This window comes from Melopsittacus undulatus, chromosome 22, assembly GCF_012275295.1.
Source record: "Melopsittacus undulatus isolate bMelUnd1 chromosome 22, bMelUnd1.mat.Z, whole genome shotgun sequence".
Taxonomy (NCBI): Eukaryota; Metazoa; Chordata; class Aves; order Psittaciformes; family Psittaculidae; genus Melopsittacus; species Melopsittacus undulatus.
The window spans coordinates 1025331-1094259 of NC_047548.1; the positions used below are offsets into that span (position 1 = coordinate 1025331).

Sequence of the window (68929 nt, forward strand, 5' to 3'; positions counted from 1 at the left end):
ATAGTGTCTCTACGGTATCTCTCTATGGTGTCTCTATGGTGCCTCAATGATACCTCTATTGTGTCTCTATGGTTTATCTGTCGTGTCTCTATGGAGCCTCTATGGTATCTCTATGGTGCCTCTATGGTGTCTCTATGGTGTCACTATGGTATCTCTATGGTGTCTCTCTGGTGCCTCTATGGTGTCTCTATGGTGTCTCTATGGCGTCTCTATGGTGTCTCTATGTTATCTCTATGGTGTCTCTATGGGGTCTCTATGGTGTCATTATTATATATCCATGGTGCCTCTATGGTATCTCTATGCTATCTCTCTATGGTGTCTCTATGGTATCTCTGTGGTGTCACTGTGGTGTCTCTATGGTGTCTCTATGGGGTCTCTATGGTATCTCCATGGTGTCTCTATTGTGTCTCTGGTGTCTCTATGGTATCTCAATGGTGTCTCTACGGTGTCTCTGTGGTGTCTCTATGGGGTCTTTATGGTGTCTCTATGGTGTCTCTGCTGTCTCTATGGTGTCTCTATGGGGTCTTTATGGTGTCTCTATGGGGTCTCTATGGTTTTTCTATGGTGTCTCTATGGTGTCACTGTGGTATCTCTATGGTGTCTCTATAGTGTCTCTACGGTATCTCTCTATGGTGTCTCTATGGTGCCTCAATGCTGTCTCTATGGTGCCTCAATGATGCCTCTATGGTGTCTCTATGGTTTATCTGTCGTGTCTCTATGGTATCTCTATGGTGCCTCTATGGCGTCTCTATGGTGTCTCTATGTTATCTCTATGGTGTCTCTATGGTGTCTCTAGGGTATCTCCATGGTGTCTCTATGGTATCTTTATGGAGTCTCTATGGTGTCTCTATGGTATCTCTATGGTGTCTCTATGGTTTCTGTATGGTATCTGTCTATGGTGTCTCTAAGTTATCTCTGTGGTGCCTCTAAGGGGTCTCTATGGTGTCTCTATGGGGTCTCTATGGGGTCTCCATGGTGTCACAATTATATATCCATGGTGCCTGTATGTTGTCTCTAAGGTGTCTCTAAGTTATCTCTCTATGATGTCACTATGGTATCTCCATGGTGTCTCTATGGCTTTTCTGTGGTGTCTCTATGGGGTCTCTATGGTGCCTCTATGGTGTCTCTATGGGGTCCTTATGGTGTCTCTGTGGTGACACTATGGTGTCTCTTTGGTGACTCTATGGGGTCTCTATGGTGCCTCTATGCTGTCTCTATGGTGTCTCTGTCATGTTTCTATGGTGTGTCTATGGTATATCTATGGTGCCTCTATGGGGTCTCTATCGGGTCTCTATGGTGTCATTATTATATACCCATGGTGCCTCTATGGTATCTCTATGGTGTTTCTATGGTATCTCTCTATGGTGTCTCTATGGTATCTCTGTGGTGTCTCTGTGGTGTCTCTATGGTGTCTCTATGGGGTCTCTATGGTGTCACTATTATATATCCATGGTGCCTCTATGTTGTCTCTATGGTGTCTCTATGGTATCTCTCTATGATGTCACTATGGTATCTCTATGGTGTCTCTATGGTATCTCTCTATGGTGTGTCTATGGTATTTCTATGGTGTCTCTCTGGTGCCTCTATGCTGTCTCTATGGTGTCTCTATGGTGTCTCTATGGTATATCTATGGTGTCTCTATGGGGTCTCTATGGTGTCTCTATGGTACCTCTATCGTGTCTCTATGGTATATCTATGGGGTCTCTATGGTGTCACTATTATATATCCATGGTGCCTCTATGGTATCTCTATGGTGTCTCTATGGTATCTCTCTATGGTGTCTCTATGGTATCTCTATGGTGTCTCTATGGTGTCACTGTTGTATCTCTATGGGGTCTCTATGGGGTCGCTATGAGGTCTTTATGAAGTCTTTATGGTGTCTCTATGGGGTCTCTATGGTGTCTCTATGCTATCTCTATGCTCTCTCTCTATGGAGACTCTATGGTGTCTCTATGGGGTATTTATGGTGTCTCTATGGGGTCTCTATTTTATGTCTATGGTGTCTCTATGGTGTATCTATGGTGTTCCTATGGGGTTTCAATGGTGTCTCTATGGTATCTCTCTATGATGTCACTATGGTATCTCTGTGGTGCCTCTATGGTGCCTCTATGGTGTCTCAATTGTTTCTCTGTCTTGTCTCTATGGGGTCCCTTTGGTATATCTATGGTGCCTCTATAGTGTCTCTATGGTATCTCTATTGTATCTCTATGGTGTCTCTATGGTATCTCTCTATGATGTCTCTATGGTATCTCTATGGTGTCTCTATGGTGTCACTATGGTATCTCTATGGTGTCTCTAAGATATCTCTATGCTGTCTCTATGGGGTCTCTGTGCTGTCTCTATGGGGTCTCTATGGTGTCTCTATGGGGTCTCTATGGTGTCTCTATGGTGTCTCTATTGTGTCTCTATGGTGTCTCTATTGTGTCTCTGGTGTCTCTATGGTATCTCAATGGTGTCTCTACGGTGTCTCTGTGGTGTCTCTATGGGGTCTTTATGGTGCCTCTATGGTGTCTCTGCTGTCTCTATGGTGTCTCTATGGGGTCTTTATGGTGTCTCTATGGGGTCTCTATGGTTTTTCTATGGTGTCTCTATGGTGTCACTGTGGTATCTCTATGGTGTCTCTATAGTGTCTCTACGGTATCTCTCTATGGTGTCTCTATGGTGCCTCAATGATACCTCTATTGTGTCTCTGTGGTGTCTCTATGGTGTCTCTATGTTGCCTCTATGGTATCTCTATGGTGTGTCTATGGTATATCTATGATGTCTCTATGGTGTCTCTATGTCTCTATGGTGTCTCTGTGGTATCTCTATGTTGTCTCTATGGGATCTGTATGGTGCCTCTATTGTGCCTCTATGGTGTCTCTGTGGTGTCTCTATGGTGTGCCTATGGTATCCCTATAATGTCTCTATGGTGTCTCTATGTCTTTATGGTGTCTCTATGGTATCTCTATGTTGTCTCTCTGGTGTCTCTATGGTACCTCTATGGTGCCTCTATGGTGCCTCTATGGTGTCTCTGTGGAGTCTGTATGGTGTCTCTATGGAGTCTTTTCGTGGTTTAAACTAAATCTGCACAGTTCCCCCTTTGTTTCCCCTCCCCCCCTCACCTTCCCGTTTCCGGAGGGATGGGAACGAGAGCCAGAGGAATACAGCTCCCACCGATTGAGGTAAAATCAGTCCAGCAATCAAGGTATAACAGAAATAACTACTGGTACCAATAACAAATCAGTGTTAGAGGAGACAAACAGGCAGAGAGAATAGATACTTCCCCTGCCACGAGGCCAGCCCAGAAGAGGGAGAGACCTTCCCCCTCCCCTCCTGGCCAGCTTCCAGTCCCCTCCCCAGCCCAGCCCAGAGTGTTAACCCCTTCCCTCCCGGCCAGCTTCCAGTCCCCTCCTGGAGCAGGACGTGCTGTGCTATGGAACCTCTCGCACTAGCCCAGACCAGGCCCTATCTCTCCCTCCTCCCTGGCAGAGCATGAGCTACTGCTGAACCCATGACATTATCCACCCCTTATTCCGTACCATTCACGTCATGCTCAGATCCCACATTTTCAATATACGATTATATATATATATATATATATATACATCTGCATACACCCAGATAAATAGAAAGAAATCATTTCTTAATACATGGACCAATCCCTATAATGCAATTGAGTCCATGATATTAAGTTTGTAATAGTCTTTTGTAGCAGGAAAGTCTGTGTGCAGTGCTGGATTATTGCCTGCCAATGTTGATCATCCTTTTACTGCAGAACTCATCTGGTTCTATCAAAGTTCATTCTCTGTTGGGACGATGGTTAGAGGGAAGTCAGGGCCAGTCGCTGGTGACCTGAAGACATCTAGTTGATGGACTATAAAATATTACACAGCAAGCAACAACGTATAATTAAGTTCATTGGCTGTTTTCCCCTAAAATCAAATCCCCTTGAGGTATACATCAGACTTCCCCATCTTCCTGCATTACCCACCAAGTATATCCAGGTCCTTGAGCAAATGCAATCCCACGAGTGGGTTTGCCTTGGCCTGAGACAGGAGTAACCCAGACTGTCTTCCCTAGCAAATTCCTCATGTGCACTACAGGAACCTTGTCCCCCTCTACACTATGTAAAAGTTCTGACTGGGCTGGGCCAGCCCTGTTAGCAGATCCTCTGGTGTTGACCAACCAGGTGGCTTTTGGTAAATGTGTATCCCAATGCTTGAAAGTTCCCCCACCCATTGCTCTCAGTGTAGTCTTTAACAGCCCATTGTACCGTTCAATTTTCCCAGAGGCTGGTGCATGGTAGGGATGTGATATACCCACTCAATGCCACGTTCTTTGGCCCAAGTGCCTATAAGGTTGTTCCGAAAATGAGTCCCATTGTCTGACTCAGTTCTCTCCGGGGTGCCGTGTCGCCACAAAATCTGGTTCTCAAGGCCCAGGATAGTGTTCCGGGCAGTGGCGTGGGGCACAGCATGTTTCCAGCCATCCTGTGGTTGTTTCCACCATGGTAAGCACATGGCGCTTGCCTTGGTGGGTTGGGGGGAGTGTGATATAGTCAATTTGCCAGGCCTCCCCATATTTATACTTCAGCCATCGTCCTCCATACCAAAGAGGTTTTAACCGTTTAGCTTGTTTAATTGCAGCACATGTCTCACACTCATGAATAACCTGGGCGATAGTGTCCATTGTGAAGTCCACCCCTCGATCATGAGCCCATTTATACGTTGCGTCTCTGCCCTGATGGCCTGAAGCGTCGTGGGCCCACCGGGCCAAAAATAATTCACCTTTATGTTGCCAATCTAAGTCCATCTGAGCTACTTCAATCTTAGCAGCTTTATCCACTTGCTGGTTATTGTGGTGTTCCTCAGTGGCCCGACTCTTAGGTATGTGGGCATCTACATGGCGTACCCTCACCACCAGCTTCTGCACCCGGGCAGCGATATCTTGCCATAATGCAGCAGCCCAGATGGGTTTACCTCTGCGTTGCCAGTTGCTCTACTTCCATTGCTGCAACCACCCCCACAGGGCATTTGCCACCATCCATGAGTCAGTATAGAGATAGAGTACTGGCCACCTTTCTCACTCAGCAATGTCCAGGGCCAGCTGGATGGCTTTCACCTCAGCAAACTGACTCCATTCACCCTCTCCTTCAGCAGTTTCAGCAACTTGTCGCTGAGGACTCCATACAGCTGCCTTCCATCTCCGATGCTTTCCCACAGTACGGCAGGACCCATCCGTGAACAAGGCATACTGCTTTTCACTTTCTGACAATTTATTATATGGTGGTGCCTCTTCGGCACGCATCACCTCCTCCTCTGGTGACATTCCAAAATCTTTGCCCTCTGGCCAGTCCATGATGACTTCCAGAATGCCTGGACGACTGGGATTTCCTATCTGAGCTCGTTGTGTAATTAGTGCAGCCCATTTACTCCAAGTAGCATCAGTTGCATGATGTGTGGAGGAGACCCTGCCTTTGAACATCCAGCCCAGCACTGGCAAGCGGGGTGCCAAGAGGAGCTGTGCTTCAGTGCCAATCCCTTCCGAAGCAGCTCAAACCCCTTCATAAGCTGACAATATCTCTTTCTCCGTTGGGGTATAGCTGGCTTCAGAGCCTTTGTATCCCCAACTCCAAAAACCAAGGGGTCAACCTCGAGTCTCCCCTGATTGACGGGTGAAATCTTTTCGCATATTCCGCAGCTCAGTTGAGGTCCGAGATCAAGAAGTCACCTCTTCTTCTTCTTTGTCATGTGATGATGACCCCTGATCAGATACTAGACCAGGTGGTGAATACGTAGTTTCTTCATCCTGCCTCCTCCTTCTTGCCTCTCTTTTGGTTTTTCTCTTGTGTACAGGAGCAACCGATATTGGTACGAATTGGTCCTCTGGTTCAGCTGCAGTGATTATCACTATAGTTTGAGTAGCAACTGTACTTGTTGCTGGGGTAGCTGCACTGTCTGTCGCAGTCGAGGGTTGAATAGCTGCTGTACTCGTTACTGGGGTAGCTGCACTGTCTGTCACAGCTGAAGTTTGGGTAGCAACTGTACTTGCTGCTGGGGATGGTGTAGCTGCTGTACTTGGAGCTGGAACAGCTGCACTGACTTCTGTGTTGCCCTCAGATCCAGGGACATTTTTTTCCTTTTGAAGGTGCTGGATAGTGTCGATCAAGGCCCTATAGGCATAGGCCAAGCCCCAGCACGTTGCCGTAATTTGTCCACCTCTGGTATGGCCAGGACGACAACACACCTCATTTAGCTGTTTTACTAATTCTTCCGGATTCTTCACTTGTTCAGAAGTGAAATTCCAAAGTACTGGAGGGGCCCACTGACCTAGATGCTTGCCCATACTATCCCACACACCCTGCCACTCATGGCTGTCCAGCCTCTGGGAAAATCTCCTGGTCCTCCTATGTCATCGTTTAATCCCAATAAAAGAACAGACCTGAGTCTGCTTAACTCTTGAAATCAGATGAAATGATTGTGGGCAAAACACACTCTGTATGCGTGCTACTATGGTGATCCCCATCACAATCAGCATACAAGTCTCAACAGTATTAAAAGGCCATTCAAAAACTTCAAAACTCTCAAATGATGCTGTAGACCGTCTGGAGGGGGCACTGGGAGGGTAGAAGAATGTCTCCTTCACAGGTTGACCACCCGAGAAGGAGAAAAAAGATGTGAAATTGCTAAGCACTTCTATTATATACCTCCCAAAGTATAAAGTTGGTGACCACACTGAGAACATAAACCAGATCAGTTTCATGATCAATGTCAAAAGTCATTAACATAAAGAACAATGAGATAAGAAACTTAGCCCAAATCCCATGACTGATAAACACGAACACAGCTAATATATACTGAAAGTAATTGGCAAAATCCTGAAACTGTGAGATCAAGAGAAACAACTGTGAGAGCCAATAAATCAGCATTGTGACGAATGACTATAAATCCTGTCAGATCTGTTGTTATCTCAACCCCTCGTGCCCCACATTGGGTGCCAAAAACAACTGTCGTGGTTTAAAACCCCACCTCAGTCTCCCGCAGTACCACACATCCCTTTCCCCCCCCACCTCCCCACTTCCCCACTCCCGGAGGGATGGGGAGGAGAACCGGAGGAATATAACTCCCACGGGTTGAGATAAAAACCAATCCAGCAATTAAGGTATAACACAAATCACTACTGCTACCACTAATAAAAACAATGAGAGAGGAAATAAACAAGGAGAGAGAATACGATACCACCTGCCGACACAAGCCCAACCCGGAAGAGAGCTCACTCCCCCCCTTTCCGGCCAACTTCCAGTTCCCTCCCCGAGCATGACGTGCTGTGCTATGGAATACCTCTTTGGCTAGCCCAGGCCAGGCCCCTATCTCTCCCTCCTCCCGGCTTCCCCTCCTCCCTGGCAGAGCATGAGCTCAGAAAAGGCCTTGGACAAAACCAAACATGTGAGCAGTAACTCAAAACATACTTGCTATCAGCACCGTTCCCAGCCCGAAAGTCAAACCACAGACTGCACCAGCTACCAAGGAGGAGAAAAAATGGTTGCTGCTGCTGAACCCATGACACCAGTAAAATCCCAAACCTTTTCTACAAGACACCCACTGCGTCTTGCAGGACCCAAACCACAAGATGCCCTCTGCTTCTTGTGGGTGTATACCAAACGGACGCTAGCAGCTGGGTATGGGCCTTTACCCACAAGATTTCCTACCTTGACTTACAGAAAGCTTCCAAACCTTACGTATGCTTACCAAACCACTTTACCCAAATGAGATGCCCCTTCCATGTTAGAGACTATACAAAAGAAAAGAATACGAGAGAATGATGGTTTTGAATTAATTTCCATTTGTGTGTGTGTGTGTATTGTGCTTTTTTAAGATCCAAGTCTCACTGTTGTACTTCATTTTACTTTAGGAGGTCGCATACCTACTCCAAGTCAAGATCAGGTCCTTCCTGCACTGGCTCCTACTCTGGATCATACAATTGTTCCCATTCACATTCCATCTGGCCATCACCACAGTCTCCAAGCGGCAGCAGGAGGAAGAGCCGTGACTATTTTTCCAGGACAAGGTCACATGCTCATCACTGTTCAAGGTCAAGGTCACCCCCACAAAGAAGACACCATTGATGGGCAAGGACCTGCCCCAGCCCTCTCCCCCAGCCCTGCTTCTTGTTTCATTCATTAAGAGATCTGGGTGTTCGCTTCACAGCACCTCTCTCTGCCTGCAGTCATTTGCATGGTGGGAAGTGGGCAGGGGGTTAATGCAGCCCCTGCCCACCCTGCAGGTGACTGAGCTGGGATGGGGATGGGCACCGAGAGGATGTTGGGGCATTGCTCCAGGTGGCGTGAAGCCATGGGAGAAACCGCATTGGTTACTATCAATGCCTGGAGGACAGACACCTCTATCACTGCCCCAGTACCAGCATCACTGCAGCGAGCTGGATCCAGCCCTGGGAAGGAACCATGGCTGCCCCAGGCACCAGGCAGACACTGGCTGAGCATGGGCAACTCAGCTCACACCTGCTGGTGAGTGGGAATTGCTGGCTGGGGCTCACACACCCATTTCCCAGAGCTGGTGCTGCAGTGGCTGCCCAGCTTGCTCCATCCTTTTATGGCCTCATCCAACGCTGCCTTGGCGTCACCCAGCAAAAGCCCCAGCCCACAGGTGAGCCCCGAGCCTGTGTCCCAGCAAATCAAACTGACCCATGAAGAGCAAGGCAAGAGGCTGGGATGCAAAGTATAGAATGACAACAACAAATACTTTTTCATGTTGGCATTGCTGGAGACTGAGGAATATACATGCCCAGCGTGTCATCAGACAGACGTTTCTCCTGATGGTTTAGCTGCCAACAAGAGCCTACGCCAGGTAGTGTGATGACTTTTACATCTATTGGACAAAGAGCTCGTAAGGAGCTGAGAGAGAAGACAAGATTACTGTAATATTAATTTAGCCTTAAGCAAGGCTAAATTGAATAAGGCTAAATTTACTTTTCAAACACATTATCTCTGACAGCTCTTTAGAGACAATGTGGCAAATTCAGGTCACATTTGTGTTTAATGCCATCACCTCAGTTTCAAATTTGGTGTTAACACTCAAGTATTTTACATACAGATACCCTGAGTTAACAATCATTGACATCAGTGTTTAAAGTGGTGTGTTTATATAGCTGTGGTTGAATGCTGTTAAGATTGACAGCATTTCCAGGAATACACAAGTAATTTTACTCTGTGGAGGCTTTTGTTGGTGTATGTGCTGAAGTTTCAGGTTACCTTTATAACATGTTCCTCTGCCTCTAGGCTGTGAACAACTTCAAAAATGGAGTTGGCTACACAAAAAGGCTCTGTAAGCAGATTGAGAAGCAGCAGTCGCTGCCACCACCTCCACCACCACTCAGATCTGTTATCCCTCCTGCTGCTTTGGTGACTGCCGCTGAACTGCCTCAATCTTCCCCTCTGCCAATCAGCAGCTTGTTGGAAGAGAAGGTAAGTTTTATTTCCACATATGCAGTGAGTCCAGGATTTCAGTACAGCTTATTTTCCAGCTGTTTGCCTTTATTCACAAGGCCTGTCAAGTTCCCGTACGAAGACAACTAGCACTACCAAGTCTTCTTGGGCTCCCAGGGACAATCAGTACCCACAGGTGGTAAGTAATGACAGCTTTAGAATTTCTCTTAAAAATGACCTTCAGATAAGCTGAATGGGCTTTTCTGATTCTCCCCTCTCCAAAAGCATCTCTGAGGACAGACAGTACCATCTACTGCCCAGGTGCCAGAACAAGCTGTGAACTGTAAGTATGCTATGGAAATTCAATATATACCTACTTGTAACCTAGGCTGTAACGTATGACTTACACAACAGCTGATCCATAATCAGTGTGCACAGAGAGTTGTGGGGAATACAACTGGCAACTGATTTTTAAACGGCTTCATTTGAATTGGCTATAAGAAAGGGGATGCGTGCTTGCAGTAAGATTATTTCAACTAAAACTCTGGTACATGATTAAAAAGAAGACTGAAAGAAGGATGCTTTTTGAGAAAAACCATAGGTACATCTAAAAATTAAACTCAATTAAAGAATCAGATGGAAAGTTTTGCATTGCTGGCTGAGTAGGGCTGAGAAATAAATGTGTTTTTCAGTAGAAATCAGCATCCAACATTCTTGGTTTAACAACAAGGTTGCTACTGATTGAGGCAGTTATTGGAAAAATCAGTGCTGTCGTTTTATGACAATTCTGATTTTTTTCCACTTAGCCATCTCAAACAGCCAAGCTGCTTTCTCTCACTTAGCCATCCCAAAGAGCCAAGCTGCTTTCTCTCACTTAGCCATCTCAAACAGCCAAGCTGCTTTCTCTCAGTTGGAGAGAGAAGAGCCTGTTTCTGTGTCATGTTAGTCCTTGGTTTTGGCATAGATTTGTTATAGATAGCTTTTCTGTATAGAAGCTTCTACAGAGATAACTTGCACTTGACAAGAATTTATAACAGAATAAGTAGCTTCTGTTTCTACAAGAAATTGTACTTTATCATTGCCCAACCTAACTGTAACCGGAGGCTCTGCTGGGGAGGGTTTTGAATCTTCCCCCACTCCTCCTCAGGCTTCATCTAAAGTATGTCAGGGCAGGCCCTGACATTCCACTCAATCTCCGGTGTTTGACTCCGAGGCCATTCTCTCTTCCAGTGCTCCCTCTGTTTACAGATTGCACTCTGGTCATTCTCCAAGTGCATCCCATGCAGTCTGTTCACAACCTTTCCATATAATCCTTCTTTCTGACCCTTTCCTCCCAGGCTGCTCCTCTCTTTCCTGCTTTCCTGGGGGAGAGCAACAGCCAACAATGTATTTTTTCTCCCTACTATTTCACTCTCCCTTTCAACTTCTCTGTTACTGGATACTCTCCAGGCTGTTTCCACTGGTTTATTGAGTGACCGAGAGTCTGTCCCTCCCAGTTTTTGCAGCTAGCATTTAATACCTGGGTCTGATTGACCAATAAAAGTATAAGATAACTGTGCTGCACCTTTTTCAGGGTCCTTACCTGTATCCTTCTGTTTCATTCCAAACATAACCAACCGCTGGTATTTGGTTAATAGCTCCTGCTCAGGTAGATGATTTGGATCTCATGGAGGGTCTGCAGAGGGAAAGTGGTTTTCTACTGACACTGCCCTGTGCCCCCTACATATGGATCTTTTCTGCCTCCTCCCTTGCTTTTGCCAGCACTGTACTTTATTTACCAAAGTATCCAGGACTACCTGTAAATCATTCCAGTCTGGATCTGGTGTTCTAATAATCGTCTCCATCACTTTAGTTACTTTTTCAGGATCTTCCCTAAAGGGCCCAGCTAACTCTTTCTAGGCTCATAAATCTGACACAGAAAACGACACCTTGATAGTCACCCCCACCCCTGCTCCCTGGTGTAAGGAGCTTGTATACCTCGGAGAGCCCCTTTTGTTATTCACCTCATGATGGGGCTAGAGCTCTCTTCCCATCTGCATCCAAACCCACCCTACAAAATGCAACCCAATGGGGATTTCTTCAAAATCCTCCCTTTGGAGGCAGTGGTCCTGACCTCCATCCCAATACAATGTCCAGACAAGGAAACAAATCCTTACCCACTGCGCAGGGCATCCCCTGTGACTCATGTGGACAAGTTACCAAAAAGAAGCCTTTTGAAAGAAATAAACTCAGGGTCTTACCAAGGTCCCGAGTTGGTCTGGGATCTGTGGTTCCTTTCTGGGATATCCCCAGCCCTGGCGTGAAGGTCCCAGAGACTCCCCGGATCAGCAGGAAGCACAGCACAGGGTCCATGTTTGGGCAGCAAATGATTGAACTATGTTATCTCTTCAGTTTGCAGCAGCATTATGTTGGCAGCTGAAAGAGAAGAAAACCCAAACCAAGCTTGGGAGGAAAAAATATAGAGAGAATGATGGTTTTGAATTAACTTCCATTTGTGTGTGTGTGTGTTGTGTTTGTTTTAAGATCCAAGTCTCACTGTTGTACTTCATTTTATTTTAGGTCGCATACCTACCTCACGTCAAGATCAGGTCCTTCCTGCACTGGCTCCTACTCTGGGTCATACAATTCTTAATTCCAGTTTACCTTCTTTAAATGTTGCTTCTCTCCCTAATAAAAATGTTGGATAATTTAGTGTTCATAACAATTTCTGCATTCCCATTTGTTTTCTGAATTTGTACTTTAAGGGTTTCAGAAAGAATGCCCCTTTTTTTTTTTCTTGGTGCCAGCAGCTCCCACATCTGTAACAAATTCTTTCCCCTCTGATTTAATGCCAAATAAGTTGCTCCTGTATCCACTAAATTCCACTTTATTTCCTCTAGTCCCTAGTTTCAGTTTAACCAGTGGATCTGCTGGGGTAGATTCCCCACGTCCCCGTCAGTCTAGTTACAATTCTGCCGCCAGAGCCACCCCATGGCACTGCCCCCAGGGCAGTCTCACTTCCAAGTCCAAACTCCCCACAGCGCACACTGATCTGGTCACACAGGCCGGGCACAGAAGAGGAGAACACAATGTGTACCGCCCATGTCCTAACAGAATTCAAAGCTCTACAGGATCTTGATTATTAACTCCCCTCTCTGCAACTTCCACCCACTCCTAGTAAAATTCTCAGGAAAATAAAGGCCAAGTAATAAACACAACACGGAATAAATAATTATTTTTTCCCCTTTTCCATCATGAAATGGACTCATTGCTCTCTCCTATTCCTAAGAGGTTTGAGAAAGCCTTGCCAACAAATGAAAAGCCCAGAAGCCTTCAAATGCCTGGTTGCAGTTAAGCCTGCTGAGGGGAATCAAGAGCCTTAATCCAGACACCCTTGTCCAAACATGAAGTTCCACAAGGTGAAACTCAGGTTTCACAGCCAAGGCTGTTCCAAAACAATGGGCCTCCAAGTTCAGTTTCTTAGCAAACCTCTGCAACTATACGGGAGGAAAAGGACAGAAAGAAGGTCATAAAAATCCAAAGTATTTCTACAGTATACACATTAGTTCCTAACATGCACTTTGTCACCCAAACTGCTTTGCTAAGAGAGCTCCTATGCCTATTTCCAGTTACAGACAGCACTTGAAGTCAAAAGCTTCCTGCAATGTCATGGTGCTCAGTGGGTTCAAACAACTTGAAGATGTCATCCCTCAGCTCACCAGCATTTGCTACTGTGTTATCAAAACCAGGCTTAGGAGAGAACAGAGACTGAAGCTCTCAGTCAACTGAGTGAGGTTTTTTCAGCTGTACTCTGTGGCAACAACTGGAGACTTGCACTTGACATGGTTAAACATCATGGGGTTGGCATCAGCCCACCTCACAAGTGTGTCCAGGTCCCTCTGGATGGCATTCCTTCCCTCTGGTGGATCAGCCGAACCACACAGCTTGGTGTCATCGGCAAACTTGCTGAGTCCGCACTCAATCCCACTGTCCATGTCAGCGACAAAGCTGTCCAACAAGACCGGTGCCAACACCGATCCCTGAGGAACACCACTCATTACTGGTCTCCAGCTGGACACTGAGCCATTGACCACAACTCTTTGTGTGCGCCCATCCAGCCAGTTCTTTACCCACCGAGTGCTCCACCTATCAAATTGATGTCTCTCCAATTTAGAGACAAGGATGTCGTGTGGGACAGTGTTGAACGCTTTGCACAAGTCCAGGTTGGTGACATCAACTGCTCTAACCCTGTCCATTCGTTCTGTAGCCCCATCATAGAAGGCCACCCTATTGATCAGGCAGGATTTTCCCCTAGTGAAGCCCTGCTGGCTGTCACCAAGCACCTGGTTGTTTTTCATGTGCCCTAGCATGCCTTCCAAGAGAATGTGCTCCCAGATGTTGCCAGGCACAGAGGTGACACTGACTGCTCTGTAATTCCCTGGGTCATCCATTTTCCCCTTCTTGAACATGGGGCTTGTATTTCCCTTTTTACAGTCATCGGGAGCTTCACCTGACTGCCATGATTGTTCAAATATGATGGACAGTGCCTTAGCAGCTTCATTTGCCAGCTCCTTCAGGACCCGCAGATGGATTTCATCAGGTCCCATGGACTTCTGCACAGTCAGGTTCTTAAGATGGTCTCGAACCAGATCCTCTCCTACAGTGGGCCTAAGGTCTTCATTCTCCACTTTTTACCTTTAAGGGGAACCACCTGAAGTCTTAACCATGCTTTCCCAAAGAATCTTAGAGAATAACAGAATCATAGAACTGTTTGGATTGGAAAGGACCTTAAGATCATCTAGTTCCAACACCCTGCCACAGGCAGGGACACCTCACACAAGATCATGGTGCTCAAGCCACGTCCAACCTGGCCTTGAACACTGCCAGGGATGGAGCATTCACCACTGCTTTGGGCAACCTGTGCCAGTGCCTCACCACCCACACAGGGAACAATTTCTTCCTTCTAGCTAACCTGAACTTCCTCTGTTTCACTTTAAGCCCATCACCCCTTGTCCTATTGCTACCGGCCCTGATCAAGAGTCCCTCCCCAGCATCCCTGTAGGCCCCCTTCAGATGCTGGAAGGCTGCTATGAGGTCTCCATGCAGCCTTCTCTTCTCCAGGCTGAACAGCCCCAACTTTCTCAGCCTGTCTTTGTACAGCAGCTGCTCCATCCCCCTTAGCATCCTCATGACCCTCCTCTGGATTTGCTCCAACAGCTCTACGTCCTTCTGGTGAGGACACCAGAACTCTACCCAGTGCTCCAAGTGTGGGTCTCATGAGAGCAGAGTGGAGGAGCAGGATCACCTACCTTGACCTCCTGGTCATGCTGGTGGTGATACAGCCCAGGACACAGGGGGTTTCTGGGCTCAAGCCCATGCTGAAGCCAGCTCATGTTCTGACCCCCAGGCCCTTCTCCTCGGGCTGCTCTGAATCACTTCTCCCTGCAGCCTGTAGCTGTGCTTGGGATTGCCCTGACCCAGGGGCAGGAGCTGCACTCGGCTTTGCTGAACTTCAGGAGGTTGGTCACCTCTCCAGCATGTCCAGGTCCCTCTGGATGCCATCCCTTCCCTCCAGCACGCTGACTGCACCACACAGCTCGGTGTCGTCAGCAAACTTGCTGAGGGTGCTCGATCCCACTGTCTGTGTCACCGACAAAGATGTTGAACAGGGTCTGCCCCAGCACCGACCCCTGAGAGACACCATTCCTCACTGGTCTCCAGTTGGACATAGAGCCACTGACCGCAGCTCTCTGCGTGCAGTCATCCAGCCAATTCCTTGTCCACCGGGTGTCCATCCAGCAAATTCACGTCTCTCCCATTTAGAGACAAGGACGTCGTGTGGGAGGATGTTAAATGACATTTATTTGCTCCAGAGAGCACGAACGTGGCAGGAAGGGCCGGGGGCAGCTGCTCACTTGCGGGGGGAGGGCAGGCCCCGGAGGTGGTAGATCCAGGAGCCCCCAGGGCAGGAGACCACCAGCCTGCTGGTGACAGGAGCCGGGCCGCCCGCGAAGGAGACGGTGATGGTGGTGCTGCTCTTGGCGCGCAGCACCTCGGGGGCCCTGACGGTGAAGCCCGGGTGCTTCACTGCGTATTGGAACGCCGTGGCCTTCCGGAAGACGTTCCTGAAGGAGATGGAGGTGGTGCCGCCGGCTGGGATGAGGAAGGGGCCCTGGGCTTCAGGGGGCAGCGCAAGGCCGATGAGTGGGATGCAGTACTGCCCGCCCAATGCAGAGCTGAGCTGCAGCGTGGCCTTGGCTTCGCCCAGGTGGCAGGGCTCAAAGGTCACTTCCACGCTCAGGTCCGAGCCCCCAGCACTGGCGGGTGCCGCACTGATGGATTTTGCCGTCTGGAAGTCGGCACAGTCGGTCTGTGCAGGGGAGACAAGAGACCATGGGGGGTGGGTCACAACAGCAGAGCCAGCACCTCGGGAAGAACACGATGGTGCCCTGGCCCTGGCCTGGCCCACCCACACCACACTCCTGGTGAGTGCCTGCGGGGAATGGGCACGAGAACTGTGCAAACGTGCCCAGCAGGGACAACCCTGCACCCAAGCCCCAAGACGCCCGACTGCCAGACCTGGGCTGCAAGGGGGAAGCAAGCCCAGGCACCGTGGCGCCTGCAGAAGCAGCTCCAGCCAGGGCAGCAGACACAGGCCCGCAAGGGAGGACAGTGCAGCTGGTGACAAGCCCACACCAGTGGGAAGACCCCTGGGCTCACATGGCCACCCTGGCTCTGCCACCCCAAGCCAGAGGCACTTGGAGCCCTTGGTGGAGAGGGCTGGTGCTGGCCAGAGGAGCTGCCTCCCAGCCAGAGCCCCGGCAGCCGCGCTCACCTGTACGAGGTACTCGGTCTTCTGCTGGGCAAAATGCCGTATTTTGGTGGTGATGGTCTGACGGGAGCCCAGCCTGGTGCGGAAATACACGGGCTTCTCTGGCCTGCTCCAGGTGGCTTTCAGCTGCAGGGTGTAAAACAGAGAGCCCAAGTCGCTGCTCTGGAGCACCAGCTGCCCGCTGCTCTCACCCGTTTGCAGGGGCTGATACTCCAAGACAAGATCCGCCTGGGAGGAAGGAAGGAAAAAGCCACTTTGTCAGGCAGAGGCATGGAACACGTGTGCCTGACAAGGGGCAGCTGGTCCCTGCTGTGCTCAGGCAGTGCCGGAAGGCTGGGCTGCCTTCCCCGCTCTGACTCCCCTCTCTCGGGCACAGCCTTGCTCCTTCTGGGGGACAGTTCACTTAGGGACAGATCCCAACCGCATCAGCCTTCAAGAGCATCCCCTGCAGCCAGGAGCAGGGAGAGCAGAGGGAGCCGGAGGAGCTTTGCCCCTACCTTCGACTGTGCAGGGACAGTAAAGTGCTGGGGAACGCTGACGTTGGGCACTTTGCAGTTGATGTCAAATGTCACCGGGACAGGCAGAGGGTTGTCCACCTTGACGCTGGAGGACACTCTCTGCCGAACAGCGGTGCTCATTTGAACAGTGCCCATGGGTCCTGAAGCCACCACCTTGAAAGTCACCATGTGGAACAAGTACTCTCCGGTTGTCTCATTGAGGAAGGTCACCTAAATCAGACAGAAAGGGAAGGGCTGCTCATTCCACACATGAAAACAGACCCAAAACAGCCCCCTGAGCTCAGCGCCCTGCTTCCAGGAATGGCTGTGAGCACCCACCGAGGAAGAGCACAGGACCACAGAAAGCACGTGCGGTATTTCATAGGACCTGTGCACGTGGAGGTATGAAGAGGCATGTAGCTTCTCGGTGAGCCAACAGCTCCTTGAAGGGCCCTGCAGACCAGTGTCCTCACTTACCTTTGCCCTGAAGACTCCTTCTTTGTAGGAGAGGAAGGTGAGCTGGTAGTCCTTCTTCGCAGAGCTTGGCACGTCCATGTAGGAACACCCCTGCAGCACAGAACTGCTTTCCAGGTTCTCTGGTTTGAGCATGTCAATAACCACCAGGAACCTGTGGGTGAGAAGGACACAGTGAAGGTCAACACGAAGGACTCCCATAGGATACCCATCGTGTGGGGGTACAATACAGCCCCTCTCACCCTCAGTGCCTCAGGCACAGGGCACCAGCTCTCATCCCCCTTGGAGGAAAGCCCTCCAGGGTGCCTCTGCACAGGCAGAACGTGGGTATGGCCAGACACGGCCAAGGAGAGGGACAAGCTTTCAGGAAGGAGCTTCCAGGCACTTCCAGACTTCCTGGGCTGGACTCACCTCTGTGGTCTGTGCAGCCAGTTGGACACAGGGATGAGCTCCATGTGGCACTTCCTGCATGGAACCTGCCGGGAAATGGCCCCTGAACACCTGGGGGCTTCAGCAGTTCCTTCCAGGTGGTAGCGTAAGCCTGTCCCGTCCGGCAGGGGGAAGAAGATGGAGCCCTACAGACAACGAATAGGACAAGTCGGCTCTGGAGCACCCCTGGCCAGCCCCATGCCTCAGGCTCTCACTGCAGCAACTTCCAGCACGCCCAGCTGGCAGAGCTCTGCCTGCAGCCCTGTCCCGTGCAGGAGGAGGCACCAGCATCGCACCTGCTCAGAGCTGGTTGTGAGTGGGTGCATGGCCCACAGGACATGGCACAGCTACAGGACACAGAGGCAGCATCTCTGGGCAAAGCAAGGAGACACGGGCCCTGCAGCAGAGCTGCTCTGCACATCCCAACACTCCCTTACTGGCCACACTCACCTGGGCACGTCCCTGCCAGCCTGTGCTCATGCAGGGACAGCCCTGGGCAGGGGGTGCCCGTCCCTCATGAGCTCCATTGCCTCAGTCCTGCTGGCCTTAGCCCCAACAGCACTGCCCAGAGAGCAGCCTCTAAGCTGGCACAACAGGGGCCCACCAGCCGTGGGCCATGGAAAGCTCATATCCATGATCATTCTGGGTGCCCGTGGATCCCAGACACCTGCCTCTGCCATCTCCTCTGCCTCCACAGCAGCTGAAAGCTGCAAGACTCCTCACGCAGGCTCTACGTTAAAGACATACTGAGCACGTGCAACCCTAAGGGCACAGATCTGCTGAGCACCCTGGAGACGGAGACCAGAAATCTCTGACCTCATTTCTGGCCTACTGTAAGGTCAGCTGGAGCGGGACAAGGACCCGGCAGCTCCAGCACCCCAGAGCCCTTCTGAACTGACCCCTTGGATTTATGAGCTTGTGGCACAGGAAACATTGCAGAGGGGCCAGTCACCCCCATGTGCCCAGCCTGAGACCTGCAGGAAGGGCTCCTCCCACAGCTCCTGCATGACTGTCAAGAGATCTCTCTCATTTCCCACTTGCCTGTTCACGGCCAGGAGGGCACTGAGAAACTGCAGGGCAGCTTTGCCCTTCTTGCTCCCTGCAAGCTGCACAAGGACAGGCACAAGTGGTTGTGCCCAGGGCTCGGAGAGCCTGTGCAGCCGTGCGCTGAGCGTGGGGGTCTCTGAGCCCCCTGGGCTGCCACAAGCAGCCACCAGGAGCTGCACAGAACAAACTTCATTTCTTGGCCTTCAGAAAGCCTGGCTCTTTAGGTCAGCTGCTCCAACACGTTTGGTGTCAGGCCCGAGTTCCCATCTGCCCTTTGCCTGTGCCTGGCCCCCAGCCACCACAAAACCCAGCTTCCAACAGAGGGCACAGGACACCTTCAGCTTGGACAGGACCTCTGAAGGTCATCTCGGCCAACCTCCTGCCCAAAGCAGGGTGAGCTAAAGGGTCATGCCACGAGGGTCAGCACACGCTGGCACAGCTCACGTACCTGGTGCTTCTTGTTCTCAGAGCTCATGGTTAGGGGTCTGTAGGTGACCTGGTAGACCTTTTCTTTTTGCCTGGCCTCCAGATGGATAAATTCAGGCCCTTTCCAGTATTTCCCCTCAATGATGGGCTGCAGGGTCCAGGCCTCGCTGCTCGGGTTGGACAGGAGGATGGTCTGGCTCTGCCTCTCACGCACATGGCAGCTGAAAGTCAGCGTCTGTAACAGAGGAGCACAGAGGCTGCTGGGTCGTACCCACAACCCTTCCCACTCTTCTCACGCTGGCTCTGCACCAGGACCTGGAGCACAGGGAGCAGCTTTTCCTTGTCACATGCAAAAATTATGCTTTGGCCATAGCTTTTGGAGTAAATCAAGCTGGTTGCTCTTGAAGAAGGGAGCAGAACAAGCCTTTCGCATGCTGGGTGAAAGGAAACGGGGAGTCCTGAAAGGAAACTCCTGTGCAAGGACAAGATCTGCAGCCACACAGCCCCTTCCTTCACGGGCAGGAGGAAGAGGAGCTCCACGCTCTCTTTGGGAGCAAGAGCCAACAGCTCCCAGGCTGCCCCATCCCAGGGACTGGATGCAGATGCCTTGCCCCTTCCTACTGCTGAATGCCCTCCCCTGGCCCAGCAGGGGGGAGAAGTGTGGCTGCAGGTGCAGTGCTGGGATACATGGCATGGGTGCTGCAGTGCAGAGCCAGGACAGCTGAGCTGCTCACTGGAGGAGCAGCACCTTGAACAGGGGAGAAAGGCAATGACAGGGCTCAGGAATTCTGGCAATCCTGCCCAGCAGTTTCTCTCTGGGATACCCCAGCACCAGCGAGTCTGTGCTCACAAGTGTCCTTCAGTTCCTGCCCTGGGAGAGATGTGGTGCAGATGCTGGGGTCCAGGGGCCCATCCTGTCCCTGCTGCGTTACCTCTTTGGGGCCAGGGGCCTCCACGCAGGATCCTGCCAGCGTAAGCCGCAGCGCCTCACTGCCCTGGATGAAGCACCGCAGCCCCTCATACTGGACAGCCTGGCTCAGCTTCGAGGGGCGGAAGGTCACAACCAAGGGGACATCCATCCCTGGGCTGATGTAACCCTTTGTGGGGCTGATGGAAAAGTCTGGCTTGAAGCTCTCCACGTCCCACATAAACCTTGCCGAGGAAAGCACAAGGACAGGAAAGAAGGATTAGCCACGGGGAGCTGTGAAGGCAGTGTAAGCCTCAGTGTGAGGCTGCAAGTCTCTTGTGGGCTTTCCCACCACATCTCAGGCCTGACGCTGAGCCACCTGGCAATAAGGCTTCAGGCTGGGCAGGACCTACTGCTTTACCTGACTCTCGTGTCGCCCGCGTTCCGCATGACGACGCGCCGGCACGTGTAGCTCTGCTGCACCACGGCTCCAAAGCTGAGCTGGTCCTGGTCCAGGCTCACGAGGCTGCCCTGGCAGGAGCCCCGCACCACACAGAGGGAGCGCACCAGCCCGCGGCACTCCAGCAGCACTTCCCCGCTGAACGGCTGCATGCGGCGCTTCGGGGAGAAGGTCACCTCCACTTTGCAGGTGTCTCCTCTGCCCTTCAGCTTTAGATCCTTGCTGGGCTTCAAGCACAGAACCTACCCAAAGAAACGAGTGGAGACTATTTCATCTGGCAAGTGAGCTGTGGAGCCTCCCTCACCACACTCAGGGAAGAGGCTTCCAATTCCTCTTCTGTCCCCACCAGCACTGCCCCAGTCCCACTCATTCCCTCCTAGGCATTCCTAGGGAATACCAAAGGTGTTTTCTACCATGTGTCCACCTGGTCACGGTGAGGTCAACTCTGTCTTCTAAAGCTTTCACATACGTTCCAACAGAGCTGCAACTCTCCCTCTTTCAAGATTCACCTCCCTCACCTTTCCAGATCTAAAACACATGGCTGCATCCTGATGGATGTGTCTAAAACAGGCTAGAGGAATTGTGCTGCCTTCTCACTTCTGGCTCTCGGGGAGTCCTGGCACCCAGCTCAGCTGAAGCATTCACACTGCAGGCATCTGCTGCCAGAGCAGTGCCAGCAGGGAGGACAGGGCAGGCACAGGCAGCCAGGGCAGCCCACACCTGAGTCATTACCTACTAGCTCCCACCCACAGCAGCTCAGCGCTCCCTACAGGCACACCAAAGTGCTCTGCAGAGAAGGAACGGGCCTTACCCCAGCTTCCTGCAACTCTGGCACAGTGGACGTGACCCTCAGCTTAAAGGTGAGAGGGGCTGCACTCTTGTTGGCTACGGTGACCATCTTCTTCACCGTCTGTCCAATGCAGACGTTTCCCAGCTTCACCACCTTTCCTGGTGGATCCACAACGTCAACCTGAGGCGGTAGGGATTGATATCAAGCCAAAGGAAAGAAGGAGAAAAGGCTTTCTGCCACTCTAGTGGCAGAAACCCAAACCATGGGAGGCTGGGGAAGAGAGGAGGAAATGAGAAAACCATGCCGGTTGCCACCTGGAGTTTTAGCCTTTAGATTTCATCTCACCTTCATTTTTATGCCCCTTCCTTGGGCCTCAGCAGTCAGCTTCTCTCCCGGGGCACACGGAGGCAGCAACAAGCTGTTGGGGCTGTTGTCATTTTTTGGTGTCTGTAGGGGCTGTGCACAGAAGGAAGAGAAACCATAGACAGGATAAGTTTCTTGACCTTCACCATGTGAGCAGGCCCCCCAGCCGAGTCATCCCCTCCCACATTCCTTCCCCCCAGTGGCAGGGATTATCCAAGTCCCTCTGCAGCCTGCCAGCAGAGCTGGCTAACCCTGGAAGGCCACCAGGATTTGCCCTGCGCACTGCCCCCGTCTCCCTGCACAAGCCTGGCCATGATGGAGTGCTGGGAATCTACAGAGTGTGCACAGACCTTCCCCCTCACCTGCTCCTCAGCAAGGTGCTGCTGCTCAAACTGCACTGAGTAAACCTCACAGGGCTTCTTCACCACCACTGTCCCCTCTTCCCCATGGCTCTGGGGCAGCAGCGGTCCCAGCTCCAGCTCTGCGGGGATGGACTCCAGCCGTGGCTCCAGACCACGTCCCAAGACCGGCACCTGAAGGCGTTGGCTGCTCTGGCAAACGTGGATCTGCAGCTCGCCCCGGTAGCACTTCTGCAAAGAAGCAGCACAGAAAGCTCCTCCGTGAAGCCCCAGCTGACAGCACCTCCAAGTCAACAATCGCCCAGGGTCAGGGGTCTTGTCAGCACCTCCAAGCTGAACCCAAAACAGGTATTTACTTAGAGCAGGAGCTACAGCATCTGCATGGCTCTCAGGAACTGCAGCGAGTCCTGCTCTGGAGCATAACTGGACAGTTGGCTCCCAGGTGGATCTAAAATGGGCTCTCAGAGGTTTTCACCTGGGCATGGGGGAGCGCAACGCTCATGAGAAAGGTTTGCTTCCTCAGACACAGTCCTGGCACTGCAGCACCAGGCAAACATCAGCTGTGTGCAAGAGGCACCTGAGCTCTCACTGGGCACAAATAAGGATCATCTTCTCTGCTCAGTGCTTGCCTCTGGTCAAAGCCAGACACGAGACGCTGAAATCTCCACGAGCAATTGAGATCCCTGGGACTGTCCCCAGGCATGGAAGCACTTGTGTCCATCCTGTCACACGCTACCAGTTTCCAAGTCACGGTGGCCACATGCAAACTGCCTTTGGGAATGCTCCATCATTTAAGCTGACTCCCGAACTGCTTGGGAACGTGCAGGGGAAACTGAGGCGCAGGAAGCTCCATGTGGAGGCAGAGCTCATCCCCCGCTCCCTGGGCTGGCCTCCCCTTACCACACTGCCCTGCCAGACCTCCTGGCGTGACACCCACCAATCTCACCTCTTCCGTGGGTGAAAAACGGACTTGGACGTGGCACTGCTGTCCTGGAGCGAGGCTTCCAGCTGAGGGCAGCACCTCAAAGCCACAGGGCACAGACTTCATCTCCTCCAGCAGCTTCTGGTGCTCGCTCCCTGGCAGATGTTTGTCCACCTGCGCACAGAAACCAGTGGTGTGAGGTCTCCTTGGTCTGTGAGGACAGACCCTCGGTTCCTGCAGTGCTCCGAGATGCTGGCACGGTGCAGGGAGCACCTTCATCCCACCCAGACGTGGCCACCACTGCCTAGAACTGGAGGGCAAACATGCTGGCAGGGCAGGCAGATGGGGAGGCAGTGTCCTCAGAGAAGGAGGAATGGGTGAAGACAGCAGAGAAGTGAAGCATCAGCTAGTGAACAGGCCCAGGTGAACCAGCCTTGCTCTGTACCCTCAAAAGCTTCCTCAAGCGAGCTGCAGCCCAAGTGCTCAGGCAGCCAGAGGGGCACAAAAGGCACAAAAGGCAAAGAGAACCCAACCGAGAAGTTGTGTGTTACACGTTGTCTGTGCTTTACCTCCTCAACAGGATCAGTCATGCTGATGGACCATTTACAGGGGACCTGGAACGTGTTGTGGAGCTGGATGGTTTCTTCCTGGCACTGCCCACACTGGACAGCAGAGAACTCCAGCCTGTCCCTGGACAGGCAGAGGGACGGCTCAGCCACCATGGCACGGAGGCGGACCTGGAATGTGGGGCCTCCTCTGACCTAGAGAAGGACAGAGCATCCAGTTGAGAGCCCACCTGATACTCGCTGCTGTGCCCAACCTGCTGCCTGCCCCAGAAGCTGGAGTACCTTGATGGGCAGGAGCACATCCACTTTTCCCAGGGGCACGTTGGCACTTTGTGGGTCGAAGCACACTTCAAATGTCTTGCTCTCACAGGAGGGCAGGCGCTTCACACGCTCCAGGCACACGCTGAAGCCTGAACACAGCAAAATAAAGCAGCTGAGATACGCAAGCAACAGGAAATGGCTCAGAAGCACGGTAAGGCCACAGGGGTGTCCTGGCTGGCAGCTCTCTGAAAGACCCCTTTGCATCTCCAGAGAAGCTGCTCTTCTCCCTCTGGCACTGCCCAAAGCAAAAGGACTTTCACAGCCAGAATCCAGGGGTTACATAGTAAAAGGAAATCACATTGCTTGAGGAACTCCAGCAATTCCTTCATCAGGCGTCTCAGGGAAGGATGCATAGACCTCTCCAAAGGAGAATTGCCACCTAAGATACCAAATGCTGGGGTGTTCCCTGACAGCGGCTTAGAAGAGACGACTGGCCACCCCGCAGAGACAGCAGTCACCATGTGCTGGAGCTGCAGCCTTACCTCAAGGCCTCTTTGGGAAGCCTGTTTCCATAGAGCAGAGGATCCCACAGGCCGGTCAATAAAGGCTGAGCAGAAGTGCTCTGGCACTATGAACTCTAAACAAAGCACTTCTGAACCACAGAGGGTCCATCTGTTTGCAACATAAACCCTCAGAGTGCACAAAGAAACTGGGATGATGCTCACGGGAGCCAAGAGCAGAAGATGCTGAGAGGCGATCAAGGTGATCAGCCCTTCTGGCCCCTGCAATCAGATTTTAGGGCAGCCACAGGCAGAGCAGGTCTCTGGGCACTGCTCACCAGAAGTCAGGCTCTTGAACAGGGCACCCAGCATGGGGGTACTAAGGAGGAAAAAGCTGTCCAAGGAAGTACTCAAATCTCCCCGTGACCAATGGCTTCAGCTGATGTGTCAGAGATAGCTCCTTCAAGCCCCTGTGAAGCCTCTCCACCATGGGTTACCTGTGTTATACAGGACATATCCATCGACACGGAAAGATGCAGGGAAGTGCCCAGTGTTGGTGATCTTCACCATGTGTGTGTGGATGTCACCGGGAACGACATAGCCAAGGTCCAGGATGTATTCGGGCAGCTCAGCTCTGAAAGGAGGAGTAAGGACACTCTGTAAACCCCAGCATGGTGTGGGCTGGAGAAGCAAACTGAGTGGATAATTCTGTATTCACTGCTCTGAAAGCTCAAGCCAAGCCCAGGAAACCCAAGGCCTGAGCACCCAGTAATAACACTTGGCTAAGTCATGGGGAGTGCAGGGCCTAGGATTTATCAGCCACCAATGGGATCTTCGAGTGACTTTAAAGCGGGTACTGGACACAGTTCCTATGCTGCAAAAAGCCATTGCAGAGAAGTCCACTGCATCTCCACTGGTCTCAATCAAACTGCTAAACTGGTGTCCAGCCCAAGCCTGAAACTGCTTCAGGACCTTGTCATAGCATTTCCTTGCAGAGGCCTTTGGCAGGCAATCCCACTTGGAAAAGTGCATAAGGGATCTGGACCATTCCCTGCTCTTCCTGCATAGTGGGGTCTGTTTCTTGGCACAAAGATGCCAGCTTTGAGATGCCCCTTTCAGAGCTGGTCAGCAGGGGTGGTGCCTGTGCTGTCTGCAAGGGCTTGTTCGTCTGCACCCCTCAGCTCTGAGAACAGAACCCAGCAACTGTGGGGAGGGGAGCACCTCCAGAGCTCAGGGGAGCACTGTGCAAGCGAGGACACCGAGCTGCCCACAGGGAGCACATCATAGCTCTCAGCATCAGGCCCCTTCTGAAGTCCGCAGCTGTTCCCAGCTCTGAGACACAAGGAGCTCTCAGGAGCAGGCCTGCACTGCTGGCTGTTACCCTCGGGGCCCCTGCACACAGGCTACAGGACTCCCTACTAACTTGAGAAGCCTCCGATGGACACGCTGGTGAAAGGCAGTGTCCTCCGGGGGACGGGAGCTGAGAGCTTTCTGCTGCTCCACGGCATGTTCCTCCATCAGCATCTCCTCCATCTGCATCTGCAGCTGAGCATCCCACTGAGGAAAGTAAAGACAGGGGCTGCTTAGCAAAGGTCCTTCCCAAGGCACAAGCTTGTCTCAGGTGGAGGATCCCACCCTCCTCTTGTTGAGAGAGGCAATGGAGTCATTCTGTCTCACTGCTCAGTGTCTGGGACACTTCCTGCTCTCTCAGGCAGGATCATAGCTCCAAAGAAATGAACACCAGTGTCTCTCCCTGCCCAGTTATCAAAGCTGATCTGGACACATGGATAGACAAGCCAGAAACCTTCCAAAGCTCCAAGTATGTCCCTGCCCCCAGTTAGTGCCAAAGCAGCTTGGACAAAAGCTCTCCTGGAAAGGGAACCATGAGAGAGCTGGAGCCTCTCGGAGATCCAGAACACAGCACAGCCTCAGGGAGCATTCAGGCTGCTGCTTTACACGCTGTAAAGCTGGCAGGACTTGGCCAGTGAGCAACAAAGCCCCCAGCACCGACCTGAATGTCCTTCAGAGCACCATAAACCCAACTGCTTGAGCACAGCCCTTAGCATCTCCCTGGGGTAGTCAGGAGCTGGTGCATCTCCAGGAGGGACAACTCCCAGAGGTGGGCAGCCCATGGGGCACGCTGAGCTGACACAGTCCGTGGCCAGGGCTGTGCAGGGAGGCACCCAGTGCCAGCAGAGCCCTGGGCACAGGGCCGTGGGGTGCAGGGGCTCCAGTGACACGCAGGAGGGTGGCACGTGTGGGACAGGGCAGCAGCTCTACTCACCATGGTGCCTGAGTCGTCCATGCAGGGCTCGGCTGCCACAGCCTCCCCCAGAGCAATGGCCTCGTCTCTCTGGCTGCCTTTGTCCAGCTTTTCTTGGGCCTTTTGGAGGATCTTCTCATATTTGGCGTTGCCTGAAAGCACAGAACACCACCAATAGCAGTGGGGCAGCACAAATCCCATGGAAGACGGGAAGCCCCATTCCCCCAACACGCAGACACAAACTGCTCCAGCAATGGAAAGGCGATCCTGCTGCTTCTCACCCCCAGCCGTCTTTCTCACCACACAGGAGCATCTCAGCCCCACAACGTGATGCAAACCCAACCCTGTCAAAATCCCTGCCAGCCTCTCTTGCAGCTTTCCCTGTGCTTTTCTGCCCAGCCCTCGTCTTCCCAGACCTCTGGCATACGCTGGCAAGCTGTGCAGGATGGTTCCTGCAGCAAAGCCACACGGGCTCGTCTGCCAGAGACCAAGGAAGCAACCAGAGGGCTGAGTTTGCCTGACAGCCCTGAAACCTCCAGGCCTGGCACAGGTGCCCGTGAGCTGCCCTATGGGCATATGGCATGGGGGAAAGCCTTCCTGGCGAGCAGACAGGCAGTGCTCACCTTTGATGTTCCTGGGCAGGTCCAAGTGGATCCTGGGAAAGGTCCCTTCTCCTTTCAGGCAGATTTTTGCTGGCTCCAGGTGACCCACTTGGATCTGGAAAGCCCTGCAGAAGACTCCAGGCACTCCTGGCAGGTAATAGACTTTCAGCACTTGCTGCTTGCCAGGTTCAACGTAACCCTGCGGGGCACAGAAGAGGGAGGGAGGTAGTGTACCAAAGAGGACTCAGTGGAGGGATGGCTCACACAACAGACACGCTGAGGACACAAGACAGCTTCTCATACATAAGGAAACATCAGACATCACCACCTCCAGCTTTCTTGTACCCAAACGCCCGAGTCTCCTACACCAAGATGCAGTATGTCCTTCAGAGGCCTCGCAAGGCTGCCCTCTGCTCAGCATGAGCACAGCTCTTCTGCTGACAGGGTTTACCCTCTGCTAGCCAGAGCCAGGCACAACAAGCTCTTTCACCAGCTGCTCTGGAAGAGCACCGAAGGGCCTGCGCTTCCAGCAGGGCCAGCAGCTCCTGGCAGCAGCTTGCAGGAGAGGACATCAGCGTGTCATCCCTCAGGCGGACAAGCACTGAGGAAGGTAGAAGCCACTCGGCCCTTTGCTTCCTCTTCCCATTGCAAAAGGGCACCAAGGCAGGAACACTGCTCCAGCTCTAAGACACCCAGGCAGGATGACAACTGGGATGGAGTGATGCTCCAGTGATGGCACAACCAGAGAGCTCAGCACTCAGCTCCAAAGAGCTCCCGCAACCATCGTGCCTCCCACTGCTGGTTGCTGTAGGACAGCAGAGCCAGTGGCGGCCAAGGCCAGTCAGGGGCTCCATTAGGATTGTGCTCGATGCACCTCCTCTGCCTCTGCAGCAATCGCTCACAGCCCCGTCTCTCCTGCCTGGTTTTGGACGGGGGTTGTGTGCTCATTCCCCCTATTTTCCCCCAAAACTCTCTCCTGGGCAGCCTGACACAGGCTGGGTGAAGCCCTTGTGCTACTCACCATGCTGGGCACGACCAGGGGCACGCCAGGCAGAGGGCTGGCTGCAGTGCCTGTGCCGGGGCTCAGCACCACAAAGGCAAATCCCAGCTTCCCACTGTTCTGCAGGGTCACTGCTGCTTCCGAGACTTTGTTAAACACCTGAGGAGAGGACAGAAGAGCAGGAAGTTACAGGCACACATCTGCTGCTCACAGTTTCATTCCTCTTCCATTGGGTCGAAAGCAAAGGAACACAGCCCAGAAGCAGGGAGCGCACAGGAGAGATGGGCACTGGGCTCTATGGGTTAACCTGGGCAACCCGTGACTGCAGGGTACCTGTGAGCCCTACACAGCAACAGGTATTTGTGGCAGAGGTGCAATTACAACCATGGAAACATCAGTAAGAAACCAAGTAGGGGACACAAGCCCTCTGCACTTGAAGGTGTCACCCAACAGCAAGCTGAAACACAGGAGGAGGCACTGAGGCATTTCAGGAGAAAAGGCACCTGCACACTAGTATTTGTGGGCAAAATACAAGCCAAAAGGGAGACAAACAGGGCAACGCACACACGGCCAACAGCTGGAAACAGCTGTGGGGTTGTAACTGGAAAGAAGTACAGTGAGGGTTATTCTGGGACACTCTATCCAGCTACAGTGACTGCAAGCCCAAGTCAGCTGCCTCCTTGGCCGATGAATCAGGAGCATTAAAAGAGAGCACCTCCTTGCACCTCTGGCTTTAGGAGCCCATCAGCGGATGGACATCTGAGGGACACATCCCTCTGGAGATCACCACTGGGATCCTGCCTGCCCCAGGAGGCAGCGTTAGTTCCCTCCAAGAGGAGGGATTCCCAGCTTTGGGCTGGGCTGGAGATGGCCATTAAACACCAGCTTGGAGCTATCACCCAAACGCTGGACTTCCGAGCCACAGAGCCAGCAGAGCAGCTGGGAAGGGGGGAGAGCCCTCGAGCCGGGGGGGCAGGAGCCCACCGGTCATGGCTGGAGACAAGGAGCTCTGACAAGAGCAGCGTGCGGTACCTGCAGCCCGCAGTCGATCTCGGTGGTGTCCAGGAGGTAGCTGATGCCTGAGGCCTCCCCACGCAGAGCCACCTCGTAGCAGGAGTCCAGAGCTCTCTCCGGATACACCACGCTGAAGGGAGCCTCAGGAACTCCTCTGTTGAGCAGGAGCACCTGCAGCAGCAGCAAGAAAGCAACATGGAAATACATGAAGAATCCTCTTTACTTACTGAAGGCTCACTTCTTTTCTACTTTAGCAATTAACATCTGTAAAAGGCAGAAGATGCTGAGCGCTGCTGCCAAATACAACAGGACAAGTTCTGCCGCAGGGCTTTTTCATGCAAAGCAGGGATAACTTCACACAAACAGAGCCACTCTGGCCTTATTCCCCTGACACAGAGCACTCCACTTGACCTGCAGTGGCAAGGACCTGCTCAGCACCACCAACTTGATTCAGACCCATCCCACACCTCCACCAGGCTCACTGCTGCCCACGAGCCATCCGGATCCACCCCATGCCCTGCCACCCGTCCTGCTCACCCCGTAGCTGTGGCTTGAGCCAACAAACACCTTCCCGACGCTCACCTGGTCGCAGCTGAGTTCCACCTGGGGCCCGACGCCTTCCCCGCTGATGCACAGGGGCAGCCTGGTCTCACAGCCTGTGGAGGGAAATCTCTGTGAGCGCAATTCCTTCTGCTACCCGGCACTTTCCAGGTTGTCTCAGTGCTGCTGCCGGTCCCTGGCCTGCATGGAACCACCTCCAGATGCTCCAGGAGAAGATACGGGACCCATCTCGTCCCTCAGGAGATCAGCCTTGGGGCTGGTTTCTCATTTCTAACCAACCCCCTGGGATGGTGTCTCAGAGAACCACAGAATGGTTTGCGTTGGAAAGGACCTCAAGATCATCCACTTCCAGCCCCTTGCCATGGACAGGGACACCTTCCACTAGACCAGGCTGCTCCAAGTCCCATCCAGCCTGAACTTGAACATTGCCAGGGATGGAGCAACTTCCTTGGGCAGCCTGTTCCAGTGCCTCACCACTCTCACAGCAAACAATTCCTTCTGGATATCTAAACTAAATCTCCCCTGTTTAAGCTCAAACCCATCACCCCTTGTCTCATCCCTCCAGCCCTGGAAAACCAGCCCTCTCACTGGGCAGATCACATAAGCCAGACATGTACTGCTAACATGCACATCCCTTGGTGCAAAGGCAACCGAGACCTCAAGGCTTACAGCCAAACTCCAGGGTGGCTTCTTTCCCTCAGATTTGCTAGAGATGACAGAGCACAAGATCTTCAGTCTGAAAGCTGCTCTCAGCCACTGAAGCCTGAATCCTGGCTCAAATTATGGACGAGATCTCACTGCCATCCCATTCTACTCTGCACACAAGGCGAGCAGCACCAGGAGGAGGAGAGAGCCACACAACCAAGACTCATCTTGGAGGTAAATGGTCTACAGGCTCCTGGTGCTCCTTCATTAAAGCTGTGTGTGTTGCAAATGCTGGCAAACCTGTGCCAGGAAAGCTTATTCCTTCACTGCTTTGTCTCTTCTGGGGTCAGGAAGCCAGAGCCAGGCACCCTGAGCCCTGGCCTCAGACAGGAGACCACCAGGAACCGCAGGGACAGCAGCATGTGCCAGCACTGTCCTCTTGAGCCCTCCAGAGCTACACGAGATCCCAGTGGGCTGGAAGAGTGTTTGTACCTCCTCTGTGGGAACAGGAGCAGGAGGAAGGAGCTGTACCTGAGATGTCACAGTAGGCTGCCTCTTGGTAGACTCTGGCTTCTTTGGGCTTAAAGATCACATTGATTTCAAGTGAAGAATTTGGCAAGATATCTCCCTCCTGAAACAGAAGTGACAGCAAAGCATTTATCTTCAAACAGCACATTCTTGTTGCCACTACAGCCCTGTAAGCCTTTATTTAGAGCATCAGCAAAGAGCAAGGAGCAAGCAACACTTGTCAACAGAATTTAGAGGAGAGCTTGGAAGCAGCTGCAGAAACACCTTCCAAAGTCCCTCGCCTTTACTGGCACCCGGAAGGGGCTTTTGTTACCCTCAGAAGAGACTGAGCTCTGGCTCAGGGATTTAAGTCTGGGCCACGCTACCAGTTTCTGCAACTGTCTGCTGCTTCCTCAGGGTCTTCTCTCTCTGCTGCTCTCCCACAGGATCCTGGCACTAGGTGCTCAGTCCCAGGAAGCCTTGTCACACATTTCAGCAGGCACCCCTGGTTTCTATAGGCTCTCACTTCCTCCAACTGCTTTAAGCAAAGGCACCTCGTACAGCCCTTCAGCCCCAGCATTACAAATACACTTGACGTAAGTAGCTACACCTCTGGCAACCGTAATAACGCTCTACAGGAATTCAATATTGAGTTGACAGAAGCAGATAAAAAGAACAGAGTCATTTTTCTATCAGCACAGCCAGGCTCTGATTCCACTCTGCTCTTGGCTATTCTCAGGAATTTGTCCAGAAGAGCCTTGAACTGACTGGAGCTTCCAGCACTCCTGCAGCATCAATATTTACTAGCTACGGTTCTGCCACTGACACAGCACTGACAGCTTAGAGGACAGCCCCACAAAAATTAAAGAGCTACAACATGGGAAGTTATTGGCCTGCAGCTGCAAGTAGTTCCCTGATGCACAACCTGCTCTGAGTCAGGAGAACACGGGCAAGGACAGGCAGAGAAGAACCCTTTCAAACACCAACCGCCAGTAACTGCAAAGTCTGAAAGAGTAAAGTCACTTGGATTCTTCTCAAAACCTGCACAAAGTCCCCATGTGGGACAGGAGACACTGCCCATGACACAAAGCCCTTGCTGCCCCGGCCTCCTCCCATTCCTGCATCCCCATTCCTCTAGCCAGGGCAGCTGGAGCTGGCTCAGGGCCTCAAGGCATCTGTCTGACTCTGCAGTTGATCCCGGCCCCAGATAACCCAAACTCAACATCACAACGCTGAGCTGCCACTGCACCAAAAAGTACAGCTTCAGCAAGAACCTGGAGAACACTGCAAAGGTGCATCTCAAACACTGAGGAGTGCAAAGGAGAGCCCGGCAGGGTTACTGCGAGTGCCCAAGGCCCTGGGGGCATGATTTGCTCCATACCGAGACCACACTGACTGCTGGCATCATTCTGTACACACTCTTTAACTAGTGCAGGAGGGAGCTTAGAGCTTTGGGCACGTGCCATTGCTTCCATTACAAGCTAATCAGAGGAGGGTGCAGCACACACCCTCTTGCCAGGGATGATGCCTTGCTGGCCACCAAGCACCACAAAGCCATCCAGTGAGGCACCACGATCATCACAAGGGACACATCTCCATACATCCAAGGTGCTGCTGGGTCCCAAGGCACAGCCAGATTACACTTCTCTAAGGCACCTGAGGAAAAAGCTTATGGGCTAGCACTAAAGCCTCTCCTTTTCTAGGGATCAGCACAGCTCTCAGGAACAATCCTGATACAGCACCCACACTGGAGCCTTGCATTCATAGCCTCCATCCCAAGAGAACTGACCCAACACTTAACAGGCTCAAGAGCAAGACTCTCCATGGGAAAAGGATTGTTCCATAAAGAATGGAATTCATGGAAATCAAGAGACTGATAACACTGCACAAGACAGCAGGGGAGAGACTCCTGTAGGAGCCTGCTTTGATTCAGCCCTAGAGCAAACCATGTAACAGGAACACGGCCATTTAGGAAAGGTTTCCACTCACAGCTTGGGGCCAAGCTACACTTCACGTCTCTGCATCATCACATCTTGATGTGGACAGGACTCAGCCACAATTCCAGACCTCCCCTTAATGCACCTCAGGAGCTCAAGAGCAGCTTAAGCTCATTGTGGAGACACAGCAACTGGAATGAAGCAGGAGCCCTGGGGCACACTCCAGAACCAGCTCACACACCACAGGATGCTCTGAAGGCTCAGCTCAGCAGCTCCCACTCTCCCCAATATCCCTGCTGCTCTGACACAGTCTCTTGCTCACATCGTGCTGCTGCCAGCTACAGTGCTGTGAGACCGCACTTGTGCTGGCACTGGTGGCTCTCAGCCTTACATGCGCTGCAGGAGCAAGCAAGAAGAGAACAGCAGCCCCTTCCTCAAAAACAAAATCAAAACATAAACTAGTTTCACCCACTGGAAAAGAAAGAAGAGGTTGGGATTATTCCAGGCTTCACTCCAAGATGAGAAGGGATGTTGCACTGCTCAGACTAGCAGCCATTCTTCAGCTCAGACCATGTGAATACCCTACAGCAACGGCTCTGGCTGATTGAAGGACATGGGGGTTTTGCTTGCATCACCAGGAAAGTGAGCAGTTTTCTCTACCTATCTGCAGTAGAACTCAAAAAGCTTGTTTAAACCTGCCAGCCTCGTGTCCAGGCTCACAGACGGCACTGGAAGGGACACTCAGATGTGGTATACATCCAGGTCTTAGGAATGGATTGCTGTCCCCCCGATTAAACTTGGGCTCAATTTGGACTCCTTTCCACAGGAGATCATTTCATTCTGCAGGTCAGGATGTGAACTAACAGTGCACCAGTGGCCTTTCTTCACCCCCATGCGCTACATGGAAATGTGTCCTTACAGAGAAGTAACTGATACCTCTGAACACTGTGAGGACACTCATGAAGTGCCCTTGAGTCACAGCCCTTGCAGCAGAGCCCAGCCTGGGGTCGGCTCTTGCTGCTGCTCAGAAATGCTTTCTGCAACAAGCGCCACCAGCCTCACCAGAAACCTGATGTCTCCTCTCTTGGCACATGGAGCAGCTGACGTGGGATCTGCCAAGGGACCTCATTCAGAGAGGAGAAGGACGAGGAGCAGGAAGGGAGGTTCTCAGCCATCACTTACCATGGGCACAATGGTGAAAATATCACTGCAGAAAGGCATGGAGTCTCCCTGCACATCTGTCCCCTGGCTCTGGGAGGTGCAGATGGGAAGGGAAGGGTGTTCTCTGAGAGGGGGGACCACCCCATGCTCCTTAGGAACATCAACCAGCTTGTCCTCTTCCTGTCTCTGCAGCCTGTGCCATGGGAAAGACGAACCAAGGAGATCATTGAAGAAGCAGCAGATTTGCAGAGCCTGTCGTGTCCGTGCACGACCAGCAAAGCACTTGGTGAGGAAGAGCAGCAGCTCAGCACGGGGCTGACCCTGAGACACAGGCTCCCCCACGGATCCCATTATTTCCAGCACAGCAGCCAGTTTTACTGCCTCACTGACAAGCTCATCAGAGGTTTCTTAAAGCTGGCAGCCCTCAAGAAAAAGCCTCCTGCACTGGGAGGGGAGAAGCAACCAGGTTTCAGCTGCATGTTACCAGCAGCACACTTTTCCCCTTCCCTTTTGCACCCACAAGGATGAGGAGACAGTATCTGCACTGCCTTGCGCCAGAGGATCCCGGTGCACTTCCAAAGCAAACCAATGGGTTTGGCATCCCACCACTTCAGTGACACAAATGGGTTTCTGTGCATGAAAACAGAGGTGCCAAGAGAGGAAGGGACTTTGCCCAGCATCACCCAGGAAAGAAGTCAGCATCTCTGAATGCAAACCCTACGCTGAGACTCGAACCACCTCATCTTTTCCCTCATTTTGGCCTCCTCTGCAGAGATGCAATGCAGTTAACCTCTGCCTTTATTGCTGGTTGCAGCAGAAATCATTCTAGTGATTAGAGATCACAAGCAGGAGATGAGAGGGGAGCAGTGCTGCACAGTGGCTGCTCCTTACTGGGAGCCTGAAAAGTTGCACAAGGATTCCCCAAGTCACAGAAGCTTTTAAGTCTCATTTCCAGTTCATCCCCCCAGGCTGTCAGTGTTTCTCTGCTGCCTGAAATGGCAATTTCAAAGCTTCACCAGAGGCACCCTTGGAAGAACCTGTCCCATCTCTCACCACCAGGATGACACAGGTTGCTGAAGCCCAAAAGCACTTCCAAGTCCTGGCTGCCCTCCCTTCCCTGCACAGCCCTCCCCCTCCACATCTGCCCAGCTGAGGAGCAAGGCCAGAAACACCTCCTTGGGCCAGAAACCAGGACACTGGAAGGCAATTCCCCAGCCTACAGCAGGACGGCCACCACCTTCTGGGCCAACCGAGCACTGTATCCTGCGTGTGGCTGGAAAAGGAGCCTGACACCTTAGCAAAGAAGAAACTGCTTGAGTATCATAAGAGTTGTGCCACCTGCAGCTCTTCAGTGCTACTGCTCAGTGCAGTCCCAGGTACCGAGTGCTGACACCTGCCTCAGCCTCATGGACCCTCCGCAGTGCACGCAGCTCTGAACTCAATAGTTTGTGGCTCCCAAACGTGAATTTGCCCTCTGAGGCAAGCCAGTGATTGCAATCAACCTTCTCTCCCCAAAACATCATCCTCAGCTGTAGCACGGGTGGGACTGGAATGGCAAGGGTTAAGCTCCACACTGTGCATGGCTCTGTCTGCCCTAATCCCTTCAAAAGCCCCAAGAGCCCTCTGAGGCTGTGTGTTAGTTTTCCCCTGGGGCATCTATCTTGCTGGGAGGAATCTCTCAAACAAACCTCAGCTTCTGCCGCTCCTCCTCTTCCTCATCAACAAAACGCTTCCACTGGAAGTGGGCCGTGATGCCACTCTGGTTGTGGATGACCAGGGAACTTTGCTTTGACAGCGTGAGGGAAGTCTTCTCAACTGTCAAGGAGCTCTTGTCAAGCCTGATGTCAGCATTTACAGCTGTTCCACAGAGGCTTTTGTGAACATCTTCACCTGGAACAAAGCAAAGGCAAAGTCTTGGCTCATCTCACTTGCTGATGGAAGTACAAGGAACAGGGCAATCTGCAGGCAACAGGAGAAAGAGCTGCAGTTCTGAGCTGCATCAGCAGTTCCCCACATCAGGACATTTATCGTATCCTGACAGCTGCACATGAGATGGCATGAGGATGTCCTGGCACCACCTTAGGCACCTTATTTTGGGGGGTGTTCGTGGAGATTTATCCCCAAGGTGACAGCATTTACAGTGAGACTTTGCAGATGTGCCCGGGTGCCCTTTGGGCTGCCATCCCACTCAGGTCATAGGGAATTCTACACCCAAGTCACTCAGTGACGCTGAGGAGCCTCACCTCAGTCATGGCTTGCCCAGGCTCTCCTGCAGGCAGGAGATGCCCCCACTCTCGTGTCATCCTCATCTCCTGCTCCTCAAATATTGGCCATAGCTCTCATCTCAGAAACCAAGCGGGAGCATTTGAAATGAAATGGACAAGGGCAGAAAGAACAATGGCAAGTACAGAGCAGCTTCTGTGCTGAGCTCTGCACTCAACAGGGTGCTATGGGGCCCTCGGATCCATCTGCCAACTCCTTCTTTTGCTCCTGCTGCTCTCACACCCAAGTGCCTCACCACTGCCAGAACATTCTTCCTTGTCAAACATGCTGCTGTTACCACTTCACCACTGGAGAAGTGAGTCCCTTCACTAGGGTAAGTGTCCGCTGGAAAGCTGGAGACTTCCAGCATCAGAGCAACACGCACAGCAGCACAGCCATTCCCAAGGGTTTCTCCAAGGTGCTGTTCACCATCTACCTTCAGACATCATTACACCCTCACATTACTGACTCCAGCCCTAGCAGCAGCTTCTTCCTAAACCTCACCATTAAATAACTGCTGCTCACAAGGGGGTTTCAACAGAATCACTCCCAGGCTACAGCAAAGCTCAGAGCACCCTAATGGCTACTGCTGCCACACTAACTGCTCCTCACAGTCACAAGACCTCAGCATGGCCCAGCTCTCGGCAGAGCACCCACTGTACCCATGCATCACATCACAAGAAGAGGGTCTCTACCTCAAAGGCCTTGCCAGGAACTGTAACACAACACATCGGGATGAAAAGCAATGACCAGTCAGGAGAGCTCTATGGGACAAGTTGCAGGCTCTTCAGACAGCTCTCTCACATGTTAAAAGCCATCTCCTTTTCAGTCAGGCTCCTTGCTACGCCTTCTTCCCCAATGGAGCACCCAGAATATTCCCCATCGCCCCCTGTGCACTGTGCTTAGGAAGATCTGCTGCCTTGTTACAGGCTGAAATATTCCAGCACAGCAATATCTGGCAGCCAGCATGGAAGCTTTGCTCTACCCAGCATGAAGGAGTCTTGCAGAAGGGATTCAACAGGACAATGAAGCCATCAGACAATGATGGCAGACACTGCTCTCTTTGGAAGGACACACCGAGGGTGCACCAAGCACTTACCTGTGTCATAGTGAACAATCATGGGACTTGTATAAACACCGGTCTTTGGTGGGTGAAATTCCACCGTGACTTGCATCGCTTCTCCAACGCCAAGAGTCCCAATGGAGGGATCCACAGAGAAAGGGCTGCAACACAAAGAGAGAGATCTGGGCCCTCCGTTAACTTTGCAGTCTAGTTCACTTCAGCTCTCTTGTGCAAGCAAGGAGCAAGCAAACCACAGGCGGTACAAGAAAACCAGAGCATCCAGGATCAGAAACAGAGCGGGTGACTCTCCCTGCTGAAGAATCCCATGCAGAACAACCCTGCAGAGGATCCCGTGGTATAACATGACCTCAGCCCCCCATCCTCTGCACACAGTTCTCAGCTCTTCACCTCTGCCATCCAGTTACTCACAATTCTACGGTTTTTGTGTAGCTCACTTAAACTTTTGTAATGCTTCCCATTTCTTTATTGCAAATCAGGACTGAAATAGTTCATTGCTGAAGTTCGGGAACTCTTAAAACCCTTGTCAAGGAGCTCTCAACACATGCTCTGTCACCCAGTAGAGTAGTTGGCAAGTGCATTGCAAATAGATGCTAGACTTCACTGGGTACTTATTGTGCTGGTGACAACTAGGCCTGGAAATCCCAGAAGTAAACTGTACAGTGATTTACAAGTTCCTGCCCATGGAGCTCCACAGGGAAAAGCAGCAGCCTGCTTAAAGAGCATCCTAGAAGCCTGCTTAAACAGCCTTGCCAGCCTTTGGCAGAAGCTCCTCTCAGACCCTCGTGTTTCACAGGAGACAAGTTGAAAGTCTTCTGAATCCCGTTTCCTGGAGAAGAAACTGAAGCAGCTCAGGTGCACCAACTGAGACGCAGCAGGTCTTTGGTGCGTTCTTAACCTCAGCTCCTGCGCTGAGACCTCTGGGACCAAGCAACTCTCAACTCCCAGCCAACTGAACTGCCTGCCTTGCGGATGCAGTGTCACAAACACATTCCCCTCTCCAGTGCAGCAAACTGGAAAACCAGTGACTGGCTTCTGAGACCAACAGGAACAGGACAGGCTGTCTGCAACACAGTTCACCTCAGGCATTTGATGACGGGACCACCAGACTACCGTGACCTTGTGGCCTCCAGAGACCGGGTGTACTTGGTTCCTAGTGGTATGGAACCATTTAAGAAGGTTATTTGTGACCACAAGGGTGCAAACCAGCTACTCAGCTACTTGAGCCCTCTCCAGGAAATGTGGGAGAGAGACAACTCCAGGAGAAAAGGCCCCCAGCCCTTTGCAAATGCACCAGGCACTTGGAGCATCTTTCACCTGCTCCCTCCTTAGCTTTCTGGTAGTCCACTTCTGAAGCCACCACCTGCTCCTCTCCACTTCAGAGCTCATTCTGCTTAGGCATATTTGGTCCCAGGCACCAGACCAAGCCCACGGGAAAACAAAGGCCCTGGACCACACACTCTTATTGCTAGGGCCTCCAGAGCAATTGCTTTCATCTATGATCTCTGCTTGCTAATATAGACACAGCTGCTGATCAACTCTTCAGTGCCTCTCACCAGCTCATTGCTTGCCCATTTCTTGATGCTGCCTTTGGGCTCCGTGACCTGAGCCCCTCGAGCTGTCCTCTGCCACACAGCACCTTCTGCAGCACTCCAGCTGCCTTCCTACCTTGGCTCTTCCAATCCAACAGCATCAGATCTGCAAGATGCTGCCTTGCAGACATCACTGCACTGTAAAACTTGCTTGCAGAGCTTTCTCAAAACACCGTAAGCAATGGCAAACCCCACGTGTCCTGCCCATGTCCAGCACCTCAGATGCTCTGCCTCCTTTTTCTCACTGTTTACAACTCCATGAGCACACAACAGCGTTTTGCACAAGAGATGAGCTCCTTTACCTCAGAGTGGTGATGCTGTAGCAAGCCTCCCGCTTCCCCACGTTGCGCACCAGCAGAGTCTTCTGGGTGCTGAACCTGACTGGACACTCGGAGAAGTTCAGCTGCTCAGGGAAGTCCAGGCTGGCTCGGGCACCTATGGCTCGGATAGGCACAAAGAACTTCTCCCTCTCTGTGATGATGATAAGCTCCTCAAAATAATCCTGCAGGGAAAGAAACAAGCTCAGCACAGTGCCTTTAGCACCATGCCCGTGCCAGAAGAACTGCTGCTGGTTTCTGTGACTCTCACAGTAGCATTCGATAATGTACTCGCACTTTTTACCTTCATGGCCTTTCATTACAGATTATTTCACAAGCAGGGGCAGCCAGGGACCATGGGGCAGATCCTCTGTAGTTTTCTAGAGGCATGCTGCTTGAGGATAGGACAGACTATTCAACTACATTTAAGCAGCAAACACAAGATGAGTAAAAGGCCATGCACAGGCAGCAGACTCTCAGCCCTCAAGCCAACAGACATTCCATTAAATATTCCACCACTGAAGGACAAAAGAGCCTGAAAGAGGCAAGAGCCTCCAGCCTATGGGAGCACAACCTTCAGCACCAGCAAAGAGTCTCCCCCAGGTCTAGATCCAGTGCAACCCCACTGAACCCAGGACACTTCTTCAAAACCCACACCAGATGCCTGCTTTGGAATCCAGCCCTGCAGGTTCACCTCCCCTCAAGGCATCATCTCTCAGGACCTCCACTCTCACCTTGTTCTCATCAGGTCGGAAAAGGATGCGGTAGGTTGAAGACGTGCCCGGGGCTACCTTATAGTCCTCATCACTCGGGCTGATCAACTCAAAGTAAGGAGAGTTCCCCAGGATGACGTTCAGCAGACGAGGAACCTGCACGAAAGACACACAACTATGATTTTGTCACTTGGGGAAACTTGAGAAGGGACCAGGACAGGCCACGTGACAGCCTCCTGACAACCTTCCCAAAACACTTTTAGCTCTGAAGGTACACGCACGGAACACACAAGGCTGGACTTGAATCCCCTTTAACTGCTCCTGCTAAGCTAGCCTCTTTCCACTGCTCTTCCCTGTGCTTTGACAGGCACTTGCACACAGGTGGCTGAACAGGCTGAGAGAGGAAAACATGGCCTGCCAGAAACCAAGACTGACCAAAGAGCCACCAGGACACGGTGCACACTCGAGGTAAAGCATGACAGCAGGCAAGAACTGCACAGCCCTCGACAATCCCATCAGTCCAGGGCTTTCAAGGGGAAGCATGCTGGCTCAAAGAGCTCCTTTGGGTAGATACCACCAGTGCACGGCCAAAACCAGAATCCCCAGCATGGGAACATTTCCCCCATCTTGCAGAATAACGCTGGTGAGACATTTTATTCTGCATGCGCTGCACTGCAGCAGGGAACTTGCTCTGCTGCACACTATGTGAATTCCACTGCTCTCCTCTTCCAGCCCAGTGCTCAACCTCCACAGCCCAGCACTTACCCTGTCTTTGTTCCTCAGAGCTAGCGACGCTATGTAGAACTGGTGGGGAATGTAGTTCTCAAACACCACCTCGGATGGGAAAGGCTGGAACGACCTCTGGTCCCGCTCAACGGCTGAGAACTGCAGATGCAAGACAGAGCAGAGAGAGCTTCAGCTGCTGGGAGAAAGGTTAACGAAGGAAGATCCCACACTCATCTCCAGTAAATACAGTCTCTTGGTGACTACATCTGCCCAGCTCACGCTAGGAGATGGCAGCTCACCCACCTCTGCTCTCAGCTCAGCAAAGGGTTCTGGACCATGGTGAGCAGCCTCAAGCTAAGAAGCTCTTTTGGAGGCTCTTTCTGCAGGTTGCCTTCTCCAAAAGGCAAAGCAGCGCTCACCTCCAGCAGAGCCCTCTGCTAAGCTGCTCGCTCAACTCCAGACACTTGCTGGAACAGCCACCAGCACTCAGGGAGCAAGCAAAACCCAGCAGTTTCCATGAGCCTCCACAGGAAACAAGTTGCAGGTGAACTTCCCTCTGGGACAGCGACACTGAGTCCCACACATCCCACATATCTTTTTTTGATGGAGAGCCGAGAAACCAGGCGGAAGACACCAGTACCAGGGAGGAAAGGCCAACAAGAAAGTAACAGGGCAGTTGGGAAACAGATAAATGAGGTGAATGCTGGATGGGGATGAAGTTCAGCTCTTTCCCCAGCATTACTGGGCAACTTGAGCTAGGCTGCAATTCGTATCCCCTCTCCCCAGGAGCTTTAAGTTGCTGCTTCACTGTATTCTATCACTGCTGGTTTATTTAACAGCACTGCAGAAGCAGCTCTGAAAAGTACACACAAAGAACAAATGCTGACCCAGCAGAGGCATTACTTGGAGATAATTCCTCCCTGCTTGGTCTCCCCTCTCCCAGCTGCACTGCTGCCACTCGAGACACACAGGCAGGTCTCCTGCTGCCCCACAAAAGCCACGGTCAGGCTGAGGCCAGAAGCTGTAGCACTGCCAGTTATTTGGGCGTCCGTCTTACGTGTTCCCACCTCGTGTGCTGTCTGGGGCAACCCTGAACTGATGTGCTACAGCTCACTTGCTGGCAACTTTCTGCTCAACAGCCCTACCTCAGTCGTCCACCCACATGGACTGGCTGTTACACTGAGCAGTCCTGCAAGAAAAGCAGCTTTAAACATCCATCTAAGAGAGCACTGATCCAGGGAAAGCTCATCCACTCTCCTCTGCCCAGGGCGATTCCCCAGCTATCCAGCAGCCTGAAAACTCAAACACCCTGGAAGGCTCCCACGCCTTCTTCCAACCCATTCATGCATTGACGCAATTGGGTTTCTTACAGCTTAAGTAATTGCCACAGGCCCTCAACCTTCAAAGGCCACTACTGCCACCACTGAGGGAGTCCTGTGACCCCAAGCATATGGCAGTTGACTACACCAAAGCCAGAGGTGGCTCTTTGAACAGCAGGATGAGAAATAGCAGCTCCTGCCCTTGTGTCCTGCCCCAGCCCTACCCCCAGTAGCTTTAGCGACGGTAGCTCAACTCCAGCAAAACCCACCAACTGCAGCACAGGTTCCATTGGCTTCCTGCAGATCAGGACTTCAATGGCTCACTGCAAACACACGTTTTGCCTTTCCCCCAGCAGAAAGAACTCCACCACCACCAGTCGGAAATGACAACAGGACCTAATCATCAAGCTGCTTGGGTGAGCTGGAGGCAAGTCAGCCACAAGCACGTGCCCTCTTCAAATAGCACATCAAACAGCAAGGAAAAGGCCAGGGAAACGCTACCTTTTGATGGGAGACTTCACCCATGTCCCGAAGCTGGGCAGTCCGGGGCTGCCTCATCTCCCGAGGCCTCGCCAGCCTTTGCTTGCTGCTGAGAGACTCTTCTGCCTCTCTGACCAGCTTGGGATTACGAGATGCTACCACTCTGCTCTGGAATCCATCCGCCCTTCTGGAGGACCTCATGGGCCGGGGGGTCTTGCCACTGGCCATGTCGCAGAGCTCACCTGGAAGAAGCAACAATTGGACAATCCACAACCCCAGAACCTTAAAACCCCACACCCATGGAAGCCTGGAACCCACAACCTTAGGGAAGGGCCCTTAAAACTCACCCACTCCCAACCCCCTGCCACGGCCACAGACACCTTCCACTAGAGCAGCTTGCTCCAAGGCCCATCCGACCTGGCCTTGAACACTGCCAGGGATGGGGCAGCCACAGCTTCTCTGGGCAATCTGTGCCAGGGCCTCGCCATTCCTGGCACACCCAAAAGACACAGCCGTGTCTCCAGCCTCTGGCATCCTTCCTAAGTGCAGAACGCAGGGAAGGCCTCCCCACCCTCACTCATCATTAGACCACATTTAGGCTCCATTCATAGACGTAAAACCCCACAACAGACAGCCCCTGAGCCAAAACAGCCTTTTGCTCAGGGTGCAGTCCCACCAGCCACGGAGACACACCAGGGGCTGCTGGCACTTCTCACCCTTTCTGCAAGGAGCCTGCTGATGTTTCTAACTAACTCAGCACAGAGCTCAAGACTCTGGTTAAGAACCAGAGTTTCTCAAGGCTACTTTGCCTGCTTGAAGTTACAAAGATTAGCTGGCAAAAACAGCTCCTTCCAGGCAGGAAACCACCCCACTGCCCAAGAGCACTTCTCCATGCAGAAGGATGCCCTCATTTTCACTTGGTAACACCCAAACTCGAGGCTCCCTACAGGCATTCCAGGCTGCCACAGCAGGAAAGAAGCAGGAAACCATCAAAGGCACAGGAGCAATTACCTCAGATCTAAGGAAAATCCAGGAGGATATTCCCTCCTGCTTCCCTGTGTTCCACAGCACCTCTGTTGTGTGCACTTGCTCTACACAGCAAGACAGCATCTAGGCAAAGATGGCCATTCCCTGCCCCTCGACTCTCCCCCACACCCTGCACGCAAGGCAATCACTTCATGCCTTTACACCCAAGACAGCTACAGCACGGCACAAACGGTGTTTGTGGTGCTGGGCCCTTGGCAGCTTCAGGAAACAAGGCTACCGGTTCCTTTTGTTCTTGCAACAAACACCAGAGCTCTGCACTGCCTCTGCTCAGGAGGACCTGCTGCAGCAAGAGCTGGCCTTTAAAGCTGGAAAGAACTGCTTGTCAGGGGAGAAACCTCATGGGGATGATCCAACATTCATCTGATTTCAGGGTTTATTACCGGCTCTTAACTGCCTTATTCGTCCCAATTCTCCAAACTGTGATTTCACTTCACTTGAAACGAATCCTGTCGTCACCCCCACAACGCTTATTTCCAGAGGGCTTCCAACCTCCACAGCCCGGCCAGCCCAGCAGCTTCCCCTGAGCCCTGGAGCAAGGCTCTTCCCCAGCCCCAGAGCCCGCAGGTACCAGCCTCCCAGAGCAGCAGGAAAGGAGCACAACGGAGCAATCGGGCACATCTCCCTGCAGGGGCAGGACAAACCAGCACCCAGGACACAGCACCCCTCCAGCCCACCACCCCGGGGCTCCCTGCTCCCCACCTCACACACACAAGGCTCCCTTTGCTGCAGGACCTACAGCCTAGCTCCAAGTCTCTACCATCGCTGCAAGCCGCACGGCAGTTCCACAGCCCCTTCAAGCCCTTCTACCTGCCCAGCCCTGCTCTTAGCCCAGGGGTGTTTAAATCCTGCGGCTATCACACAACTGCCCCATCCCTGCTGCCAACGGAGCTGCCTCCTCCCTGCCCAGGGCCAGACGCTACCTCAGCACGGGTGATTCACGCTTCTCCTGGAGGATTCCTCCCCGCAGGGCCTTGGCTCCCCAATGCCCTCGCGCTGCTCGGCACCTGTGGGCAGCCGGAGGGACAGGAGCCGCCTCGGTGGGGATGCTGCCCACCAGCACAGCAGGGAACTGCTGCTGGGCTGCCAACAGCCAGGGGAACCTGGGCACCAAAGGACAGGGCTGGCACCTGGGCTGCCCAGCCCCTCTCCTCAACGATCTGGCTTTGCCAGCTAGGGCAGGGTTTCACCAGCGCCTCCACAAAGCAGAGCTCAGAGCCTGACAGTAGCTCAAGCCTGCTCCTGCCTCAGTGCATTGAGCAGCAGCAGCTCCCTCTATGTCACAATAGGAGAGGTCCACACGCCCCGGAAAGAACGTGCTCACCCTCCCGCACCACTTCCACACCAAGGGCACCACCACTTGTGGCTCTGGGATTTCTCCAGCTCCAGGCTGGAGTGGAGACCCTGCTGCTTCCTGCCTTGAGCTCTCTCGCTATCACTGTCGGCCGCCTTGTCTCTCCTCTGCTGGCTTCCACGGCCACTGCAGGGCCTTGCTAAAGTTACAGCCTTGCAGATCCCTGCAGCCCCCCTACGCCTTCAATGTCTGCCCCGCACTGAAGGGCTGCAGCACCATTAAAGTGCACCTTACAGCACCAGTTGTTCACGCTCCGTGAGCGGCAGATAAATTGGTTTATACACTGCACATGAGCCAATCATTTCCCTGCTGCAGGAGTAAAGAAAAAAGCTTCCACACTGACTACAAAGCAACCATTTAATTCCTACTTCGCTGGCCCAGGAGGAGCTCACTCACACCAGGGCCATGGCCAGGCTGCCTTTGGGGTGACCCCTCTTGCTGTCCCTGCTGAGCACCCATCCATCACTTTGTACCCATTCAGCCTGCGCACACGGGCACACGCAACAGCCAAGGCCACCCAGCTTCCTGGGGCATCTCAGCTGCCAGGAGCCTCACACGTTTTCAGCACAGCCTTTGCCAGAAACAAAATCTTCCCATGAGACTCTCGGCCACAGGCAAAGCAAATCCTCACGTCTGCTTGGTGGGGATCGTGGAGCCCTCACTTTGAAACCAACACTCAGCATCTGGGGGTTTACAAACCAGCCAGGGAGGAAATGAGTCCCGAGGGCTAACTGGCTCTCCAGGCAGCCAGCCTGTGGAAACACTCCAAAACATGTCCCGCATCATGTCCAGCCACGAATCCAGGTGAAAACTGGAGAGCTCAAGCAAAGGCTTCTCTCCTCCTTTCCTAAATCCAGACAGCATTTCAAATACCCCCAGTTTGGAGACCCTGATGTCAGCTGTGCAGTCAAATCTGAACTGAGGAATTGTTTTCCCTCCATCACTTTTTAAAACAAAACAGAAGTAACTTGGGCCCAACAAGTGTAATGCCTCCTTGCTCTTCTTCTCCCTTCACACTGTGAAACCATTTAACCCAGCAGCTGCCTTGCTGCAAACTTCAGAACATTCAAGAAGTTACTCACAGCTCAGGGGCAATCTCTGACACAAGCAGGGCAGCAACCGAGGCTGTGACTGCCATGAGACAGGGCACAGAAAGATGGGCGCATTCAGGATGGAGGTTCGGGCCCAATTCAGCAAGGTACTGGCACCACATCTCAGGTTAAACAGGAAAGGGGACAGATGTCAGGGGCACTGATAACTGTGCAGCAGCTACAGAATGGTTCAACAGTCATTCCTGGGGCTGACACTGCCTTAATCCTAACTGCCTTGGCCTCATGTCTCCCCTGGCAGCTAAAAACCATCAAAGTCACCACGAGACTGAGGACAGAAACATCCTACAGTACCCCCACACTGCAGGACCAGGGCTTAGTCAAAGTCACACAGCCAGAGCAGGGCTCAGTCGCTCTTCCCTCACACCCAGCTCTTCTCTCCCTCCTGCCAGGGCCTTCTCCAGGCCACCCAGCACCAAGACACACCACAGCCTAGGGAGTACAGGCTCCTCCTCTCCTCCCCCAAGATACAGAGCTTCCTTCAGAGCCTGAGCACATGGCAGCTCTTTACTTCCTGGCATCACACACATTTCAAACCATGCTTACACCCGAGCACCCACAGCCCAGCAGGATCCTCCCATGGTCAGCTCCAAGGACCACACCAGCTGCCACAAGCACTCCTTCCCTCCACCTTCTCCTGAGCAAGACAAACAACAGCCCTCACGTGCTTTACCTGCTCCACCACAGCTTGGTTGGCATCTGCAGCTTCAGACATCCTGTGGCAGCTCCATTTGCAGCAGGACTGGGCTCCTGGGCTCCTGCCTTTGCAGCAAGCTGGTCATCCACAGCAGGGCTACTACTTCTCCTGCGGGGCACCTTCAAACACCGGCACGTGGGTCTGTGATTTGAAGCAAGGGAGAGAAAGATCAGACTGGGAGACACAGGGAGGGAACAAGCCCAGCCCATGACCTGCCTTTCAACCTGAGCCCACAGGAGCACCGGCCACAACCCCAGCACCTACGAAGCCCCACAGGCTCTTCAGAAGCTGTGAAAGGAGCAGCTTGGGTTATTTATCACTTGGGAAGCACTGGAGGGACAGGCCCATCTCTTGCTGCTGACAGGCAGCTGGGGCAGCTCCCTGCAGCACGCACGCTGTGCTCAGAGGTGCTGGGCAGGCTGCAGGCACAAGCCCTGCTGTGCAAGGAGCTTCCAAACTGAAGCAGGCACCAAGAAATAAAAGCAAAGATGAATGTGGCTTTACCTGCCCCAAGCAGGTGCCTTCACAGGCCCATTACAACCATGTCACAGCCACAACTGTCTGAACTCAAGCAAAACCCCAAAGCAATCGTTGCTCTGCTCAAGAATGGACCACTGGATTGTCTTTTGCTTAGTCAACTATTTGACTGCATTTGTACCTGAAAGTCTTTGGCCAAAAACACTGTGAGTTTTGTCAAACAACAGCTGTGCAGAGGCTCTCCTGGGCTGGAACCCAAGCCAGGGCTTTGATTTTTAAACAGGGCAGGCAGTGCATCCCTTACGAGAGCCTCTGCTCTCTGCCATGCAGGTTCTGTCAGCCTCTACAGCTCTGATGGGATCGAGACCTCCGTGCTGACTGCCAGCACATCCCCTCTGGGCACTGGGAGCAGAGGGGCAGATCTTCATTTTCCACAGAATCCCAAGGGTTGGAAGGGACCTCAAAAGATCATCTAGGCCAACCCCCTGCAAGAGCAGGGTAACCTGGAGTACATCACACAGGAACTTGTCCAGGCGGGCCTTGAATATCTCCAGTGGAGGAGACTCCACAACCCCCCTGGGCAACCTCTTCCAGTGCTCTGTCACTCTCACAGTAAAGGAGTTCTTCCTGACGTTCACATGGAACCTTCTATGCTCCAGTTTACACCCATTGCCCCTTGTCCTATCCCTGGATATCACTGAAAAAAACCATCATTCTGACACCCACCCTTTACATATCTGTAAACATTGATCCTCATGAGCAGCTGTATTCTCTTCCCTTGTTATTTCCCTTATTATTATTATTGGTGGTAGCAGCAGTGGTTTGTGTTATACCTTAGTTACTTGACTTACCTCAGCCCCTGGGAGTTACACTCTTTCCATTCTCCTTCCCATCCCTCCGGGATCAGGGGGAAGTTGATTGGCAAGTACTTGTTCCATACAGGCCTCGGGCCAGTGAGCACGTAGAAAAGATGAACCATCTGATCAAACAACAAATTAGGAAAATATGTCAGGAAATGAAATTCTATTGGTACCAAGGTGACCACTGGCTCTATTAAGAATTCAAACTAAACCTCGGTCAAAAGAAGAGGTTAGCCCATTTGAAATTTTATATGGAAGACCATAACAGTCCCAGTTTAAAGCAGGAAGTCTTCAGGAAGTCAGAGAGAGCCATCTCTGTGAGTTCTTGATCAATCTGGGAAAACAATTGGAGGCGATAAATAAGAGAGTAGCAGGGACAAGAGCAAGAGATTTGGATTATCCCATTCACCCTTTCAGATCTGGAGACTGGGTTTATGTTAAGAATTTTTCAGGAGATCCTCTACAGCAGAAGTGGAGCGGAACGTACCAGATATTACTGACCACCTTTACAGCAGGGAAGACAAAGGAACAACCTGCTCGGATACAGTATTCAAGAATAAAGAAAGCACCAGAACCAGAGATGTGGCAGATGGAACCTTCAGGACCCTTACGTATGAACTTGCGTCGGTCGTAATTTGAACTCGTATGATAACTGGTGCACAAGCTTGGGACCAGAATTTATACCTGAAATTAATGCAAAATGTTACTGAAGTTTTTAATCATAGTGACTGTTGGGTGTGTGCACAGGTGCCTAAATCAGGAGAAAGCCTGGAACTCCCATGAACTGGAGTTCCAATTCCTAACACTGTTTCATGGACAAATCTGTGGGTGAACACTAGCAATTTGTATTCAAACGAAAGGTTAACATTTGGAATAGTTAATCCTAATCCAGGTAATAAATATCACACCTGTGCACAAAGATGTATTACACCAGGAACCAGGGCAGGAGATCATGCTTGTTCAAATGCCACAGATGTAGGTCACCATTCAAATTGCAACCACACTATTAATATAGATGGTAACCTGGTTCAGTGGTGGCCCATTCCTAAAGGGAAAGGATGGTATTGGTTATGTGGAGAAAATGCTTATGAGACTCTACCCCCCCCAGCTGGAAGGGGGCAGGCACCTTAGGTGCTGTAATACCCAATTTTACTATTACCAACAGGTATCCTTCCAGGACCTGGATTAGAACTTCTGCCAGAAGTGATGAAGATTGTTGGAAGAAGTAAATACCCTCAGAGACCACCACATTTTTGTACGCATGCAGGGAACGTTCTGGAAAACAACATAATCCACACGTAGCCTCATGACTATGTATGTATGCCCAGCGACTACGTAAGGATGGCCTGTGGAGCAACAGGGGGACACAACGGCAGGAGGAGCTCTCCCCCGTGTCTCCTGGCGCCGCAATGAAGAATACCTGCTTGTCAGCTTGAAAACTTTGTTGGCAAGTTTGTGCCTGGAGTTTTCTCCCAATCACTGCACTGGGTTCAGCTCTAACAGTTCTTTTCCTCCTTCTTAACAGACAACCTCAAATGAGTTCAGATTGTTTTATAAAGAATGCACAAAAGCTTCGATTATTTCTTCATTGACTTAGATTTTGTGGTTTGGTTTTGTTGGGGTTTCTTTGTTTTCGTTTCTTTTTTCCCAATTCTTGTCCAGTATTATCCTAAAGTTGTATGAAACCTTCATGGAGATTCTACTGCCCTGATAGCAGAGTATCCCAGACACACTGGGGAACCCCAAATGTGGTTTTACACAGGGTTCTCACACCATACAAACAGTCACGTACCACACACCTGGACCAAACACTAGCACCCTCACTACCAATTACTAGTCCTAGTCCAACTCTGCCAGGCGCTCATGCTACTTCTGCTGCAGTCCTGCTCCTGCCTATTGATTCAGATGTCCCTGGACCAGTCCTGCAAGAGACACTGATTAATGGTGTGTGGGACAGTGGGAGGGTTTCAAAGACATGCTGGAGGGGCTGGGATTCTGCCATTACTTCTGCTGGGCTGCAATACCCCTTCTCCTTCACAGGCAGCTCTAAGATACCCTAAAGAAAAGCCCTAGATCCAGGGCTGGGCTGAAGCTTCCAGCAAAAATCCACCACCTCATCACATTACAGGGCACACAGAAATATACAGACACACATATACAAATAAAAGATATGTGGCACTGCAGCCACTCCAACCCCTACAACAGGCACCACAACTGCTACCTCAGCAACAGGTGGCACAGCTCTTTCAATGTCAGCAACAGGCACTGAGGCTACTCCAACCCCTGTGACAGGCACTGCCCAAAGGTGACTGAGGAGCTGTTGGTAGAGCTGTCTTGGAGACAGAGGAAATGCAGCAGTTCTGCCTTGCCTGGTCTCTCACAGGATCCTTGTGTGCTGGGGCTGCTGAAGGGAGAAGAACAACAAGTGCCAATCACTACCACAGCAGTGCACTGGTGGCAAGATGGCACCAACCCAGACTCCCTGATTGCCATCCATGAGCTGATGCATTGTTTGGAGAGTCCAGGAGTGCTCAGCAGGACCCACTCACCCTTCAGGAACCCCACAGGGCCCGTGCACAACCCACATGACAGTCTGATTGTAAACTGCATCAGTGACCCAAGGAAGAACAATTGCAGATGGGGCCCTGAGCAACAACAGCCTCTGAACAAATGAACCAGGAGATAGTTCATGCCCTTGGGCAGTGCACACTGGGCAAGATGTGAAATGTGCTCTGCACCACACTGGGGAGAATGGGCTTACCTGGAGCCTCTGGCAGAAAGCTCCAGCGCAGACTCCAGGTCGACCCCTCGGCTTTCGGAGTCGGGGATACACAGGATCCAAGGCTGGTTATATCCCCTGAAAAAGGGATCCTGGCAGCCTCTGAAGGGCTTCAAGCTGCTTCAGAAGTGATGGGCACTGAAGCACAGCTCCTCCTGGCACCCCACTTGCCCGTGCTGCCTTCATGTGCAAAGGGAAGGCCTACACATCAGGAAGTATCCCCTCCTGGCTCTTCGGCTCTGGGTGCAGGGGCCAAGCGTTCGTGCCCCTCTCTGCTGCCGGGCAGCCGAGGGCAGGCACTGCATTAGCTGCTCAATGGCCAGGCCTGCCACATTTCTGTCAGCTGCATCAGGGCCTGAACCTCACTGGGAAAACACAATCCAATAGTACCTTCAGCTACTTCAAGCCTTATCACATCCAGCTGCTGCTTTCCAGGAAGGAAAAGGAAGGAAGGAAAAGGAAGGAAGGAAAAGGAAGGAAGGAAAAGGAAGGAAGGAAAAGGAAGGAAGGAAGGAAGGAAGGAAAAGGAGGGAAGGATGGAAGGAAGGGAAAGGAGGGAAGGAAGGGAAAGGAGGGAAGGAAGGGAAAGGAGGGAAGGAAGGGAAAGGAGGGAAGGATGGAAGGAAGGGAAAGGAGGGAAGGAAGGGAAAGGAGGGAAGGAAGGGAAAGGAGGGAAGGAAGGGAAAGGAGGGAAGGAGGGAGAGAAAGGGAGAGAAAGGGAGAGAAAGGGAGAGAAAGGGAGAGAAAGGGAGAGAAAGGGAGAGAAAGGGAGAGAAAGGGAGAGAAAGGGAGAGAAAGGGAGAGAAAGGGAGAGAAAGGGAGAGAAAGGGAGAGTAAGGGAGAGAAAGGGAGAGAAAGGGAGAGAAAGGGAGAGAAAGGGAGAGAAAGGGAGAGAAAGGGAGAGAAAGGGAGAGAAAGGGAGAGAAAGGGAGAGAAAGGGAGAGAAAGGGAGAGAAAGGGAGAAAGAGAGAAAGAGAGAAAGAAAGAGAGAAAGAGAGAAAGAAAGAGAGAAAGAGAGAAAGAGAGAAAGAGAGGAAGAAAGGAAGAAAGACATGAGAAGAATAAAAGGGTAGGGATCTGCACAGAGATGGAGAAAGAAGCAGCAGGGAAAGAGGAAGAGAGGCAAACAGTGGGAGAGGGAGCAGGGCAGAGAGAAGTAAGGACTACAGGATTGACAGAGATCATCAAAAGATGTGGTGGGTAGAGGAAAGGCGAGTGGGTAAAAAACAAATAGGGGCAGGGAGAGCTTGCTAGCAACACCAAACTGTGTGGTTCGGTCGATACGCTGGAGGGAAGGAATGCCATCCAGAGGGACCCTGACACGCCTGAGAGGTGGCCAATGCCAACCTCATGAAGTTCAACCAAGCCAAATGCAAGCTCCTACACCTGCGTCAGAGCAATCCCAGCAATCCCAGCTACAGGTTGGGAGCAGAAGAGACTCAGAGCAGCCCTGTCCAGAAGGACTTGAGGGTGTCAGTCAATGAGAAAATGAACATGAGTGTGTGCTCACAGCCCACAAAGCAACCGTGTCCTGGGCTGCATCAAAAGGAGTGTGACCAGCAGGGCGAAGGAGGTGATCCTGCCCCTCTGCTCTGCTCTTCTGAGACCCCACTTGCAGCACTGGGTGCAGTTCTGGTGTTCCCAACATAAAAAGGACACGGAGCTGTTGGAACAAGTCCAGAGCAGGCCATGAGAATGAGCAGGGGCTGGAGCAGCTCCTGTATGGAGACAGGCTGAGAACACTGGGGTCTTCAGCCTGGAGAAGAGAAGGCTGCATGGAGACCTCAGAGCAGCTTCCAGTGTCTGAAGGGGGGGCTACAAGGATGTGGGAGAGCAACTCTTCATCAGGGACCAGAGTGACAGGATAAGGGGTGATGGGTTCAAGCTGAAATAGGGGAACTTTAGGTTAGATATAGGGAAGAAGTTCTTCCCTGTGAGGGCGGTGAGGGGCTGGCACAGGCTGCCAAAGGAACTTGGGAATGCTCCATCCCTGGCACTGTTCAAGGCCAGCCTGGACAGAGCCTTGGGTGACATGGTTTAATGTGAGGTGTTCCTGCCCATGGCACAGGCTTGGAACTGGATGATCTGAACATCCTTTCCAACCCTAACTATTCTAGGATTCTAAAACCAGAGCAACAAACAAGACTAACAACTAAGAGAAAGAGAAGTGCAGGAGCAAGGAGCAGCTCAGAGGGATCGAGGAAGAAAGAGAAGCATCAGAAGCCCTGCAGAGTGATGGAGGAAGGGTCTGGGAGCAGCAGACACAGCCAGAGAGAGGAGAAGTAGGCAGGGAGAAAGGCAGAGACGGTGGGATACAGAATGAGCTGCAAGCAGGAGAAGGGGCTGGTAGAGAGACAGAGAAAGAAGGACTTGGAGAAGAGAGGGACGTGGAGGACAGCACAGGAATAGAAGAGAGGTCTGGGGAAGGGAGACAATGACAGCAAGGGGAAAGGGAGCGGGGAGCTTGGAGAGATGAGAGGCAGACACGGCCCCAAGGGCCGGGCACTCACCACAGCTCCCGCTCTCCGTCCTGCCAGGGAACCTCTTCAGCCCAGGCCCTTCTTTCTCTGCCTCTCTGTGCTCTCCCCTTTCCTCCTGTGCAGGCCCAGGGCCAGCTGCAGGCCGCAGGCCGGGCTGGGGCAGCTCTCGGCGCTCTGGCAGTCGGGGTGCCCGGTGCCTGTGCCCACAGCGGGGCTGTCTCCATCTCCACAGGGGCTCGCTCACCTCAGCGCTGGCCCCGGCCCTCCCCTCAGCACAACCTGCAAGCCCCAGCACCAACATGGCCGCCGGCAGCCCCAGCACTACAGCTCCCAGCATGCCCCGGGGCGCTCCTCCTGCTGCCAGGCCCTGCTGGGCCACCGTCCATTTGGGCCCTCCCTATTGGTCCCTCCCATTTGCCCCCCCCCAACCCCCTGTGCCCCCCCCCCCTCCATCCCTCAGATCCTGGCAGTGGATGACAAGGAGCTGAACCGTTGCTGCTCCCTGCACAAGACCTGCATGTACCGGTAAGGGGGGTATGGGGGGGGGTCCATGGGTGCCCCCCCCATGTATTAGGGGTGCTCAGGACCCCTTTGCCCCCAGCTCGGAGCAGGAGGAGCGGCAGGATCAGGCCAACTACAGGCGCCTACAGGGTCACACCTAAACCTACCCCCCCATCCTCATCCTCATTCCTTTATCCTCACCTTTTATCTTCATCCTTATCCCTTCATCCTCACCTTCATTCCTTTATCCTCATCCCTGTCCCTTTATCCTCACCCCCTCTTTATCCTCATCCCTTTATCCTTGTCTTCTTTATCCTCATCCTCATCCCTGCCTTCATCCTCATCCTGATCCCTCTTTATCCTCACCCTCTTTATCCTAATCCATTTATTCTCATTCCCCTTCATCCTCATCCTGATCCCTTTATCCTCATCTCCCCTCTTCATCCTCATCCTCATCCCCCCCCCTTCATCCTCATCCCTTCATCCTCCTCCCCTTTCCCAGCCCCAAGGAGCCAGAAGCGGAGCAGAAGCCCTGGGACAGCGGAAACGACCTTGGAGGGGGCCACTTAAAGGTGCCCCCCCCCCCCCCCCCCGGTACCGGGGCTCGGCCCCATTGGGCCCCCGAGTGTGCCGGGGGGGGGGGGGCAGGAATTCACCGAGAGCCGTTTGGCTGCCTTAGGCCTCAGTGCCTGGTGCCTCCGGTACCGGCAGCAGCACAAGGGGGGGGGAGCCGCTGCCCCCCCCAGCCCGAGGGTAATGGGGGGGTCCCCATGGGTGACGGCAGCGCCTGGTTCAGTTCATCTTTACTGGGGGGGAGCAATAAATAACGTGTGACCCCCCCACCGTGAGCAGCGTCCGGTACCCCCTGGGGCGGGGGGGCACAAAGGGGTGGGGGTGGGTGTCCCTGAAGGGTCATTGTGGGGTTGGGGACCCCACATAACCCACAGTGGTTCAGTCCCATGGGGGGGGGCGGGGTTTCAGGGGTTGGGACCCCCCCATAACCATTGGGTTCAGTCGCATGGGAACCCCCCCATAACTCACAATGATTCAGTCCCATCCCCCCCATAACCCACAATGGTTCAGTCCTGTGGGGGGGGGGGGGGGGGGGGTGTGGTGTGTGCTCAGAGGAACACGAACTCCTCTGCCCCGGAGGGGGTTGCGGGGGGGGGGACGTCTCCGGAGGAGGGGGGGCTCCATCCTCTGCGCCCCCCCCCCTTGAACAGGGTGAAGAGGGGAAAACGCTCGGGTGCTGTGGCGGGGGCCAGGACCTGGATATGGGGGGGGGGGGGAGGGAAAAGGGGGTTACAATGGGGGGGGCACCCCCAAAACACCCCCCCCGTAATGCGATGTGGGCTCACCCGGCTCAGGTCCTTGCAGAGCGCATCCAGCCCGGTCCCAGCGCCTGCATAGAAGCCAATGGTGCAGCTGGGATCCATCTTCCCAAAGGGCATCTTCCGCAGGGATCTGCATTGGAATGACTGGAAAAGGGGGGGGGGTGTCAGGATAATTCCCCTCCCCCCCAAAAAATACCCCATTGATGGGATGTCCCCGTCCCCCCCCCACCCATTACCTGCAGTGGGAAGTTCTCCTGCTCTGTATCCACATAGGGCTGCAGTAATGGGGGTCCAGGTAGAGCAGAAAATCATCTGGAGATGGGATAGGATGAATTAGGGGGAACCCCCCCATATCCATGTCCTGGGGACACCCCCCCCCCCCTAATTCCCATATGGAACCTTGGAAGCCGATGAAATAAAGGGAATTCAGGGGTTTGCCACCGATGATCCCGAGGCAGGATTCCAGCTTGAGCAGCTCCTGGGGGGATGACACACACATTAAGGGAGGTATTGGCATGCTGGTGGGGTATTGGGGTGCTGGGGGGGGTTATGGGGGTGCAGGGGGTATTGGGGTGCTGGGGGCCATTGGCTGCTGGGGGGCATTGGGTGCAGGGAGGTTATGAGGTGCTGTGGGGGTTATGGGGGTGCAGGGGGTATTGGGGTGCTGGGGGGATATTGGGGTGCAAGGGGCTCATTGGGTGCGGGGGGGCATTGGGTGCCAGGAGGGTCACTGGGCACAGGGAGGTTATAGCGTGTTGGGGGGATTATGGGGGTGCAGGGGGGTCATTGGGGTGCAGGGGGGTCATTGGGGTGCTGGGGAGTCATTGGGGTGCTGTGGGGGCTATGGTGGTGCCAAGGGATGACTGAGCTGAGCTCTTAGGCAGAAGCTCTTCCCTGTGAGGGTGCTGAGGCGCTGGCACAGGGTGCCCAGAGCAGCTGTGGCTGCCCCATCCCTGGCAGTGCTCAAGGCCAGGTTGGACACAGGGGCTTGGAGCAGCTGCTCCAGTAGAAGGCATCTTAAGCTCCTTCCAAGCCTCAGTCCTCCCTGTGAGCTCTTGGATCCCACCGAAGGCTTTCCGTGGGGAAGAGCACTTCAGGTGGGTAGTTATCAGAATTAGAGCACGGAACAGGCTGCTTTCAAATGCCAGCATTTGTTAAGCTTCAACATTTTGCCAAAGACCAAACTGTAAAAATTCTTCAAATAAAGACAGAAGAGGGAAATATTCTAAATTTTGATTATTGTCAGTTTGAAAGGGTTTCTGAAGTACCTTTTGCCAGATTCCCAAATGCCAAGAGTGCCCTTGTTCATTTGCTGGTGGCAAAGTAAATGTGGTTGGGAACTTCAGCTGAACAGTCCTGTTCACCCCTTCCAACTTTTTCAGGTTGTCAGTTTACAGAAGCTCCCAACATCTTCAGCTATGAGAGCTGAAATCTAAATCAAATTACAGATCAAAATCCAAGGAGAAACACCCACGACCATCATCCCAAACCCCTCCATCAAATAGTGATAGAAAGAGGACATTAAAGCTGAAGAATGGTGACAGTCCAATGCAGAACTGCACATACAAGTAAAATGTTTTGAGCTGTTTCAGTACACTTCAACTTTTCTTCCCAAGTGGAAGCACACTTACCTAAAAGAGCCCCAGACCATTAAAAGCACCAAACACAACCCAGGCCTGCACAGAGAAGATTCTTAGGTAGCCAGCACTTTCCTTTTAGGAGTCTTTTCCTGCTGTTTTTGCCCGCTACATAATTATCAAGCACTACTTCTTAACCACAACTAGGTGACCTCCACAGCCAGATGCTGAGCTGAGCTATTACAGGTCCCCAAAGCACAGCATCTGGCACTTCACACACCTTCAGAATGAAACAGATGTGACTGTTTTCTGGGATACAATCACTCTATGAACCCCTGCTTTGCTCTCACAGTTGCCTAGCTGTGAAATGAATTCTAAGAGCTCAAAACACCATCCTTTCACTGTGCCTAAGTGAGATTAGCAAGAGACTATTACACACTACGCTACTACTTTACCTATGGCAGTTCAAGTACAAGTTAACAGAAGCCTAAGGGTTTAGTTTTGTTACTCTTAACATCATTCCACTACATGTTCTGGGAAAAGGCAGTTCAATTGCTCAAACTGTATTTTAAGCAATAAATAAAATATAAGTGCCAGGAAAAAACAAAAGCAGCATCTTTCTCAAGAGCATCATCAATGTAACATCAGAATCACATGGCTGGCATGAACCTCAAAGGTCAGCTAATCCATCTCCCAGAAAAGCTCAGTTACATCCCTGTTGTCATTGCTGACATACTCTTCTCCAGATCTCCCTAGGTTTAATTCCTCAGCACACTGAGGCAGCCCAGAGCTCCACCAGCCCTTCAGCAGCTGAATTTATCTCACTCACTCTATACCATGAGGCTGCTCTGCTGCAATTTAAACTACTCATTTCTCTTTCTATGCACCACAAATTTGATAACAACTTACTTTACTCCTCCTTGCAGCCATCTTTTGTCTATTTGCAAATACGAATCTCTTCTCTGCATCAAAAAGGCCAAGTTTATTCATTAGGGACTGCAGTGATAGGACAAGGGGTAACGGCTTGAAACTCAAACAGCAGACGTTTAGATTGGATATAAGGAAGAAATTCTTTACTGTTAGGGTGGTGAGGCACTGGAATGGGTTGCCCAGAGAGATTGTGAATGCTCCATCCCTGGTAGTGTTCAAGGCCAGGCTGGATGAAGCCTTGGGAGATATGGTTTAGTGTGAGGTGTCCCTGCCCATGGCAGGGGGCTTGGAACAAGATGAGGTCCTTTCCAACCCTAACTATTCTATGATTCTATGAGCTTGGCCACAGGTTGTGTTTTCAAGGTGCTAGAATATTCTTGCTCTGCTCTGGACTCTCCCATTTTTTATGAAACTCAGCATACAAAAGTGGACAATGCCCAGCACAGCAGGATTTGCACATCCCACAAGCTACACCTCTGACAACTCATCCTGAAACAGTGTTTCCCTCATTCACGGAAGCACAGGAAGTGAACTGCAAAGGGAAATAAGCCAGCAATAAAGCCCAATTCTATAGAAATGAAAAAAACCCACAGACCTACAACCCCAAAGCAGAATAGTTTTCCTCAACCTCTGCTTCTACAGGTGGTTAACCCCTCCTAAGCACAGTAGCTCCTATTGCTCACTTGCTCTGCATTTCAAAACCCTGAAAACACCTTCCAAAAGAAAGATCATTCTTTATACATTATAGGTAATTATATATTCAACATAATATATAATATATAAATTTAGGAAATACATATATGCACTCTTCAAAAAAACTGGGAAAAAAGCCAACAGAAAGAGTTTTAGTGCCTTGTGGCTGGACTCGTGTACACTGCTGTCTGCTGCTGCATTGGCTGTCATGTCACTCAAACTTCCCATCAGCAAAGCCCCTTCCTGACTGAGCAGAAACCCTCTTCCTGCTGCCACTGATCTAAGCTTCAGCCTTCTTAACACTCTGGAATTATGGATTGTCACCTCCCCAGCAGCTGTATCCGCCTCACTCTTTCCCTTTGCCTTCTACTGGGAGCTGATGAACTTGTAAGGAATTCTCATTATTAGCTCAATATTCCAATTTGCCCCGTAAAAAGGGAATGGAACATCAAAATATACATGGAAATTTGCCATGTTTGTGTAAAGTTGATTCTAGGCTCATTTTTGTAAGTTACAAACCAGACGATTACCATTGCGGTAATAAAGGGAACAAAGTAGAGAGGCTGCCATCAAAGTAAGAGAGCACTACTTTATTTGCCATTTATTTGCCACTGGGATAATAAAGTTACTACTGTGGGGGTGAAGACTGTCACTTGAGTTACCATACAGTACTGCAACTCAGGAATTCACTATGAATACAGAAGAAAAACAGCCCATTTATGGCAAAAGCAGAGATACTTCTTTTTTCTCTCTTAGCTCTTTCTTTGCTTTGGGCTGGGGAATGGAGGGCAGAGAGAAATTAATTTCAATCCAGAATGGATTTTTAAACAAATTTAGCAGTGATTTTAAATTAGAAGCCATAGATTAGGCAATTAGCATCCCTGTAGCAGTGTCAGCCTACAGATACCACAAGAAAGAAGTATAATTAGACACCAATTTTTAACAAGGTGCTTCTGAGAATAAAATCATTCAAGGATACACAAAACATTAACAAACCCCAAACCAGCTGCATTCTGGCATGGGTCTTTGGGCCCAAAATAAACACTGCTCAGAGTAAAAGCATGTGAAAGGGAGAACTGCAAGCCATGCGAAATATCGCCAATGAAGGCACACTTTCATCTTCAAGCTGGGTGATTTGGCATGTTTGTGTAACCTTACTGGGAACTGCATCTGAGGGGGAGGTTGTCAAAGAAACTTAGACATTCACCACGCTTGTGCCGGTCTTACGCTGCTCCCAGCCACAGGAAGCTTCAAAGCTGCCTGAAGCTTGTTTGAGTCTTCTCCAGCTGGAAGACAACAGGAACAACACTGGCAATACATCTTACCCCCTTCTCTCCTATCCCTCTCTCCCATGCAAAAGGCCTCAAGACTGCTATAAAAACTAGGCGTGAAAAATCCATACTCCTGACATATGATTATCTGCTCCCACTTACTCTCTATTGCCAGGGCAATGGAAAAGAGGAGTCAAGGGAAAAGCCTGGATCTACACATTCCCAGCTGTATAATACAAATTCTTGGTTGCATTCTTAAAGTGGACCGAGATATACAAATTAAAACCTCAGCAAATTCTATACAGGCCAAAGTAGGGGAGATGACTCCAGTAAATTTAGGTCAAAGCTAAAAGATATCTGGAATTCTATTTTAATACAAGATTTCTGTAAGTGGCTACAAATAGCAAAGCCACAGATTAAACCCACAGATACTTCCCCATCAAGTAAGTTCATGCTAGTTCTTTCCTGTCTCGCATATCAGAGCATTTGATCTGTCTGACCTTCCTCAATGTTAGATAATGCTCAGCTGCACAAAGATATAACAGAGCTTTAAAAGTTCATAGTAACCGTTTTTGCTTATTCATGATTATTCATCTCAAAAGACATTATTCCCATGCTTATTTCAAAGACTGTAATTAAGTCTAAGTCTAATTTTTACAGCTGCAATTGTCACCATTTCCTGCCCCTCTTCCCTTTTCTCTCCATTCCAGTCCCCCATTTTTGGATCTGATCCTACTGCAACCAGCAATCCTGTGAAGAAAAGCACGGTACCTCACTTGGGTGTATTACTCCATTGAAGTTTTACTTGAGTAAAACTTTAACTGATTAGAAAACCCCATGTCAAATAAAATCAGATTGTTTTTAAAACCTCACATGAAAAGCTGATGTTTGAAAAGCTACCAACCACACCAAACAGCAGCTTACCTACAAAACAACTGCTAGACACACAAACACTTGATCAAAAAGGCTTTTCCAAAGGAGCTGAGCACTTATTTCTAACAGAAGAGAACTAAAACATTACAGAAACAAATGCTCCTATCAGCTCATTTGCGTTATCTCAATCAAGATGTCCTCTATCAACATGAAACCAATTCAGAACCAATGCATCATCTCTGTCATTTCCATTAATCACTAAGCAATTTGCAGTGCCAACACAATCCAACTTTTCCAACTGCCACAGAAATACCAGCAGAAACATCTGCTCCATGTCCCTTTTTTCATGTTTTCTCTCCAATCACTGTGCCCTGCAACCTACCATCTTCACATCTTTTGCACATAGTGGATGAGCTGTGAAATCAGTAATGTGTTAGACAGGTACCCAGGAGGTTGCCCCGGCTGGCATGCACTCTTTCTTTGGCATGTGTTTCAGACCACTGGAGAACATTCATTTAGAGTACCTACTGAGGGGATGAGAGTATGGTGAAAGGGTCAGGTTCTGTGAGAAAAGCCGATCTGCACAGCCACAGAGGAGCCCAGAGATGCAATAGCAGGGGAGAAGCCCAAACCATACCCTGGCAGGCTGCTCCCAGGTCCATCTCAGGAGCCATCAGCCCAAAGGCCCCTCTGCACAAACCCAGAGATTGGGCAAGTCAAGCTCTCCCAAGCAACAACCAAACTGCCTGCAGCTGCCCTGGCACAGCCTCAGCTCCACTCTCTGGGCATGGAGCCCATCACTGGAGGTCACTGGGAGCAGCTCTCTCAGCATCTTTCACACTAAGGGCATTGCTGCTTAGGGGTGGGACACATCACAGGATGCACACAAAACATAGCTCAGGATTGCACAGGACTTACAGGATGTCTGGGGGCAGAACCAAAGGCAGGGAAAGGGAGATGGTTAGGCCATTTGGAGAACACAAGTCTGAAAAAGAGAGGCAAGTGGAAATATTGGTCAGTATGCTTGCCTGGTTGTGCCCTTCAGCTCATCAGCACAGTCTGTCCTGCTCTCTCATTAAATTCCTTTCTATGTCTTTCCTGGGCAAGGGGCTCTCAATCCCATGTGTGTATGGATAGAGGTGTGGGTACCAGCAGCTGCAGCAGACCACAGGCCAGAGGGTCCCTGTGTCCATGGTGCCACAAGAGGAGCTGTGTGAGTGTGTGATGCCTATGGAATATCAAGCGGAACTAGCCAACAAGCTAGTGAAGTACCCTAGGAGCAAGCAGGGGTGACTGGGTCTCCAAGCATCAGGTCTGCATGCGAGAGGAACAGGGTGTCTCTGGGGATTAGCAGTGGGGACCTGGACAGTCCTGCCTAACTCTGCTTGGCCTAAGAAAGGATTTACCTCCTGCAGCCATTTCCCCTTTTATTTATGGCTGCAGTTAACTTCTTAGAGCCCTGAGCTTGTGGATTGTACTCAGCTACACTGATACTCAGCACATCTCCCTTCTCCGTGATCAGCAACATAGCACCATGTAGATTGGAAAACACCTTTAAGATCATCAAGTCCAACTGTTAACCCAGCACAGCAAAGGCTAATCCATGTCCCTCAGTACCACTCCTATACACCTTCAGATACCTCCAGGGATGGTGACTGCACCACTGCCCTGGGCAGCCTCTTCAGTGCATGACAGCCCTTTTGGTAAAGACATTTTCCCCAATATCTGCTCTAAACCTCCCCTGGTGCAGCTTGAGGCCATTTCCTCTTGTCCTATCGCTTGTTCCTTTCAAGAATAGACTGACCCCACCTTACTACATCCTCCTGTCAGGCAGCTGTAGAGAGCGATAAGATCCCCCTGAGCCCTCTCTTCTCCAGACTGAACCCCCCAGCTCCCTCAGCCATTCCCCAGCACACTTGTGCTCCAGGCCCTGCATCACTTCCCTTGAAGCTGGATAAAACAAAGCATCAAAATGGAGCTTAGCTTGGCACACTTCTTAAGATAAGATACTGCTTGACAAGTAGCTCAAGTGATCAACATGTGGATGAAGCTCCTCGCTTCTGCCCAGCAGAGCTTTCTAATCTGTACCAAGTGTCTGATGATGATCACCCAGACTGCTGCAACAGAACAACAACAGACCTGCTGAAGAGGAAAAAACCCAAAATCGGAGCAGATGATTAGTGAAGGAAAGGCCAAAGGAGGAAACAAACTGTCGAGGTTGATACACAACCACAAAGAAACCGAGGAACAGGAAAATGGGGGAAACAGAAGGGGTTTGGGAAAGGAGAGGTACAGCTAAAACTTTCAGAAAGCCGTAACAAGTCCTTGTAGCTCATTTAGCCTGAGAAATGCAATGATACGTGTCATGTTCTGCGGCGTTTGTGGCAAATCGCATGTTACGTGTTCCTCTGTTTCAGAGCATCTACTACTAGATCCTTCTGAACCTAAAAGTATGTTGAAAACATATATAATAAAGCAACCATAGACACAAGAGAATTTAATCTAAAGTTTTCTAAAGTGAGTAGGGAGTACGGATGTCTTCAGTGAGGTAACATGAAAGATACAGAGGTATACACGGGCTTAAACATTTGCAAGATGAGATTCAAAGGCAGACTGTCTGTTCCACTGAAATGAACAGTGCCAGATGTACAACTAGCTACACAGTACATAGTACAGCTAAGACTCCTGCTGACAGCATGAAGAACTACAAACTACAACAGAGTCAAGTACTTCTGCTAATATCAGCACAAACGTGATTTATGAAACAGTAGCATCTTCCATGTCTTTGTAAAGTTATCTAAAAGTAAACATACCTAGAGGCTTCCTAAGGCTTCAGTAAAATATTTCAGGAGTTCCAGTAACCTCTTATTCCTTCTGCTAACACTTGTGTAGCCAAGATACCTATTAGCTCTGTAACCTAAGGTGAAACTTGAAAGCAACAGTAATGAAGTATGACAATACCAAACACCTACTTTTGCTAACGGACGGTGGTCCTACAATTGGTGTGCTTTGTCTCCCATTTATATTACAATATATTGGGAAGGAGAGTAAAACCTAAACCCCCACTATACTAGAACTACAGAAAAACAACCACGGCTCTTGCCGCTGAGTGACAGAGGTCAATGTGGACAACTGATCCCCAAGAAAGGCATGTAGAGCAGCCAAAAACTACCACTGTAAAGAAGCCTGAGTATACTGGAAAATCACGTTTGAGAAAGGTAGTATATATACATAAACAAGAACCAAATTATATCAAAAATACCATCCACAATATATACTGTCCACAGAAGTATAGTAAAAGGAGCAGCAATTACTCTCTATGCTCATTTGCTACTGGAGCCCTACATCTAATATTGTGAAGGTAAGTGTTGTCACACTGGCTATTAGGGCAAATTATAGGATGCAAAAAACAAGTAGCATCTCAGGGTTTCACTCCATTTCATCAAAAAATGCAAATTTACCCCCACAAACCACCTGAAACACTGCTGTAGAGCAAACAAAGCAGTAACAACCTGAACTGCCATGTTTTGTTACTCTTTCAACCAATCCTGGCTTTCCTTATCCTTCTTCTCCATTTTTTTTCCACAAGTGCAACACTTCCCATCGCTTCAAGTTTGTGACAGAAAAGGCTCAGAGTTGCCAGTAAGGCCTGGGGTACGATCAGCCTTGAATCTCATCAGCAGAGGCACAATGCAATAGTCTCTTCCATTGCTTACAGGCACAAAACAAACACATCTCCCAAAAAACCCACACTTTTGCCCCTGGACAAACACAACTAAACTACCCCAAGGAGTCACTTTGCAACAAGTAATGGTACCTGGCAAGGGAAGACTCAGCAGGGTTCAACCCTAAAGCCCACTGCAGGACAGAGAGCTTCACTGCTTCTCCTCCACCTCAAGAATAAGTCTGCATTGCTCTGGACCACTTTGCATTGTCAAGGCTACATTCCAGAAGAAAGATGAGTGGCTCCTGCTAAAGCAAGCCTGAGAAGTCAAGCCTTAGATAGCTGAGGGAACTGGCCACCAGTCTCACACCTGGACTGTGACAGAGTTGACTGCAAAGCTCTCTCCAGCAGATTACCTAGGGAAAGCAAAGTCCTTATTATGCCCCTCCAGTTACACACAGCTACAAGTGCAAAGGTTTCTAGAGTCTGCTTTTCATACCTGCAGTAGGAGTATCCTACACATGCACACACTAAGATCACAAACTCCAACTCTAGAATAAGTCGGGGGGAGGGGGGTGGGTGCAGCAGGACCCCCGTGAGGGGCAGCGCGGGCCGGGGCCTTTCCTCACGGAGCAGCCGCCCCTCATGGGATCCCAGAGGCACCGGGTGGGCTGCGGTGAAGGGGCCTTAAAGCTCCTCCAGCTCCAACCCCTGCCCCGGGCAGGGACCCCTTCCACTGGAGCAGCTGCTCCAAGCCCCTGTGTCCAACCTGGCCTTGAGCACTGCCAGGGATGGGGCAGCCACAGCTGCTCTGGGCACCCTGTGCCAGCGCCTCAGCACCTCCCAGGGAAGAGCTTCCTGAGATCTCATCTCAATCCACCTCTGTGGACAGGAAAGGGAAAAGGGGATAAAATAAGCAGTAAAATGAAGCCTCCTTTTGACTTCCCAAAGCCTCCGGTCTCACTTCTTTATTAAAGCCTCGTTCGCAGGGTCCCAAGGCTCAGGTTCAGTTTACAAAGGCTCAGCCGCGGGGATGCTGCGGCCGGGCGGGGGGTGCACGAGCCCGGCCGCGGGGCTGGGCAGGGCCCGCTCCGCCGTTCCACGGGCTCCTGCGGCCGCGTGGACAGAGCCGTTGAGAGCGAGGCTGCGGCGGCAGCGGCAGCAGCGGCTTTGGAGCGGCTTTGGAGCGGCTTTGGAGCGGCAGCGACTTCGGCAGCGACTTTTCCAGGGGCTTTTGAGCCGCAGCGACTTTGTCATCGGCAGCAGCGGCAGCAGCACCCGGCGCGGCGGCGGCAGCTCTCGGCGGTCCGGAGCCCTCCCTCCGCCGCTCCCCGCGATGGTGCCCCCCGCCGGGGCTCGCGGCGCCGCTCGGCTCTCCCGGTACTGGCAGTGGCGGCGCTGGGCGAGCCGCCGCCGCTGGGTCTGGCGAGGCAGCGCCGCCCCCTGGCGCTCCCCGGCCCGCCCCCAGGCCCCGCCCCGCAGCCGCCCGGCAGCCGCGACCCCCGAGAGCCCTGCGGGGGTGCCGGCACCGGCAGCGCGCTCGGCCAAGGTGCCCGTGGTGCTCCTCACCCGCATTGACCCGTCGCTCTATCTGCGCCCCGGGAGCGGCGGCGAGCGGCACGCCGCGGAGCCTCGGCCGGGAAAGGCCGGGAATGATGCGGCTCCGCTCGGCCCGGAGCGGCCGCTGGGGGCCGGCGGGGACCCCGCGCGCATCGACAGCGGCAGCGGCAGCGTCTCTCGCGTCGGGCATGACAAGGAGACCTTCGAGCGGCTCTACCGAATGGGACCGCTGCTGGGGAGAGGCGGCTTCGGCTCCGTGTACTCGGGGGTCCGCCTGGGTGACAACACCCCGGTAAGGGGCGGGGCCGGCGGCGGGGCGGGGAGGCGGCGGGGCCAGGCGAGGCTCAGCCCAGCGCTGCTCTCGGCTTGCAGGTGGCCATCAAACAAGTGGCTCGGGAGCGCATCTCCTCGTGGGGCCAGCGGGTGAGTGCGCGGGGCCACCGGCACAGCGTGGGGCAGGGCTGGTGGGGGTGAGGCGGTGGCGCCGGGAGGGGGAAAGCGGGACAGCGCGAGGGGAGCGGCTGTGGAGTCACCGGGGGACACGGAGCATCCTGGGCAGAGGGTGCCTGGTACCCTTGGGGCCGGCTAGGGGTGCACCAGAGCATCCCTGGGGACTTGGGGGGGGGCACCTGGGAACAGTGGGGCCGGGCAGGGGGGCATCAGAGCATCCCAGGCAGGGAGGCACAGGACCCCCGGGCCAGCATCAGCCCCGCTAACGGTGCCACGGTCACCCTGCAGCGCAGTGGCACCCGCATTCCCATGGAGATAGCCATGATGAGGAAAGTGCGCTCCGACTGCAGCACCATCATCCAGCTCCTCCATTGGTTTGAGCTGCCCGACTCCTTCCTGCTGGTTTTGGAGCGTCCGGAGCCATCGCAGGACCTCTTTGAGTTAATCAGAAACCGGGGGTTCGTGCCCGAGTCTCCGGCACAGGGCATTTTCCTCCAGGTGTTGAGGGCCGTGCGGCACTGCCACAGCCGCGGTGTCCTGCACAGGGATATCAAGTCCAAGAACATCATCATCCACTTGGTCACCGGAAAGGTCAAGCTAATTGACTTTGGTTGCAGCACCCTCCTCAGGAACATGGTCTACACCAAATTTAGCGGTGAGCGCACAGCCCAGGGTGCTTCCAGTAGCAGGCAGTTTGGGAAAAGAGTCACGTGCTGGTGACAAAGTGGCAGCTCACACCGAGTGTGTCTCCCCACGTCCATGGGGCCACCGGTGCAGCCCCTGCATCCCTGGGGATGCGCGGCTGAGGATGCGGGAGCAGGCGGCATCCGCCTGATGAGCTGTTCCTGTATCCTGTTGTAGGAACACCTTTGTACTACCCGCCGGAGTGGTTCCTCTACCACTGCTACCACGGCCGTCCGGCGGCCATCTGGTCCCTGGGCGTGCTGCTGTATGAGATGGTGTGCGGGGTCCTCCCCTTCCGGTGCTGCGAGGACATCACCAGTGGGCAGCTCTTCTTCAAGCGCCAGATCTCTGTTGGTAGGTACTCGGCTTGGCGGCAGCAGGGGGAGGTCAAGTTTTAGAGGGTGGCAGCTGATCTCCCTTGGTCAGCTGGAGGAGGTGGCACATGTCCTGCCATCCTGCTCTCCTCCAAACCGGATCATGGAGCAGGAGGTTTGGGTGCAGCTCTGAGCACACCCCGGCCTGGGCGCTGCGGACGGTGGCACAAGGTGGGCAGGAGCCTCCTGCAACTGAGTGGTGGTTCCCGGATGCTCCCCAGAATGCCAGCAGCTCATCAGGTGGTGCTTGAACATGAAAGATTGGGCCAGACCATCCCTGGAGGATGTGTTCAACCACCCTTGGCTGCAAACATGAACTGCCCCAGGAGACAGCCACACTCCACCCTCACAGCCTGAGCCAGCAGCCGGGCAAGTAAGCCAGGGGTGCCTTCTGGGGGGAGCGTGGGGTTTGTGGGGTTTGGGGGTTTTGGGAGGTTGGGGTTTTTGGTGAGGATTTGGGCTCTTGGAGGGTTAGGATGGAGTTTTGGGGCCTGTGGGGATTTTTTGGAGACTTTGAGGGTTTGGGGGTCGGTTTCTTGGGGGGACCTTGTGGGTTTTGCGGAGAGTTGGTGGGTTTGGGTGTTTTGCAGTTTTGGGACCTTGGTGAGGTTGGGTGTTTATTGGGGGATAGGGTGTTTTGGGGGGACTTTTGCAGTTATTGGGGGCGTTGTGGGGATTGGTTTCTGGGTTCTTTGGAGGGCAACAGGTGTCAGAGGGACAACTCGTAAGAGTTCATTCTGCTCTTGTAGCTGAGGCAGTGGTTAGGTTCGGCTCTAGTCTGAGGATAACGCTGGTAACACACGGATTGTATAGTGATTTCTGATTAGCACTTCCCCTGAGCAAGGCTGATTCAGTCTCTCATGCTCTGCAGTGAGGGCAGGCAAGACCTAATAGCAAAGCAACAGACAATGCGGCTACTGCAACACCAGCCACAAGAACTGCAGCTACTCCAACACCAACCACAACCACTGCGATGACACCAACCATGGCAACAGGCACCGTGACTACTCCAATGGCAAGGACTGTCACTACAGCTGATACGACTCCACAGACAAGCACTGCTGCTATTCCAACAAGGGCAAAAAAAGCAGTGCGGCTACTCGAAACTCAGTGACGAGCAGTGAGGCTTCTCAAACCCAAGCCACAGGTACTGCAGGTACTAGAAGTACAGAGACAGACATATTGGCCACTCGAACGCCAAGGACAGTCAATGTGGCTACTACAAGCCAATTCAACATGCCCTGCAGTTAATGCAGCCCCAGGCACAAGCACTGCAGTTGCTCCACCACCAGTTTTCAGCTCTGAAGCTCCTCCATCTCTAGGAAGGGGCAATGGTGTTACTCTAAGACCTGCTATGTATACAGTGGCTACGTCAACCCCAGCCACAAACACTGCAGCTACTCCAGTGCCAGTCACAAACACTGCAGCCTCTTCAATGCCAGTGACACACACTGCTGCTCCTCCAGCCCCATCAACAAGCAGTGAGGCTTCTCCAACCCAAGGCATAAGAACTGTGTCTACTACAACCATGGCAGCAGGTACACGGGCTACTCCAATGCCAAGGACAGGTGCTGTGGCTGCTACAGCTCCAATGACACACACACTGCAGGTATTCCAACCACATCAATCAGCAGTGATGCTTCTCCAATGCGAGCCACAAGCCCTGTGGCTACTGCAACCCCAGTTACTGGGGCAGTGGCTACTATGTGGCACTGACAGGCAAAAACACTGCAGCTATTCCAGCCACTGCAACAAGCATAGCAGCTACTGCAGTGCCAGTCACAGCAGTGCGGCTGCTCCAT

The 68929-nt window shown here is 52.2% G+C and overlaps 4 protein-coding genes and 1 long non-coding RNA gene across 5 annotated transcripts; 1 reads left to right on the forward strand and 4 right to left on the reverse strand.

Moving 5' to 3' along the window:
* Positions 1-15096: 15096 nt before the first annotated feature.
* LOC117437391 (hydrocephalus-inducing protein-like) lies at positions 15097-21630 on the reverse strand. The gene is made up of 10 exons (XM_034071714.1): positions 21611-21630; positions 21287-21445; positions 20437-20717; positions 20041-20260; positions 19131-19343; positions 17618-17781; positions 17210-17360; positions 16733-16963; positions 16239-16463; positions 15097-15773 (listed from the first exon to the last, which is right to left on the reverse strand). The coding sequence occupies exons 1-10, from the start codon at positions 21614-21616 to the stop codon at positions 15315-15317; spliced, it is 2109 nt and encodes a 702-aa protein (XP_033927605.1). The 5' UTR covers positions 21617-21630; the 3' UTR covers positions 15097-15314.
* Positions 21631-22190: 560 nt separating this feature from the next.
* On the reverse strand, positions 22191-23602 carry LOC117437429 (uncharacterized). Its single transcript, XR_004550448.1, has 3 exons — positions 23479-23602; positions 22934-23083; positions 22191-22218 (listed from the first exon to the last, which is right to left on the reverse strand). It is a non-coding gene; the product is annotated as an uncharacterized lncRNA (long non-coding RNA).
* An 18-nt stretch (positions 23603-23620) lies between these two features.
* LOC117437498 (hydrocephalus-inducing protein-like) lies at positions 23621-33986 on the reverse strand. Its single transcript, XM_034071872.1, has 12 exons — positions 33948-33986; positions 30853-30952; positions 29698-29771; positions 29134-29286; positions 28208-28260; positions 28123-28171; positions 27123-27300; positions 26521-26651; positions 25914-26011; positions 24734-24870; positions 23758-23885; positions 23621-23665 (listed from the first exon to the last, which is right to left on the reverse strand). The coding sequence occupies exons 1-12, from the start codon at positions 33984-33986 to the stop codon at positions 23621-23623; spliced, it is 1185 nt and encodes a 394-aa protein (XP_033927763.1).
* A 1618-nt stretch (positions 33987-35604) lies between these two features.
* Positions 35605-42644, reverse strand: LOC117437499 (hydrocephalus-inducing protein homolog). The gene is made up of 6 exons (XM_034071873.1): positions 42438-42644; positions 40657-40776; positions 39913-40047; positions 39164-39363; positions 37288-37412; positions 35605-35816 (listed from the first exon to the last, which is right to left on the reverse strand). Exons 1-6 carry the CDS (start codon positions 42642-42644, stop codon positions 35605-35607), a joined length of 999 nt encoding a protein of 332 aa, XP_033927764.1.
* A 23195-nt stretch (positions 42645-65839) lies between these two features.
* Positions 65840-67443, forward strand: LOC117437415 (serine/threonine-protein kinase pim-1-like). Its single transcript, XM_034071759.1, has 5 exons — positions 65840-65911; positions 65992-66042; positions 66358-66724; positions 66931-67107; positions 67349-67443. The coding sequence occupies exons 1-5, from the start codon at positions 65840-65842 to the stop codon at positions 67441-67443; spliced, it is 762 nt and encodes a 253-aa protein (XP_033927650.1).
* Positions 67444-68929: the final 1486 nt, after the last annotated feature.

Excerpts from the sequence above, each read along its gene's own strand:
- LOC117437499 (XM_034071873.1), bottom strand. The coding sequence starts at position 42,644 with ATGGCCAGTGGCAAGACCCCCCGGCCCATGAGGTCCTCCAGAAGGGCG. Across the intron at positions 40,048-40,656 it reads CTCTGAGGAACAAAGACAGG|GTTCCTCGTCTGCTGAACGT; the intron begins GTAAGTGCTGGG and ends TCTTTCGTGCAG. Across the intron at positions 35,817-37,287 it reads GATTGTTCACTATGACACAG|GTGAAGATGTTCACAAAAGC; the intron begins GTAAGTGCTTGG and ends GCTTTGTTCCAG.
- LOC117437498 (XM_034071872.1), bottom strand. The coding sequence starts at position 33,986 with ATGCCTTTCTGCAGTGATATTTTCACCATTGTGCCCATG. Across the intron at positions 30,953-33,947 it reads TTTTCACCATTGTGCCCATG|GAGGGAGATATCTTGCCAAA; the intron begins GTAAGTGATGGC and ends CTTCTGTTTCAG. Across the intron at positions 26,652-27,122 it reads CCTGCCCAGGAACATCAAAG|GCAACGCCAAATATGAGAAG; the intron begins GTGAGCACTGCC and ends CTGTGCTTTCAG.
- LOC117437391 (XM_034071714.1), bottom strand. Across the intron at positions 20,718-21,286 it reads CAGAGTTGCAGGAAGCTGGG|GTTCTGTGCTTGAAGCCCAG; the intron begins GTAAGGCCCGTT and ends TTCTTTGGGTAG. Across the intron at positions 16,964-17,209 it reads AAGGAGTCTTCAGGGCAAAG|GTGACCTTCCTCAATGAGAC; the intron begins GTAAGTGAGGAC and ends TGTCTGATTTAG.
- LOC117437415 (XM_034071759.1), top strand. The coding sequence starts at position 65,840 with ATGGGACCGCTGCTGGGGAGAGGCGGCTTCGGCTCCGTGTACTCGGGG. Across the intron at positions 66,725-66,930 it reads GGTCTACACCAAATTTAGCG|GAACACCTTTGTACTACCCG; the intron begins GTGAGCGCACAG and ends ATCCTGTTGTAG. Across the intron at positions 67,108-67,348 it reads CAAGCGCCAGATCTCTGTTG|AATGCCAGCAGCTCATCAGG; the intron begins GTAGGTACTCGG and ends GATGCTCCCCAG.